Source organism: Acomys minous (genome assembly GCF_964271855.1).
Source record: "Acomys minous genome assembly, chromosome: 9".
NCBI lineage: Eukaryota > Metazoa > Chordata > Mammalia > Rodentia > Muridae > Acomys > Acomys minous.
In genome coordinates this window covers 64,765,725-64,826,672 of record NC_140490.1, presented here as the reverse complement: position 1 = coordinate 64,826,672, position 60,948 = coordinate 64,765,725, and the positions used below count along the sequence as shown (strand labels likewise).

The window sequence follows — 60,948 nt, the reverse complement described above, 5'->3', positions numbered from 1 at the left end:
CATTGAATGGTGGCCCCCACATTCAGGGTTGGCCTTTGCCCAGCTGAACCTCTGCAGAGAACTTCTCATAGTCTGTGTGGAGAGTGGGGTCTGACTTCCATTCGAACTCTGGTGCCCCATATTTGACCACGTCCCCTGGATGGGGAGGCATGGTGGCACTCAGAGGAAGGATAGCAGACTACCAAGAAGAGACTTGATACCCTATGAACATATACAGGGGGAGGAAATTCCTCTCAGGAACAGTCATAGGGGAGGGGAGTAGGAGAAAATGAGAGGGAGGGAGGAATGGGAGGATACAAGGATGGGATAACAATTGAGATGTAATATGAATAAATTAATAAAATATATTTTAAAAAATAACCTCATAGAACCACCCAGAGGTATACCTCACCAACGACTTTTGTGTTTCTAACCTACTCAAGCAGACAGTGAAGATTGATCCTCTCAACAATCATTCCACTGTTTCTAAATTGAATTGTTCCAAAATGGAACTGGGAATATGCAATGTCTTGAAAAAGAAAAATTAATAGGGATCTTTAATGTGAACCTTAACAGAGAGAAGGCAATTAGTTGAGCAGATGACCCGTGTGTGCATTCTGCTACACTCTGATATAGTGAGAATTTTGTTTTCTTAAAAACAAGAACAAAAACAAGCATTATTAAAAGAATGTTTTCATTTTAATCTCAGGTGTGGAGACATGGGGCTGCTTCGCAGCAGCTGACTATGATTTGCCTCATGCTGCAGAAGAGGCATGGTTTTGCCAGCTGCAGATAGTTTCTGTGATTATGTGACTTTTGGGATTCTGAAGGGACTCTTCATAATGTGTGTAAATGCCCTGAGAGAAGTGGCAGGTTTTTTGGTGGGTTGCTGGACGGTGGTTGGATGCTGTTGGTTGCTGTTGCTCAGTTTGTTGAGTAGTCATGCACAAAAAAAGAAAGGAGAAGACGAAATTAGATATCCTGTTGGCAAAGATCAAAGTTGCCCCAAAGAGCTAGACTCCCCTAATCAGCAAGTGGTAGTCTAACAATAAAGGTGCTCCCTTTCCTCTCTGTCCGTTTTTCTCTCCTATCTAGTATTAGAGGGTAGAAAGGGAAGAAGAAAAAAGGTGGAGAAGCATGGAAGAAAGAAGACCCCATGAAGTAACAAAAGTCCAGTTACAGTGAAATAACAAGTGAACACCTTGCAGAACCCTCACTTATATAAAGCCAATCCAACCATTCTGTTTCCAGAGACTGACAAGATGTCAATTCGTTAGACTCCTCTTTCAGCTTGGTAAAATAAAAATCAGCCCACAGCAAGAAGAAGAGGGAAGGCTGCTTAGGAGCTCTTTCTCTGAATATCCATAACCTTCTGGGTTCTTCTTTTTTATTTAAAGATTTATTTATTATTTATACAATATTCTGGCCCCATGTGTGCCTGCATGCCAGAAGAAGGCACTAGATCTCATTATCAATGGTTGTAAGCCACCATGTGGTTGCTGGAAATTGAACTCAGGACCTTTGGAAGAACAGACAGTGCTCTTTACCTCTGAGCCATCTCTCTAGGCCCTGCATTGTTTTTATTAATGTAAAATGCAGCATGTCATATAATCCCATAACCACCAATCTTTGTGTGCCTGTGCACAGGTTTCTAACATCCAGGCTCATTTGACGGGCCATATTGCAGTGCCTGGTGAGCTATGATATCCATAGAAGTGGCACACGGTTCTAACCATTCCTCACTTTTTCTGTTGTTATCTAGAAACAAGTATGAACTGAACATCAATACTATGTTATAATAGAAGAAAAAATGAAGGAGTGTGAGCATAGCTTCCATTCCCCACAGTCGAAGAAAGAGAAACTGAGCCAGTACCTTTCCTGAGGACCATAGGGCAAAAATGAAGTAGGCAGGAAGTATAAGGAAACCTGACCAGTGGGATGCCTGCTGTGGGGATGGGGGTGGGGGAGGAGGAAGGGAGAAAGAGTGTGTGTAATGGGCCAGTTCATAAACTAAATGATTGACAGACTAAGGACTGGTGCTGTAGTGTCAAAGTAAGCTAGCTCACAACGTACCTGAAAACACAGGCTCCTCATTTCCTTCTGTGTGTCAAGAAATGACTCTAAACTGACACTGGGACAGGCAACTCTCTGGCCTTCACATTTTCCTTCAGAAGCCCAGGCTTTAGGTGGAGAGGCTCACTCCAGCCTGTCTTCTCTTACACAGAGTAGGGCTGCTCTTATGAACACAGACTGCAACTAGTTCAGACACAAACCACCAAGGCCACATGAGAGTGTCTTCCCTTGGCCCTTCCATTGTTGAGATCTTTAAGGGCACTGAAAATCCTACACACAAAATTAAGAGTTCAGACAAAAGCCACTTCTCCAGTAGCAAGGACTCAGGACTTAGCTTCAGACAACAGGCTCAGCACCTGAGCTGACAAGCTTTCATCTCTTGACCTGTTTTCTAGACTGAACAACATCAATGACAAAAATAATAAGTAATATGTGGCCAAACTTTGAAAAATACATTTCTAATACTTTGACTGATTCTTTTTTAAAAAAATATGTTATTTTAAACTATATTATTTAAACCTATTTTCATCTTTAATTTATTTCATGTAAAATATTTTTATCTAATTTTTCCTTTCTCTAATTTCTTCTAGATCCTTTTCCTTCTCTACCACCTAACATTTCATCTCCTATCCTTCTATAAACAAACAAACAACTAATTTTTCCTATTTCAGCTTCTTGTTAGGGAAATTGACTTTGTGTCTGCTTCCCCTTCTCCCTGCTGGGGTTTTGTCTGGCTTGAACCTGTGCAGGTTTGAACCCATGCACTGCCACAGACTCTGTGAGTTCATGTGCATTTCAGTCTTGTCATATCTGAAAGATGCTGCTTCCTTGGCATCATCCACCACCTCTGTCTCTCATCTGGACCCATTGGTTCTTTAACCACTTTCTTTATCCTTTTGTTTCAGAGAATGAAGCCTGATGCTGAAACTGGAAACTATCTGTTTGCTGTATGAAGTGAAGAAACTAAGATGAGCAGAAGCCAGTAAGGGAGAAACCCAGAATACAAATTTTCCTAGAGATTTTTGGCATCTCTGTACTTGATATATCATACAGTTATTTTATTTCCCCTAGGTGTGATTCAATATATGCTATGAGTATATAAGCCCCTTTGAGGGAGATTCATGTGGTCATGTAAGGAGTGCAAAAATTAAACCAACTAAACAAAACATCATTGGTGGGTTTTTAAATATATTTTATTGGGATTCTTATATCTCTACCTACTTTCTCCACCATAATCCCTTCCAACACCCCAACACCAGGTAGAAGAGAAAAAAAGGTTAGTGGTGAGAAGTGACATCATTCTTTTTAGACTACTTCCTGCTGGTTAGAGTTGTTGCGTTCCTTGGAGACAGTCCAATCTTCTTTTCAGCACATCTCCAACCAACTTCCTGTCAAACTGCAACAAAAACAACCAGAAGCAGCAGAGGAAACAGCAGTAGACGTCTTCTTCCTTGAATTTCTCCTCATTCACCCAACCTTGACACTCTGACTTTTATACCCTCTCAGAGTCCCCAGAATTAAACTATCTGCAGCTGTCAAAAATAATCTGCTTCTGTGGACAATCTGAAGCAGCCCCATATCCCATACCTGGGATTAAAACAAAAACATGTTCATATAACATAACTGTTTTTTTTTTAAAGAAACCAAAGCTCTCACTACAACACATTATGCTATGTTAATTCAATATAACGAACTACAATAGCTTGTTGGTTTGTACCATAGAAATTCACTTTTTCTGTAGTTCTGGGAGCTGTGAATTGTAGGTCACACTGGTTTCTTCTGAGCTCATCTTCTTTCAGGCTTGCAGACACGATCTCTTCTCATGATCTTTTCTCTCTGTGTTCCTGTATGCCGATTTTCTCATCTTGAGAAGACAGCAGCCAGTTCAGTTCAGTCTCACTCAAGTGACCTTTTTAAACTTAGTTACCTCTTTGAAGACCATGTGTCTCAATAGAGTTGTATTCTGAAGAATTTTGGCTGAGAACTTCTACATGTGAATTTTATGACCTGTAATCAGACCCAGCCTTGTTTGCCATAGAATCCCACTGTAGAGGGCCACCTTGACCTCCAAGAGAGCGGATGAGTCGAGTTGACAGCAGAAGCACAGACAGGTGCCTTTGCTATTGGCATAAATCAGCTTCCTCAATGGGAACTTGTGTCCTGTGTTTTTCTGATCAAGAGCCCATGGGCAGAACCACTCTCTGTGGGATAAAATAGTATCCCACTAAGGAATTTGATTTAATAACCCAGATATTTCACTGGAATGCCCATGAGGAAGAATAACAAAAGGGAATCTTGGTGGTAAAAGTCTGCAGCAGACAGGACGCACCTGCTCTGGGGTCTTTCATTTCTAAGTTTCCCCAGCTCTACACCTTCCGGCCATGCTGGCATGATGCACAGAACCAGACAGCAGCTACACCTCCAAATGTTTGGACTGAATTTAAGCTTAGTGAGGCTTCACCACTCAAGACTATGTACATGGTTGATGTCTCTTAAAATATTCTCAAAACTCTCTGTTTTCAGTCGGAGAGGTCTAAATGTCACACAAATTCTTGAAGCAGTAGGAATGTGAAAAAGGGCTAGGAAATAAAGGGCAGGCATTTTAAGGACTACTTGTTACCAAGTACAGATCTCTCTCTCTCTGTCTCTCTCTGTCTCTCTGTCTCTCTGTCTCTGTCTCTGTCTCTGTCTGTCTCTCTCTGTCTCTGTTTCTGTCTCTCTCTCTCTCTCTCTCTCTCTCTCTCTCTCTCTCTCTCTCTCTCTCTCTCTCCTTCCTTTCTCTTCCTCCTGTTCCTCTTCCCCCCCTCCAATTCCTTCTTTCTCTTCCTTCCCTCACTCCTCTTCCTTTGTCAAGACTTTAAGCCTAAACCGTTACACAGTTACACAGTTTTATGGAGAGTGGTAAAGTGTTCTGACCCTCTCTATTCTCACATTTGAAAGTTTAAGCAATTCTTGTTAAACCAGTCTGATAAAAATTCCCATATAATAGCCACACACCACCATTGGAAGTAGACACTCCATTATAGATTTTCTATAAATCAGTGTGGGCACTTTCCAATACTGGCCCATCACAGCAAAACCACAGCTCTTGGGGGGCACAGTAGTGTATCAGGAATGTAAACCAAATCTGACCATTCTGGCTGATGTTCTTGAGGGTCCAGATGAAACCAGAGTTGTAGAGGAGTTCCATCAATGCCATTTAAATTGATTCCTAAGGTTTAATGGTGCACGTTTTTAGGATAGCTCCCAGTTGCACAGGGCTTTGGATGGCAGGCACCACTTAGATACATAATGAGTGAACAGATCATTTGGCTGAGGCTTGGGGATGGAGAATACGTGATCAGAATCAGCTTTAAGAAAAACGCTAGCTGAGAGTATTAGTTACATTCTCTTTATTGTAGCCACAAATACCTGACAAAGGGCAACTTAAGGCAGGAAGGGCTGGGTGCTACATGCCTATAAGCCTACATGCCTACAATCCTACATGCCTATAATCCTACATGCCTATAATTCTACATGTCTATAATCTTACATGCCTATAATCCTACATGCCTATAATCCCACATGCCTATCATCCTACATGCCTATAATCGCACATGCCTATAATCGTACATGCCTATAATCCCACATGCCTATAATCCTACATGCCTATAATCGTGCATGCCTATAATCGTACATGCCTATAATCCTACATGCCTATAATACTATATGCCTATAATCCTACATGCCTATAATCCGACATGCCTATAATCCTACATGCCTATAATCCTACATGGCTATAATCCTACATGCCTATAATCATACATGCCTATAATTTTACATGCCTATAATACTATATGCCTATAATCCTACATGCCTATAATCCGACATGCCTATAATCCTACATGCCTATAATCCTACATGCCTATAACACCAATTATTTGGGAGGCTGAAACAGAAGAATCACAAGTTCAAGGGGGGGTCTCAATAACTTAGGGAGATGCTGTATCAAAAGTAAAAAGTAAAAAGGGTAATCATTAGCCCCTAGATTGACTAGTCAATGAAAATGCTAAGAAAAGAATGTGTTTCTTTACCAAAACACATCGTATCTGACATCCCATTCTTTGAACTGGGTTCCACCAGCCACTGCAATATGAACTCCCTGCATTCTCAAGATCCAACTCTTACATCGTTTTCTTATATTCCCAAATTGCCCAAATCGCATACATTTTATTCAAAATATATGCCTTCAAATATTAACCCACCCTATTACTTCAAATATTATTTTGATTTTGCTTTAAGACAGAGTTTCACTATGTAGCTCTTGCTCTCCTGGAACATATTATTTACACCAGGTTAGCCTCAAACTCAGAGAGAGACCAGAAGCCTGTGCTTCCCGAGTGCTGCAACTAAAGGCATGTGTCACCATGCCCAGCTACTATTTTAATTTTCAAGTGAGACATGAAGAAGACAATTACTAAATAGAGACTTAATGAGTGATATGGAATTAAACATGGGACTTCAAGGGCCCAGGGCTCAGCACTCAGTACTCAGTACTGCATCATTCCATCTGGGCTGACAATAAACTAAGACAGTACCGGCTACATTTAATAGTGATCTTTAAAGGTAATCAATTCACTAGTAGAGACTTGTTCCTAATTTAAGACATCAAGATTGCAACAGTTGGTTCAGACCCCACACAGGGTGTTTGGGCCCTCCTGTGGTAATTGCGGCTCACTGTTGCGTCTCTATGTTCCTTATGCTCTAACATCTAGAAAGTAAAAGAGTTGGCAGGAGTGGATAAGATGGGATTTCAATTCATGTAACTTGCCCACTGACACACAAGCCACACTTTAGTTATGGCAGAATAATATTTTGAAATATTAGCCTGTATTCCTCGGTCTTGGCTGCACTTATTCATCTTAAACATTTTTATTCATTGCTCTAGGAGAGATATAACCTGGCACCAGGCTAAATGAAAAAGATAAATGGAATCAATTCTTGCTGAAAATGCCTGGTTTTCCAGGAGGAAGGAGCAAAAAATAATAAACAATAGTCCCAAGGGTACAGTTAATAAAGAAAGCTTGGACATCTAGTTTGTTCCAAACTAAACTAAGTCCCTTTGCACACAGGAGGGAACACTTGGAGGAGAAGCAGGAGTGCTTACTTAGATTTTGTGAGTTGGCTAGATTTGGCTCTTTGGCTAACATAAAAGAGTAATTCACATTTTTTTCCCATTAAAATCTAATTTCTTCTTTTAAGCTTCTGATCTTTGGATCTTAATTTTGCAATAAGATTCAAACTTTCCATCTGAAATTTCTGATGAGCCTACTGAAACAGAGAACAGACAAAAAAACAGAGGAATAGAAAGGCTATATATTGCATGTGTAGTACAAGAGCCATGGAAAAGAGGAAATGCACAGGAGGACAAGATCATTGAAGCTTAAATACCCAGCTTAAATAGTCTTCTTAGGTGACCAATGTCCAATGCTTTTAATAATTACAGAGCTACTACTCAGAATGCAGTGTTTGGATTTGTGTAATGATCTTGGTTTAAAGATGATTGTCCTCATACAGTTGGAAACACATGAGCTCAAGCCTGGGAAGGGTTAGCCCACTAGCACTTTTAGTTTGGAGGGCACTGGCTTGAAATCCAAGCTTTGGATTTTAGAAGACGTACGTAGTTAAAGAGCATAAATACATTTAACATAGGAGGGGGACCACAGACATTTGCATTGTGCCCACATGGAAGGGCTTTATACACTAACTCAGCTTCTCTTTTTGATGAAAAACTTAATCTTTGGCTTGGTATTATGATAGGGTTATCAAAACACCAAAAATCAAAACTTCAGACCTCTCACAGCTTTGGGAAACAATGCCTAGTGACCAAGGGCATCTCACATGCTCCTAGCATGATGCTTGTTGAGTCAAAGCAAGCAAATGTAGACCACATTTTAAACAGCAGAAATTCTCAAAGTGTGTGTGGCAGGGGGTGTTGGGGTGTCTTTCATCTGAACAGCACTGATACCAAATAGCATAAATAGAAGTTTTAGTACGTTTAGTACATTTAGTATGGATGGAAAACCTGAGGTGTGCACAAGAGCACTCACGTAGCTCTTTTGCACAGTGTTTGATGAAGCTCAGATACACAGCATTAAACACTTCTAGTCAAAGACACTTGAGTGTTAAATGCATGAGATTCACCTTAAAATAGTTGTTTATAAACTGATTATCTAAGTGATTTCATACAAGCATATTCTTGAATGAAACTTAAGCTTCTCAAGACTCAGTCAAAGCCTCTTTAAAAACCAGCAAAAAGCAAGCAAATATATTTATAAAACATAAAATCTTGCCTTGTGAGCTAATTTTTGCAAAGCTTGCTAACAGCAAAACAACATTTTTAAAAGAAAACCTGTATTAAAGTTTGAACTTATAGTTTACATTTGGAAACACCTTTCACAAAAAAATTGAATCTAATAAAAATCATTTTCAATAAAGCAAATTGCATCTTTCTCATAGCTATTCTTGCTATGGCAGCTTAAATACCTTCATACGTTCTGCACATACAATTGTACATGGTAATTAGATTTTAGTTGCAATTATCTTACAGTTCCCAAAGACACAAGAAATGCATCTGAAACTATTTCTTTCTACATTGGTAAAGTATGAAAGCGACCTTTTCCCACTAATCTCAGATAATACACTTAGATTCTTGACTTTTAGGTATCTCCCTCTCCTTAAAAAAAAAAATGTACTCTGGTTTTCTCATTTGGCCCCTCTCTAAATCTATCACAGCTGCCACGTCATTCCTGAAGTTAAAACCTTTCAGAAATTGAAATTATAAAAACAAAGCTAATATATGTTAAATGGAAATAAGTAAAAACCAATTTGTGCTTTTTTCCCCCTTCACTAAGGAACACTGGTCTTGCAATAACATGAAGCTCGGAGGTCGTTTTGTTCCGGCTGCTTTTTACATTGAGAGCATTCCTTCAGCTCAAATATATCTAAGGCTCCGTTTTCGCTTGGTCTGTAGAGACTTTATTAAATCACAGGTTTTCGTGGAACACTTTTTGCTTGTTAAAATGTTTCTTTTTGTTCTCGGGTTACTAAGGATAGTCAGATAGCTATGCTCTAAAAGGCAAGGACTACTTGAATCGACCTAACCTAACGTGCTGACTTTCAAGCTCTAAGTTTTAACAATTTTGTCTGCATGATGCAAAATGAAAACAATTATGTCTACATTTGGCCAGCGCGTCACTGGAACAGAACTATTGCCTTTATTTTTGTTCTTCTTTCCCTTATGCTTTCCATATGTGTGTGTGTGTAGTGTGCGGGCATGTGTAAATGCTTGTTGAGGCCCAAGACAAACGGTGTCTTCCTCAATCACATCCACTTGAAGTATTGAAGTGGGGTCTCTTTTTAAATTTCCTTCCTTCCTTCCTTTACATCAAGATACCAGATCCCTCACCTCCCAGTTTGTCCCTCTTCCCTCCCCTTACCCACCAGTCCTCACTTTCTCATTAGAAAAAGGAAGTCCTGCTAATGGCTATCAACTCACCTTGGCATATCAAGGTGCAGTAACACTAGGTGCACCTTCTCCTATTGTGGCTAAACAAGGCAGCCTAGTCAGAGGAAAGGGATTCAAACACAGTCAGTGTAGTCAGAGATAGCCCGTGCTCCCACATAAGGAGTCCCACATGAAGACACAGCTGTTATACTTGCACAGATGGCCCGTGTCTGCCCATGCATGCTCCCTGGTTGGCAGTTTAGTTTCCATGAGCCCCTATGGGCCCAGGTTAATCGATTTTGTAGGGTTGTTTTTTTTTTGTAGCATCCTTGTCCTGTCTAGCTCCTCAAATCCTTCCTTCCTCTCTTCCACAGGATTCCCCAAACTCCTCCTAATGTTTGGCTGTGAGTCTCTGTATCTGTTGCCATCAGTTGCTTGGTGAACTGTCTTAGATAACAGTTATGTAGGCACCCATCTGCAAGTATAGCAGAATATCATTAACTGTGTCAGGGTAGGCTCTCTCTCATGGCATGGGTCTCAAGCTGGCCTAGTCATTGGTGAGCCTTTTCCTCCATTTCTGCTCCATCTTTACCCTTGTACCTCTTGTAGGCAGGACATGTTGTGGGTCAAAGGTTTTGTGGCTGACTTGGTGGGTCAAAGGTTTTGTGGCTGACTTGGTGGGTCAAATGTTTTGTGGCTGGGTTGGTGTCCCAAGCCCTCCATTGGAACTCTTTTCTGGTTATTGGAAATGGCCATTTCAGCTTCCATATCTCCATAGCTAGGAGTCTTAGCTAGGGTCACTCTTATTGATTCCTGGGAGTTTCCATTGTCCTAGGTTTCTAGGTCACCCCAGAGATTGCCCCCCTAACTGATTCAATTTCTCTCTGTCCATCCTAACCCCAAGCCCCGCTAGATCCCTCCTGCTCACTTCCTCATCCCCTCCCCAACTCAGTTACCTCCCTCCATCCAGCCCTGATGTTTAGTCTATTTCCTTTACTCAGTGAGACTCCAGTGTACCCCTCTTGGACGCTCCTTATTACTTAGCTTCTATAGGTATGTGGATTGTAGTATGGTTATTCTGTACTTTATAGCTAATATCTACTTTTAAGTGAGTACATACCATGTTTGTCTTTCTGGGTCTGGTTTACCACACTTGGGATGATCTTTTCTAGCTCCATCAATTTGTCTACAAATGTCATGATGTCACTGTTTTTAATAGTTGAGGAATATTCTGTTGTGTAAAATCACCACATTTTCTTTATCCATTCCTCAGTTGAAGGACATCTATATTGTTTCCAGTTTCTTGCTATTACAAATAAAGCTCCTATGAACAGTTGATCAGGTATCCTTGTGGTATGGTGGAGCAACTTTTGGGTATATGCCCAGGAACGATATAGCTGAGTCTTGAGGAATGGTTCTCTATTTTCTAAGAAACCGCCATATTGATTTCCAAAGTGATTGTACAAGTTTGCACTCCCATGAGCAATGGAGGAGTGTTCCCCTTCCTCCATATCCTTGCCAGCATGTGCTGTCTCTTAAGTTTTGGATCTTAGACACTTTGACTGGTGTAAGATGGAATCTTACTGCTGTTTTGATTTGCATTTCCCTGATGACTAAGGGTGTTGTTGAACATTTCTTTAAGTGCTTCTCAGCCATTAAGGATTTCTTTGTTGAAAATTCTCTGTTTAGATCTGTATTACACTTTTTGATTGGATTATTTGGTTTGTTGACACTTATTTTCTTCAATTCTTTATATATTTTGCATATCATCCCTCTGTTGGGTATGGGATTGGTGAAGATCTTTTCCCATTCTGCCATTTTGTCCTTTTGATGGTATCCTTTCCTTATAGAAACTGTTCAGTTTCATGAGGTCCCATTTATTAATTGTTGTTTTTAGTGCCTGAGCTATTAGTGTTCTGTTTAGGAAGTTGTCTCCTAAACCAAAGCCTTCAAAGCTACTCCCCACTTTCTCTTCTATCAGATTTGGTGTATCCAGTTTTATCTTGAGGTCTTTGATACATTTAGACTTGAGTTTTGTGCAGGGTGATAGCTATAGATATATTTGTATTCTTGTACATGTAGACATCCAGTTAGACCAGCAATAATTGCTGAGGATGCTTATTTTTTCCATTGTATAGTTTTGGCTTCTTCATCAAAAATCAAGTGTCTAGAGGTATGTGGGCTTCCTTCTGGATCTTTTATTTGATTCCATTGATCAACCTGTCCATTTCTATGCCAATACCATTCAGTTTTTCTTACTATTGCTCTGTAGTACCACTTGAAATCAGGGGTGGTGATACCTCCAGAAGTTCTTTTATGTACAGGATTGTTTTAGCTATACTGGAATTTTTATTTTTCCATATGAAGTTGAGTATTGCTCTTTCAAGATCTGTAAAGAATTGTGTTGGAATCTTGATGGGAATTACATTGAATCTAGAGATTGCTTTTGGTAAGATGGTCATTTTTTTTCAAAGTTAATGTTACCTATCCACAAACATGGAAGACTTTTCCATCTTCTGATATCTTCTTCAATTTCTTTCTTCAATGACTTGAAGTTCTTGTCATACAGGTCTTTCACTTGCTTAGTTAGCTTTATATGAAGAGGTGTTATATAAGTTGTGGCTATTGTGAAGGGTGTTGTTTTCCTAACGTCTTTCTCTGCCCATTTATGATTTGTATACAGGAGGGCTGCTGATTTTTTTTAGTTACTTTTTTATCCAGCCACTTTGCCAAAGGTGTTTATCAGCTGTAGAAGTTCTCTGGCAGAATTTTTGGGATCGTCACATATGTATACCATCTTATCATCTGCAAATAGCAATTCTTTGCCTTTTCTCTTTCCAATATGTATCCCCTTGATCTCCCTTAGTTGTCTTAAGGCTCTATCTAAAAGTTCAAGTACTATATTGCAGAAATACAGATAGAATGGGCGTCTTTTTCTTGTCCTGATTTTAGTGGAATTGCTTTAAGTTTCTCTCCATTCAACTTGATACCGGCTATAGGCTTGCTGTATACTGCCTTTATATTGTTTATGTATGCATCTGTTATCTCTGATCTGTCCAAGACATTTATCATGAAGAGGTATTGGAATTTATCAAAGGCTTTTTCAGCATCTAATGAGATGCTTGTGTGGTTTATTTTCTTTCAGTTTGTTTAAATGGTGGATAACATTGATAGATACTTATATGTTCTCTGTGATAAAGCCTACTTGATATGGTGGATAATGTTTTTGGTGTGTTCTTGGATTCAATTTGCAAGTGTTTTATTGCATTTTTCGTGTAAGTGTTCATAAGGGAGATTGGTTTGAAATTTCCTTTCTTGGTTGAATCTTTGTGTGGTTTAGGTATCAAGGTGTCTATGGCTTTATAAAATGAAATTGGTAATATTCCTTCTGTTTCTGTTTTGTGGAATAATTTGAGGAGTATTGGTATTAGCTCTTCTTCAAAAGTCTCAGAATTCTACAATAAACCATCTGGCCTAGGGCTTGTTTTGCTTTGTTTTTGTTTTTGTTTGTTTGTTTTTGTTTGGTTTGGTTTGGTTTTTGTTTTGTTTTGATTCAGTTTGATTTGATTTTGGGTTTGGTTTTGGTTGTTTTTGTTTTGTTTTGGTTTTGTTAGCTTTGGTTTGGTTTTCTTTTGTTAGGAAACCTTTAGTGACATCTTCTATTTCCTTATGGGTTATAGGTCTATTCAGATTGTTTACCTGACCTTGATTTAACTTTGGTAACTGTTATCTATCAAGAAAATAGTTTCATTTAGATTTTCCAATTTTGTGAAGTATACGTTTTTCTTTTTATTATTTCAATTTATTTATTTATTCATTCACTTTACTTCCCTGTTGTAGTCCCCTCCCTCCTCTCCTCTCTGTCTCCCTCCTTTTCCCCTCATTCCTCAGAAAAAGGAAAGCTCCCTACCTACCCACTCCAGCTCAATCAAGTTACATCAGGATTGAGTTCATCCTCTTTCCCTGCAGCCTGGCAAGGTAGTCCCATCAGGGAGGAAGTGATCCAAAAGCAGGAAACAAAGTCCATGTCAGAGACAGCACCTGATACCCTTACTAGTGAACCCACATGAATCCTGAGCTTCCCAACAGCTATATTTATGTAGAGGATCAAGGTCCAGTCCATGGTTGATGCTTGAGGCTCCACAGGCCCCTCTGGGCCCTGATTATTTGGCTCTGTTGGTCTTCTTGTAGAGCTCTTGTTACGCCTAGGTCTTTTTATTATTCTCCCGTTTTTCCACTAAATTCCTTATCCTTCTCCCAGTGTTTGGCCATGAGTTTCAGAATCTGTGGAGGACATAATAACAGACATTGAGGAACTCCAAAGAATCATTAGGTTTTACTTCAAAAGCCTATATTCCACAAAATTGGAAATCTAAAGGAAATAGATGGTTTTCTTGATAGATTTCACCTACCAAAGTGAAAGAAAGATCAAAAACAGTTTAAACAGTCCTATAATCCCTAAGGAAATTGAAGCAGTCATCAAAAGTATACCAACCACAAAAGGCCAAGGGCCAAATAGTTTTAGCACAGAATTCTAATGTATTTTCAAAGAAGAAGTAATACCAATACTCCTCAAACTATTCCACAAAATAGAAACAGAAGTGATATTGGCAAACTCATTCTATGATGCCACACTCACTCTGATACCTAAACCACACAAAGACTCATCAAAGAAAGATAATTTCAGACTAACTTCACTTTTGAACATTTACACAAAAATACTCAATAAAATAATTGGAAACCGAATTCAAGAACACATCAAATACATCATCCAGCATGATCAAGTAGGCTTCAGCCCAGAGATGCAGTGATGGATGGTTCAATGTATGAAAATTCACCAATATAATCCACCGTATAAACAAAGAAAAAAATCACAAGATCAGTCATCGCCTTAGATGCAGAAAAAGCCTTTGAAGAACAGATTTTTCAAGTAAGATCTAATGATTCCTTGGATTTCCTCAGTGTGTATTGGTACGTCGCCTTTTTATTTCTGACATTATTAATTTGGACATTCTCTCTTTGCTTTTAGTTAATTTGGCTAAGGGTTTGTCTATATTGTTGATTTTCTCAATAACTAACTTGGTTTCCTTGATTTTTTTTCTATTGTTCTCTTTGTTTCTAATTTTTTTATTTCAGACATGAGTTTATTTCCTGCTATCTACTCCTCTTGGGCATGTTTGATTCTTATTGTTTTAGAGCTTTCATGTATGCTGTTAAATTGTTAGTATGAGATCTCACCAATTATTTTATGAAGTAACTTTTAGTGCTATGAACTTTCCTCTTAGCACTGCCTTCATGGTATCCCATAAGTTTGGATGTTTTGTGCATTCATATTCATTTAATTCAGGAAAGTCTTTAATTTCTTACTTTATTTCTTCCTTGACCCAGTAATCATTCAGTAGAGAGTTGTTCAGTTTCCATCAGTTTGTAGGCTCTATGTTGTTTCTGTTGTTGATATCCAGCTTTAATCCATGCTGGTTTGATAATGTAGAGGGGTTTATTTTAATTGTCTTGTATATGTTGAGACTTGCTTTGTGATCAAGTATTGGTCTATTTTGGAGAAGATTCCATGAGGTTCTGAAAAGAAGGAATATTCTTTTGTGTTTGGGTGAGATGGTCTGTAGATAGCTGTTAGGGCCATTTAATTCATAACATCTTATTATGTCTCTGTTTAGTTTCTGTCTGGATGACCTGTCCATTAGTCACAGTGGAGTGCTGAAGTCTCTCACTATTAATGTGTGGGGATTGATGTGTGATTTACACTTTAGTAATGTTTCTTTTACAAATGTGGGTGCCATTGCATGTGTGGCATCGATATTCAGAACTGAGATATCTTGGTGGATTTTTCATTTGATAAATATGAAGTATCCCTTCCCATCTCTTTGGATTAATTTTTTGTTGAAAGTCTATTTTATTAGATATTAGAATGTCTACTTCAGCTTGCTTCTTGGGTCTGTTTGCTTGGAAAATCTTTTTGTAGCCCTTTACTATGAGGTAATGTTTATCTTTGATGCTGATGTGTGTTTCTTGTACACAGCAGAATCATGGATCTTGTTTACACATTCATTCTGTTAGCCTGTGTCTTTCTATTGGGAAGTTGAGTCCATTGATGTTAAGAGATATTAATGACCAATGATTGTTAGTTCCTTTTATTATGATGTTGTTGGTGGTAGTGTGTTTGTGTGCTTGTCTTCTTTTGGTTTTTATGTAGTGAAGTTATTTATATCCTGCATTTTCTTGGGTGTAGTTTACCTCTTTGTATTGGTGTTTTCCTTCTAGTATCTTCTGTAGGGCTGAATTTGTACCTAGGTATAGTTTAAATTTGGATTTGTTATGGAAAATCTTGTTTAGTCCCTCTATAGTGATTGAAAGTTTTTCTGGGTATAGCAGTCTGGGCTGGCATCTGTGGTTTCTTAGAGACTGCAAGATATTTGTCCATGCCCTTCTGGCTTTTAAAGTCTCTGTTGAGAAGTCAGGTGTAATTTTAATAGATCTGCCTTTATATGTTACTTGACCTTCTTTTCCTTGCAGCTTTTAAAATTTTTTTCTTGGTTCTATACTTTCAGTGTTTTATTATGTGGCAGGAGGATTTTCTTTTCTGGTCCAATCTATTTGGTATTCTGTAAGTGTCTATGTTTATAGGCATCTCTTTCTTTAGGTTAGGGAAACTTTTTCTATGCTTTTGTTAAAAATACTTTCTATACCTTTGTGCTAGGAATCATACCCTTCTTCAATTCCTATTATTCCTAAGTGTGGTCTTTTCATAGTACCCCAAATTCCCTGGATTGTTTATGTCAGGAATTTTTTAGATTTAACATCTTCTTTGCCAAATATACTGATTTCTTCTATTGTATCTTCTACACCTGAAAGTCTGTCTTCCATCTCTCATATTTTGTTAGTAATATTTGTGTTTATATAGTCTGTTCTCTTTACCTGGGTTTTCCATCTCCAGGATTCCCCTAATTTGTGTTTTCTTTATTGCTTTTATGCAAACTTTCAGGTCTTAAACTATTTTATTAATTTCCTTCATTTGTTTGATTGTATTTTCCTGTATTTTTGTTAAGGGATTTATTCATTTCCTTCTTAAAGGCATCTATTATCTTCATGAGGTTAGATTTAAGGTCATTTTCTTGTGCTTCAGCTATGTTAGGTTATCCGAGGCTTGCTGTAATAGGTTAGCTGGGCTCTGGTAGTGCCATATTGCCTTGGCTGTTGGTTGTGTTCTTAAGTTGGCCTTTAGCTACCTGGGTTTGTAGTTATTACAGGTTTAGATGCTGACTTCTGGGTTTATCTGTGTTGAATGGGTGTTTCGGGATGTTTTCCCCTGGGTTTCTATTTCCTCTCTGTCTTCAGGCCTGAGTGGCCTGGGGCTCTAAGGACTAGTGAGTCTTCAGGTCTATTAAGGTATCTCCCCTGAGGTTTTTGTGGCCTGAGTGGCCTCTGGAGTTTTGGGTGCTAAGAGTGCCTCTGGGTCCTTAGTACCAACATGGTCTGTGGTCCATAGTGATGTCAGACTTCCAGGAAAACAGGCAAAGTTGTGGGATGGAAACTGGAGTCCAAGGGTTAGGTTGCAGTTTAAGGCTGTTTAATGTGCTTTCAGGCAAGGGCTTTAGGCAGGGTCTTGCCTGGTTACCCTTCATGCCCATAGGCCTCCAAAAAACAGGTAGAGTTGTGAGGTAGGAAATGGACTTCAGGGTATGGGGTACAGTTTTAAGCTGTTGGATGTGCTTTCAGGGAGATGACAGGGTTACTTGGGTTCCTGGTACCAGCATGCTTCCTGGAAAGCAGGCAACATTTTGGGGCAGGAAATTGAGCACAGGATTTGAGGTGCAGTTTATACTTGTTGGGTGAGCTTTCAGGGGAGCTGGCAGGCAGAGATTTGGCATAGGGCCTCTTAAGGATTCAGAAGCTAACCCATTTGGTTATTCTAGCTAAAAAAAAAACTTGCTCCAGGGGTGCCCTGTGTCTGATTGTGGTGATCTGGGGTGACAGGTGAGACAACAGGCCTGCCCAGCTTTTTGCTTAGGTTCTAAGGATTGTAACACTGGTTCTCCTGCTTGTGTGGCAAATGCCTGACTCGGTGAGCCATCTCTCCAAGCCTTATTTTGTATTTACTTACTTGGATTGAGTTTTGTTATATAGTTCCAGACTAGTCTGAAATGTATGGTCTTACCTCAGTTTCCCAAGTGTTGGATATACAGTTGTATTCCCAGCAAGAAATGTTGACATCTTAACATAAATACATAGTCTTATCCAAAAAGTGGCAATTAAGACAATATGTTTATCTAAAGCCACCTAAAGCTATATGCCAATTCTATAAAGTAAAGCATACACAGTCTGAATTATATACTTAGAAGACACCACTATACTCCTACAACACAAGTAAATATTCAATATAACTATTAACATATAAATGGCTCCCTTAATATGTCTATGCATGCTGAAACTATCAGGATGCGAGTAATAGAGCAGAGGACAATTTGACTGGAGCAAGACAGCAGAAACCAATAAGAAACTGGCAATGGAACTTCGTTTTGATTTAACTCATTTTAAGACATTAGAAAAATAAACTTCATGACCTAAAAATTCAAAAAGCTTGCTGTTTGAGACTTTGAATTTCAAACATTAAAGGATTTCTAGAATGTTGCAAAAAGGTAGAAGCTACTATGGTACACTGTTTTTTGAGCCAAAGACACAACGGCATCTCAGAGTCTTATTCTAATATTCATATCCCATGATGCTGCACCATGTATTTTGACACCAGTTAATCCTACATCTTCATTTCCTGGTCGCCCATGGTAAAGAGGGCTCTGATTCACACATGCATAACACAGTCAGGTTTAGCATCTGATGACTGAACCAACCACAGATTTCTATTGAGGAAAAACGTGTCAATACTGAACATATGCAGACTTTTTTCATGTGATTCCCTAAACAATTCAGTGTAACAAATATTTACATAGCATTTTTTTTATTGAACTAGATATTTGAAGTCATCGAGAGAACAGTTAACACGTCCAAGAAGATGCACACGGGCCATATGAAAATATTGGGTTATTCATGTGATATTTATAACATAGATGATTTTACCACTGAAATTATTCACCATTTTATCTAGGTTGTACAGTGACTATAATATAAACCTTTTGCAAAGTTATTATAAGTATCTCTGTTGGCTGCAGCAGAGATGAATGTTTTAAAAATAACTCTTAAAATTATCACCATTATGAACATTCAGGAGAATGATACCTCACAGCGTCAAATACAAAATTTTCTTATTTTAAATTATTCGTTAGTACAATCCTGTGGGTAGCCAGGAAATTAATATTATTCTGGTTTTCTAAATGTTAAGAGAGATAAGAATTGTGTGACTCTGTGGGCCTCCCATAGCTTGTAAAACTCTTCAATTTAGTGTTGTTGTGACCACAACTCTCCCTCTCCCTCTCTCTCTCTCTCTCTCTCTCTCTCTCTCTCTCTCTCTCTCTGTCTGTCTCTCACTCTCTCTCTTCTAAGTGTGGTGATATTGGAGCAGTAGTAGTAGTAGTAGTAGTGGTGCTATTTTATTATTTTCTTCATATTTGTTAGACTCTCAGCTCTGAGTTGCTTCTCTGATATTATTTTCCAAATCCATGACTAACCTTCTCAACTTGATTGGTTTTAGAGGCACCTAAGAGATCAGTAAATTATACTTTTATTTGAATCTATGAGGACATTTTCTGGGAAGACTAAACATAGGTTTCCTGAATATGAGTGGACTGAGGAGCTGAACAAAATCAAAGCACAAGAAGAAAGACTCCTGCAGGTTCAGGCCTTGTCTCTGCTCATGGCCATGGCCATCATTATGTTAATTACTCTGTTCCACTATGCCCTCCCCACTATAATGGACCAAAACATCTTTCTAAGTTTCTACCCTCAGGTTATTTGTCACAGTGACGATTGATTAACCCACCCCTCCACACCCAAATTTTTCATCCCCAGTGGTTACACTACTATGTAACCATTTATTTCTTACATGCAAGCTCAAGTTAAATAAGAGAATGAAGCATTGTTGATATGTTCAAAGGGCCAATCCTACTGTCAATAAAACAACATGGGATGGTTTCAGAACAGTGTCTTTGTGGAAGATTTGGAACTGCTTTTCCAGACACTTCTCGGCTGTGGCTGTGTCGCATGCCACATTTAGATGCTGTGGCTGAAATGATGACCTATAAATGAATGGGCACAATTCCTGAATGTGTGAGGAGACCCACACGATTTCCTGAACTCAAACAAATGGGAACTGAAAAACATGAAAATGTCTACAGAGAAGTACAGATATTAAGCTGGAGTTATTACTCCCTTGAAGAGTAGTGTGAGGGATCAGCCTTCCAAACTGGCATTATTAAAAAAAAGTCCTGAGAAAAATAGCTTCTGGTTCCAAGATGGCAGCGCAGAGCTCATACCATGCCTTAATCACCAGGACAGCAGTGACTGCACATTCATCTAAGGAACAAACTAAGAACTACAAAACACCAGTACTGGTGTTTGCCAGGTGAGAGGGGTCCACACTATGTGGATCAAGGGTGAGTCCAACCACTGGACCATCTGGGTAAATCACAGAACAGTCCCTGGGCCCCTGTAAGTGGATGCGCAGTTTGTTAAGTCTAGCCACTGCCCTGTAATCGCTCTGTACCTGCACTTCCAGGGTATCAGACTGAACTGGAGACTACAAAAAACTAGCGTCCACTGTTCTCTGCCTGAGTAAGCCAAGCTCCAACACCTTTCTGCCTTCTAGCCAGCAGCCAAGTCCCATTAGGTCAGAAACAGTTAGCAAGCAGAAACTGAGCCCAGAAGAGGTGACTTGGACATGGGTCCAAAGTCCCATTGTCCATCTGTCATCTGCCCCGCCCTCTTGGAGGAGGCTGGCCACGCCCCTGGAATAGCTCCCTGCTCAGGTATCTTTCTGCCTGCTTGCCAGTAGCCAGACCCTCCTAGGGCAGAAACAGCAAACAAGCAGAGAATGAACCTAGAGGAGGTGATGTGGGTGCAGACCAAAGCCACATTATCTGTACCTACCCCTAACCTCGCAGACCATCAGAGACCACCAAACTTGCTAACACCAGAGACATCACAATAGAAAGAGGTCAGTGTAAGAACACAAGCAACAACTCCCAGGACCATTTGACACCACCAGAAACTAGCAGCCCTACCTCAGCAACCACAAGAGATACTATCATACCTGATGCACAGAGAAAGATTTCAAATCTGAGGTTATGAAAATGATGGAGGACTTACAGGAGGAAAATAAATCCTGGAAACCGGAACTGGAATACACAAAGAAAGAGATGAAGGAATTGAATAAAACGTTTTTTAAAATTAGTGAAAGTCAGGAAACTACAATCGAACAGAAGGAAATGAATAAAAAGTTTCAAGACCTGAAAAATGGAGATAGAAGCAATGAAGAAAACACAATCTGAGATAATCCTGAAAATGAAAAACCTAGAGAAGAGGACAGGATCTCCAGACACAAGCATCACCAACAGAACTCAAGAAATATAAGAAAATATCAGGGATAGAAAATATGACTGAAGAAATTGACACAACTGTCAAAGAAAATGTTAAATCTAAAAAGCTCCTGACACAGAACATCCAAGAAATCTGGGACACTATGAAAAGACCAAACCTAAGAATCATAGGGATAGATGAAAAAGAAGACTCCCAGCCGCAAGGCCCAGAAAATATTTTCAACAAAATCTTAGAAAAAGCTCTTGGCATGCTTACCACGGTCTCCTTTAGCTCTGCGGCTCAGTGAATAGCTTCCAACTCTCTAACCCGGTCTTCTCATACTTTTCCATCTTGTTTGGTCATTGGAAGGAGCCGAGATTATCCACTTTCGTGAAAGTATTCTAATTTCGTAATTTCTGGGTCTCTAGTCTTGGGCTTCCTGACAAAATACATCTTCCCTAATGGCTAAAAGGAACATAACTTAAATTTTAAATAACTTGATTAGACAGGTGGTTTCTGCATATGAAATTAGACAAGTTCTATTCCAGAAGTCTAAAATACTTAGTAAACAGAAGCTGTTGCAGGCATTTCAAGGTTTCTTCAGTCATCCTTCTATTTTCATCCTTGTCATAGATGTTGTCTCCTCCTCCCCCTTTTTCTTCCTCTTCACTCTCCTTTTTCTTCTCCTGTACCACTACCACAACTAAAAGCAACAAGCATCTCTGCTGCAGGTATTCCCTAAGCAAGTAACTCCTATTTTCAGACCACATTTAATTTTCAACATTCTGGATCCAGTTCAGAATCACACACTGAAGCTAATTTCCCTGCCTTGGTAGATGCCTTTTCATTCTTCCCTTCCTATTTGTTAGACTCTTAATTCAGAGTTGCTTCTCTGAAATTATTTTCCCCATCCATGACTAACCTTGTCAACTTGATTGGCTGTGGAGTCACCTAAGGAATTAGTAAAGTACACTTCTATTTGTACCTAGGAGAGCTGTTTCCAAGGGGTGGATTAATTTGGGCATGTGGTTTTTCCTGAATGTGAGTAGAGCCATCCCATTGACTGGGGGGTCTGAACAAAAGCAACGTCTCCTCTATACTTTGAATGCCACCATCCTGCCGTTTTGCCAAGAAGCTGAATTGCAAAGATAAGGAAGCTGAGTGCACTCTGTGTTGTCACAGGGGCCTTGTGCCCAGGCTGCTACAGATCAGGGCTAGGTAATTCATTCTCACATTTACATTTTGTTATTTTACAATACAGTCACCTCTCAGGATCTCTAGGGTGTATTTGGGGAATCTCCACCCTTTTCCACCCAGGTACCAAATACTAACTTCTGACCCTGGCAACAAGGGCTTTGCTTCCTTGAGACACTGAAGTAGGTGTGCACTCTACCCTACATGACTAATCCTTCACCAGCCCTTCTCACCCCAGCTGAAGGCTGACACCCTGAGTGACGTCACGTCTTATATGCATTCTCTCTTCACCATGCATGCACTTGGACACCCTTTCCCAACACACAGAGAGAAACACTCCTCTGGCAAGAATTCCGCTCTCAGGAACATGTTTCTAATTCTGTAGCATCAGTTACTTCCTGTCATGTTACTGTGGAATAAATACTAGGCCAGTGAAACATGCATCCACTCAACACCTCAGGATGTGATATTGTTTGAAATAGGGTCTTTGTTGAGATATGTACTGGTGATGCCGGATTATTGAAGTCCTGAAGTGCAATGTCACTTTTCTTTGTAAGAATCAGGAAAGGCGACAACACAAGGCAGACACCATTAAAAGACAGAGAGACTACAGTGCCAAGTCCCTAAGCCAAAGAACATCATGACGGCGTACACACACAAAGTACCAGAGAAAAGGTATGCTTATTTCTCCTTCACTGGCCCCCAAAGAAATCAACCTTGTCCGTACCCTGATTCTGACTTCCAAAACTGTCAAAACTATATTTCTGTTGATTTGGTGGAAGTTAGTAGAGGAGCCTGAGTAAAAGAGTTTGGGGCAGGTGTTGGTTGGATCTTAGGCGTATCTTTTAGGAGTCCATAATTAACTTACCTCTTCACCCAGCTTGAAGAGCAGAGCCCATGTTGGGTTGTCTCTCCCTGTGAGCATGCCTTGCAGCATGCAGGCTCAGCCTTTGCTAGGCTAGCTTCCTCATAGTGCCTTTCTAGCTTTCAGTTCTGAGCACCATGGCTCTACTGCTTCACCCTGCTGCAGACACTTGCTCTGCATTTCTTTGATTAAGGACTATATTTGAGAATTAAAAGATGAAGAGAATTCCACAACATGATATCAATGTAAATTAATCCTGACTTAGAAGAGTTAATGTGGCATTATCCTTTTCACCTTTCTGACAAGGAAACACATACACACACACACACACACACACACACACACACACACACACACACACCAGGAATGCTTTCCTAGATAAAATGGAAGGTGTCAAATTCATCCCTAGTTCCTGATGTGAGAAAAGTATATTATAGTATTCTTGGCAGGAAAAGGTAGAGATTCTTTTAAAAATTTTTTTTTAATTTAAAGAATTTAGTCTGATTACATCTCAATTGTTAACCCCTCATTTGTGTCTTCCCCTCTACCACCACTCTCCTTTCACACTGTTCCTATTCCCAAGGCCTGTGACAGAATGGGACCTCTCCCCCACTATATGATCACAGGCTATCAGGTTGGTAGAGAACCTTTTTAAACATTGTTATCTGTCTCATTTTCCATATAGTGGCTTTTCATTTGTTCTAAGTAAATATGACATCTTAAAACAATAAGTTTACTGGGTCCTGTGTACTGACCAGAAAAGAATTCTTGAGGGAAACAGAACTTTATCAGGAAACGGAGATAGATTGTAGCAAGGAGTGAGTGGTGGGTGCCCGGGGGGGGGGGAGGTGCCTGGGGGTGGTGGGTGGGGGTGGTGGTGATGGTGGGTGCCTCGGGGTGGTGGGTGGGTGGGTGGTGGTGGTAGGTGCCTGGGGGTGGGTGGGTACCTAGGGGGCAGGTGCCTGAGGGTCTTGGGTCGGTGGGTGGTGGTGGTGGGTGCCTGGGGTTGGTGAGTGGGAGTGGGTGGGTGGGGGTGGTGGGTACCTGGGGGTGGGTGGGTACAGTGGTTACCCAGAATGCCTGAGGCTCTAGGAACCACTCCCAGAAGCCCAAAAATGGGTCCTCAATAGTACAGACATCTTGAGCTCCTGGGAATTTTCTGACATATACAGAAGAAACTAAGAAACAATGAATATCCCAACAGGATGTAGCATAGGGCTGTTAGAGTCATAAACAAAGCATGCTTATCACAGGGAGATCTTATGTTTACATTATGACCTCACACAAAGAAGTCCTTAATTAAAGTGCTCTCCAAGTTGGAGGTTATTAAAAGGCCACACTGAGAGCCCTGAGAGGACGGGAGGAGAAGGAACACAAAGATCATACTTGTCTCCTTTATTTTTTTTTTTTACAACAGAGTATTTTAGGAAAGCATTGAGCTTTAGCTGAAATACAAGGGGAAAAAAATATGCTCTTGAAGTTTATTTGTAAAATTCTTTACATCTCTGTGGACAAGATTTTTTTTTTTTTCAGGTAAACCACCCTGGAATGGCAGAGTAGAGCCGAGCTGAGTGGCCTCCTTTGTTATGTAGCCTTGAACTACACAGGATATTTTATTGCACACTTGCTGCTTTCAATTTCCCCAGATTGTTTAACAATTCGTGCTTCTGAGACATAAAAGACAGGCCAGAAACCTGAGGCCACACTCTCCAGCTCCAGATCGAACACTGCGTTACAGTCTGACAGCCTTTGACAATTTGGCATGCGCTTTGAAGGCTATCAGACTCTGCCATACCAGGGCAGAGAAAACACAAAGTCCATGACATTACAAAAATAGGTAAGACACATACACACACACACACACACACACACACACCTATGACTTGCTGGCAAATGTTATCTGGAGTTAATAGTTATTAATAAACATGGGATAGCTGCTTCACTAGGGAGGGAGATCACTAGCATGCACCACCTTCTATTCCTATGCTGTATAAAAAAATATTTGTGCATATGTGTGCATAACACACATCAGGTCTCTCTGTCTGGATTCACTGGTGACCACTTTATTCCAGCTTATAGTGCTAAAGAAAGTGGAAACCACAACAGTCACTGTAATTATTTCTCAAGAAAACCTTTTCCTTTCTCATCCAAAAGAAGAGACAAAATGAGTGAGGAGCATTTTTTCTGTGTTTGCACTCCATGTAATACCTTGGAATAGATAAAGACATGGAAGCATAAGAACCTGTATGTAATGTTACCTGCAGTGGTTACACAGTGTTGACTTCGACCTGTGGAACAAATTACAATAAAAGCCTGTGTAGTGTTCCATCAACCAGAAGTTTGTTTATTTTTACTAGCAATTCTGAGTTTTCCTAATGTGGTCAAAAATGATATTTATGATTATAGCTGGTTGTGAGATTACATTCTATATTCTCTAACAAAGGCTTTCATTTTGACAGCAAATTGTATTAACTATTACTACACCTTCATGCTTTAAAAACCAAGGAGCCCACACTTATTATATAGTATATTATAAACACAGCATTTTAATATGATATGACACATTATAGTATTGTAAATATATTAAAATGTTTTGATAGCATGTATACAACTGTTTTATAAAATGTATATTTTTTTATAGTTTAAACATATGTCATGGATGGGTTGCCAGTGCATGAGTCACAGCAGTTGCATCTGTGTGGAGGTGGTGTGAAATGCTTGGGAGGGACCAGAAGGCTTTCATCTTTGGAATATGTTGTCAGACTGCACTGCTTGCAGCTCTCTCATGAAGTATCTCAGGAATAAGAATCAAGCCTACGTACAACTCATATTTCATATACACATGACCTGAAAGTCAGTTTATAAAATTTCTATTATTGACACCAGTGGATTCAAAGTTTCTGATTTCTCTTTAATTTTGATGTCTGGTCTTTTGTTGAACTTTTTATTTGAACTGGTCAACAATTGTATTGGCATACAATTTCCATATTCTATTGCCCTTGGTCATTGGTAGGTTATGTAGTAGCATTTCTCACTGATATGTAGACTTTGGGGACATGCTGAGTAACTCAGGAAACATTGGATATCTACTGCAACAGAGAATTTTCTGACCCAAGTGTCAGCTGCACCAAGAATGAGTGGAGTGGGTCCTTAGAGATTGATTTCAATTCTTTTCTTCACTGTAAATTGGTAGCCTACTCCATCACCTCTGGATTACTTTGAAGCATTCTGAGTCAGCTCCTTGAGATGAAAATGTGGGTGGCTGTGTGTGTGCGTGCCCAACAGCTTCCAGAAGCCACCGCGCCCCGAGTCATGTGGGATCAACCTTACAGTGGTTCGGAGTATCCTTCACCTGCTCACCACAATCCCCTCAGGGCCCTCATCCATAATGTCATCTATGAGGTTTCTGCAACACAATGTCAGCTGCCATAGGAGTGGGGGTCGGGGAGGAAATAAAGGCTTAGAGTAGAGGAGCCTTGTCCAATAGAAATCGAGTATAAGCCACATGTATCATGTTAAATTATCTAGAGCCACATCTATTTGTTTGTTTGTATTTGTTTGTTCCTCTCTCGTATATTATTTCTTATCTAAAGTTCCCCGCCCCTTTTTTCCTCCCATCCCTCTTCCCCACGTCCCCCTCTGTCCCAGATCCACTCCTATTTATTTTCCCTTTAGAAAAGAGCAGTTCTCGCAGGGATATCAACCAAACATGGCATAACAAGTTACAATAAGACTAGGCACATAGACTCATACCAAGACTGGATAAGGCAACCTAGTAGGAGGAAAAGGATCCCAATATCAGACAAAAGAGTCATAGACAGCTTCCACTCCCACTGTTCATAGTCTCAAAAGGTAACCACGCTACACAACCATAACATATATGCAGAGGATCTCTGTCAGATCCATGCAGGCTCCCTGATTATTACTTCAATCTCTGTGAGGCCCTATGAGCCCCCAACTATTTGACTCTGTGCGCCATGTTCTTGTGAGATCCTTGACCCCCACACACTTCTACAATCTTTTCTCTCTATCTTCCTTAGGATTCTCAAAGACCATCCTAATGTTTGGCTGTGGGCCTCTACATCAGCTCCTATCAGTTGCTGGAAGAAAGCCTCTCTGATGATGACTTATGCTAGGCTCTGGTCTACAGATATAGCAGCATATCATTAGGAACCATTTCATTGACTTTTAATATCTAAAATCCTACACAAAATGCAGGTCCAAGTGGATGAAAGACCCCAATATAAAACCAGATACACTGAACCAAATAGAAGAGAAAATGGGGAATAGCCTTGAATGCCTTGACACAAGAGACAGTTTCCTGAACAGAACACCAATAGTGTAGGCACTAAGATTAACAAGTAATACACGCAACCTCATTAACATTAAAAGCTTCTGTAAGGCAAAGGACACCATCAATAGGACAAAACTACAGCCTACAGAATAGGAAAAGATTTTTCACTGACTCTACATGGAGGGCTAATATCCAAAATATACTTTAGAAAAACAAGAAAATAGACATAAGTAAATCAAATAATCTAATTTTTAAAATGAGGGTACAGATCTAAACAGAGAATTCTCAACAGAGGAATCTCAAATGTTTAACATCCTTAGCCATCAGGAAAATACAAGTCAAGCAACTTTAAAATTCCATCTTACACCTGGAAGAATGGCTACGATCAAAAATACAAGTGACAGCTCATGCTGGTGAGGATGTGGAGCAAGGAGACCACTCCTCCATTGCTGCTGGGAGTGTAAACTTGTCAGCCACTTTGGAAATCATTATGGTGGGTCCTCAGAAAATTTGGAATCAATCTACCTCATGGCCCAGCTATCCTACTCCTATGCACATACCCAAAAGACATTCCATCCTACCAGAAGGGCACTTGCTCAGCCACACTCATTGCTATTTTATTCATAATAGCCCCAAACTGGAAACAACCTAGATATCCCTCAAAAGAAGAATGGACAAAGAAAATGTGGTGCACAGCCAAAGATTAGGCAAAGCTCAGGGAATCCTGCAGAGGAGGGGAAGGGAGGACCTGAGGAACCTGAGGGATCAGGGACACACCACAAGAATAGGGCCCACAAAATCAACTGACTGAGACTCATGGTGACTCGCAGAGATCAGGGAGCATGTAGGAGTCTGACCTAGGTCATTTGTATATGTATTATGGCTGAGTAGCTTGGTGTTCTTATGGGAATCCTAACAGAGGGAGTAGGGGCTATCCCTGACTCTTTTGTCAACATGTGGGACCCTTTTCCTCCTACTGGGTTGCCTTGTCCAGCGCTGACGTGACAGTATGTGCCTGGTCTTACTGTAGCTAGTTATGCCATGTTTGGTTGATTTTCCTCAAGAGGCTTGCTCTTTTCTGGGGGAAGGGTGGATCTGAGGGAAAGGGAAGATGGGGAAAGAGACTGGGGGAGAGGGGAGGGAGGAGAAGCTGTGATTGGGGTGTAATATATGAGAGAATAATAAAAATGTGGTACATTTACACAATAGGGTATTATTCAGCTGTTTAAAAAAATGACATGGAATTCACAGGCAAGTGGATGGAACTGGAAAAAAAAGTCATCGTGTGTGAGATAACTCAGACCCAGAAAGACAGATATGGTATATACTCACTCATAAGTGGATATTAGAAGCTACATATTAAAGCAAATGCTAAGAGGACTTGGGAATATAGCTCAGTGCTTGTCCAGTACTCATGAAGCCCTGGGTTCAAGCCTCAACATGAAACTAGGTGTGTGTGCATCTGCATACACACATAATCCCAGAAGGTAGGAAGAGGACCTGAAGTGCAACATTATTGTTGCCTATACAGTAAGTTCAAGGCCAATCTGGGCTACTTAAGACTCTGTCTCAAAAAGAAATAAAAATAAAACAAATCAGAATAAAACAAATATTAATTCTAAAACTTTCAACTTTAATGTACCAAAAATACTAATGTTGTACCATTCACCATTTTAAAACTATCATTAATGTTTAACTTGATAAATTATATTATTTCACATTTCCATCATGGTGAGTTGTTAGACTCTAGCAAACATTTTATTCTTAGATCATCTCCATGTGTACAGCCATGTTTCCAGTATACAATATACAATATACATTACTCTAATATACAGTAGCCAGTAGCCAATTTCCAGTCCACAGCAGCCAGTAACCTTGCTAAGGCCAATGGCTACAACATTAGATATGTCATCCAGTACTCCTGTTCTCCTTTGTAAATTTGCTATATGTCTAAATTTTTGTTTTCATCTGTATCCCCCAGTATAAGCACAGGTTCAAGACTAGCACACACAGTATGATATTCTAGAAATGAAAGTGTGGAGTAATCTGGTAGATTCCATGACCTGGGACTCTTCTTCCTCCTTCCTTCAGCATGGGAAATACCTGCATGGTAACAGTTCTTTGGGACATACCGCCAACTGTGATGTCATTAGTCCACTTGGACTAAGTTCCTAAGTTCCTCACATTTCTTAGGTCGTGACAATAAAGGGAGACTGTGGTCACAGCTTCAAAAATATAGGGTCCCATATTTGTTGCCACTCTACTCAAAATAGCAAGGAAAAGGAAATAACTTAAATATTCTTTACCTGATGGATGAATAACCAAAAGATGCTACATATATAAAATATAATACTATTCAGCCGTAAAAAATATATATCAGAAATGAAATCACAAAATTTGCAGGTTAAGTGAATGGACCTGGAAAATAGTGTATTATGTAAGTTAACCCAAGAGCCATAGACTATATAAAAAAAAAAAAAACCCCAACTACCATGTATGAAAAACCTGCTTTCAAGTTGTTTGTGAGGCAAGTCCAAGAAACTCCAAAGAACTATAGCCAACTGAGGAAAGCTGGGAATGGGTGAGGTGGTCTTCTGCAGGGAAGAGCACATCAATTGTTTGTTCATGTTACCTACATATGTATGGAATGGCCTGAAAGCAGATGCAATCTGGACATGATAAGCCTTACTACAAGCCACTAGTGCCCAGTATCAAATACAAATACAAAGGAGAGAGAGAGAGAGAGAGAGAGAGAGAGAGAGAGAGAGAGAGAGAGAGAGAGAGAGAAAGAGAGACAGAGACAGAGACAGAGACAGAGACAGAGACAGACAGACAGACAGACAGACAGACAGAGACAGAGACAGAGACAGAGACGGACAGACAAAGAAGAAAAGAGGCAAATTTAGATGCATGCATATAACATCTATTCAGGACCTTTCATTGTACAGTTGACCTACACTTAGAATATATCATTTTTAAAGTTTTTTTTATAGTTTTTGAGATTATAATTACATCTATCCCTTCCCTTTCCTTTCTCCAAACCCTCAAAAACACCCTTCCTCTTTCTCCTTCAATTTTGTGACTTCTTTATATATTAATTTTTATTCTATAATTATATATTATATACATATATATGTATATATGTATGTATTATATACATACATAAATATATACATATGTATTCCTAAATATAACTTGGTCAGTCTGCATTATTTTACTAGAATGTCTGTTTTTAGAGCACTGGAACATCAAGTTGATGTGCTGTCCCTGAGGAAGACTATTTCTGTTCTCAGCTTTCTGAATTGGCTATAGTTCTTTCTGTAGGGTTGAGGCCTTGTGGGATTTTCTCTGTCCAGTTCAGCATGTCCATAAATATACATATATAGCCTTAATGATCATTCTTTGTCTTTTCCTAAAGTCCTTTCTCCAGTAGCCAAAGACCCTCTAACAAAACAGAACTGACAGACGTGAGAAACTTTGATTTGGGTTGTTGGGCAAGGCTGTCAAAGAAGCTTCCAAAATGTACAGACTACTGATATTGCCCTTGGTTACCTTCAAGAGATGGAAGGTAAGACACATACACTTCAGAAATAGGGCCCAGAAATATCTCACCTGAAATTGATCTAAATGCCCCTCAGAGAGGACTAGCTTTTATGGTGTCAGAAGATACCAAACAAGCTTCAAATGGAGAAAGGCAAGCAACAGTCTTGCAATGCTGTAGACAGGTTTTAAGTAAAGGGAGTTGGTTCTTCTTAATGGATTGGGTATATAACATAGCAAGCCAAGATTCCAGTGTCAAACATTGATTTTAAAATAAACAGGGCTATGAAGACTCTACCACACCTACCGTTCTGTCCATTCTGGACAGGTGCTTGAGAGTAACAGCAAAGGGATGTCTGTAAACACAGTGGGCCCTGTGTGCCTCAGAGAGTGCTCAAAACCACCCAGACCACCAACCGCCAGCCCCGAATCCTAACCTGGTGGAGAATAGGTCAAGAGACGGCGTGGTCACTTCAAACTGTTTGCACTCCCTCATTTGAATGAGCTGTAAATAATCAATATATTTCTATTAGGTTCCTCTGGCTTAAGATGTGTGCCTGTTATGAAAAAGAAGGACAAAACATAACACCAGCCACAAAAATACATAGCCTCATACTTCCTTAGTTGAGACTGCACTGAGTTTAATGATCATACCTCCATAATTTAGAGTCTTAACGATCAGCAAACACTCCTGCTACTTCTGTGTTTTCTGCTGAAAGGATGGGACCTGGACAGCTCTGTGGGACATTCCTTCAATAAGCAAAGGCAAAGACAGTCCTTAGAATTAGAACATTACAAATCCTGCATATCTTTTATTCTGAGAACGCAGTAGCATTCAAGGTGCCAGCAGTCATTTTTGAAAAAAACAATACTGGCATTCTTCATGCTTGTAACTGGACCCCGAAACCAAGGGGCCTCTGTGCTGTGAACTCTAAGGCCTATGGCCTGGAAAGCAAGATGAAGAAGGGACTCCTGGTAACAGAACAAGGACAAAACACAGGAATCTATAGTAGCTAGAGGAGGAAAAACATGCTAAGCCCTATGTCATCCACCGGGTGCTTACCATGTGTCTATTATAGGATGAATAGCTTAAATAATAAGAGAGGTAGGCAGAGTCCAAAGCGATGGCATCAAATATATTTGAAAAGAAAAACGAAGGAAAGGGCTCTTTTCTAAAAGGCACTAGATAAAGTGCCCATTTTTACTTATCGGCTTCTTTCAAAATATTCAATCACACCTAGCAATTGGCAGTGAGTACAAAAAGGCTTTGGCTCACATGCTGTTCCATTCACTTCCCTGGGGTTGGTGGCCATTTGTAGCCACTGGCAATGGCAAGGAAAATGCCCCAGGGAGACCAGAGACATTCAGCAGCACCCGACCCCTCCTGCTGCCACACCTCTGCCATGAATGCGCCTAGCCTTGCTGGAAAGAAAGGGTCTCAAAAAGCATCAAAGCAGCATTTTTCTAACATTTCTCTTAGACAACCAGAGGATTTCTTTTCATTAAGATGAACTATAAAGGCAAGCTAAAATACCAAATATCAAACTCAACTGTTTCCAGGATGTTTTTCATTTAATAAGCTTCTCAACTGAGAACATATCACTCAGGATAGGACACACATTTTCTGAAACCCCCACAAAACAATAATACTTATTTTTGCTTTTAGAGCAATATCTATTCTTGTTATTTTTTGTTGTTGTTCTGTTTTCTTCCTTTCACCTCCATGTAGCACTCTTGTGTACATAAAAATGTAGATTGAGTAGTTTCTGATCTCTGGAAAAGGCACTGAAATGTGTTTATTTTCTCATCTGACTGATTCTGTGACTAAGGACAGGGTCCTGTCTCTTTAAGTCACTTACTATGACTGCTAGAATAGATTCGATCTCATCATTAATTTATATTCACTATTAATGGCTTATCAAAAGTCCAAGTGACATGTGTAACATGAATGATTAGGATATACATGTAGAATAGGCAAATTTATGGCAGCCATTAATTCCACAACTATTTGAGCACAAAAAAACATACAGAAGGCTCTATTGGGTATTAGAGAAAGGCACAGTTTTCTAGCCTGGGGTATGTACAGTCTCATGGAAAGGAACACACTTTTTAGCAGTGGTTCTGTTGTAGAGGGCAGCCTAAGCCACATTTGAGAACTATAAACAATTCAAAGAAAGCAGGCCTGAGAGCAGCAGAGAAGTCAGGTGATTGGCAGGCAGCAACCACACTTTTTTAAAAACTCACTAAGCACAAAGTCAGTTCAAGACTGAAGAACGCTAGCAGGCTGTGTTCTTCCAAAGCCACTAGAACAGGGTAAGTTTTCTGGAGGAGATAAGCCTGAAGCAGCATTTAAAAAGAATGAAAATATAGCGTTATGGCAATAATGGGTGCCTCCCCCCAACCAAACCTCCACCTTTGTGTGTTTCCATCTGTCTTTGGTGTTACAAACAGTCCAAAAAAATTAAAAATAAAATAAAAGTTAGTGTGTTTAGAGCACTCTTGGAAGAGAATTAGAAAAAAAAAAAAACCATGTCAATGTGTAAAAACTCAGAGGGAAAGCAGTGAGGGTGAGCACACAGTTCCTTCTGGGATGTTGGGTACCCCGATATTTACCCTGCTCTTCTGTGCACTTTCTTCTTGGTGTTATTTTGGACTTCACAAAATAAATACTCTAGATGACCCTTCCATGAAAGAGTGGGGCTCTCAAGTATCCAACAAGATCTCAAAGCCTAGTATCAGATCACACACTCTGAAGCAGAATCATTCTTAGTTATCAAAGCAAGAGCTGTAACAAAAGCAGCAGCCACCATATTTGACTGAGCACTCATGAGGGGCCATACAGCTTCCTATTCATGCCCATGGGACTCCTGGACTTACTATCATTGTTCTTAGGTTATGAAAAGGATGCTCCAGCTTAGAGGAAAAATGCTTTAAAGTAACTCAATTCCCACAGCTTATGGGTATAGAATATATGTATATAAATATACATATATACATTTAAACACAGGTTCTCCTTATGCACAGACCCATGTCTTGATCTCCATCCCACTTACGGCCTCTACTGCCATCTACAAACACAGCAGACCAATATAAACATCACAAAAGGGAATACCAAGAGAAAAGCTTAAATGGAGCAAGAAGGATGAAGGCATAGGACCCTACTGCAAGGTAATTGCTACCTAATATAAAAAGGACAAAGATGTGAGAGAAAGGATAAACCAGACAGTGGTGACTAAGATACCGTCACCCCTTATACAAAGTTACATACGTGATAAGTTTGCAGTCTTGATATGCTAAACAGAAAATCCCAGGAATGAAAAAGTCTTGAGTTTTGAGGCTAGTTAAAGCCAGACACATGCTTGCTGCACAGGCATCAGGACCTGAGCTTGAATCCATAATCCACAGAAGAAGCTGGACATGGTGGCACATAGATGACAGCACTGTATTCCCAGCAGTATGGAGGCAGAGAGAGGAGGAGCCCAGGAACTTGCCAGCCAACTAATCTTGCTCAGCTGGTGGGCTCCAGGCTCAATGAGAGATCTTGCCTCCGCAAAATAAAGTAGAGAACGATTTAAAAAAGAAAACACTTCACATCAACCTCTGGCCTTCAGACGTGTGTGCCTACGTCATCAACATACACCACACACACAGAGAAATCATATTTTTAAGTAATTTCCACTGTAGCTTATTATATAAGTTATCAGGAATCTTTGCCGCAGAGTTCTTACATTGCCAGATTTATAAATTAAGCTGTGGTGCATGTATATACAGATATGGAGCTACGGAGGAAAGTGCAGCATAGACCAACCTCTGCACATCCTGTGGTTTCACTCATCACTTGGGTCTTTAGATCGCATGTCTCTAGGGATGAGGACCAGTTAGTCCAATACAATATTTATACAGACTCCACAGTAGTACACAGACGACAGCATGATGCTATGGCTGTGCTGCAGTCATTTTATTTTTAATTATGTGTCTATGTGTGTCTGTGTTGTGGATATGTGCATATATGAAGCAGCTGCCCATGGCGTCCTGAAGACGGTTGTCAGATCTGCTGAGCTGGAATCCCATGTTATGTGTCCTCCTACATGAGAGCTAGGAACTGAGAGAAAGTCCGCTTAAGGAACAATGCACCCTCTAAGTTACTGAGCCATCTCTTCAGAGCCCTGCAGGGTCATTATTTGCTGTGTTTTGGATATCTTGCCAGCTCTTCAAATACAGAGTACGAGGTCTCTTTGCTGCTGGCAAGCAACACCAGAGGGTATTTTGCAAGGTTAAAAAAAAAAAGTCAGTTTCTTCTTTCCTCTTGAAAAATATCATCTTAAAAAATAGTAATCAGCTTTATGTTAATCCTAGAGTTTCAATCCTTGACTTTCAAGATAAATTGTGCCATCTCATTCCTGTTATCACTGAGAAACTAGTCACCTAGTTGACTAGCAATGAGTTCAGAATATACATCATACTGACCCGTCTTTTCTTATTTTTGGTGACCTTCCCAAATCTTGTTCCTTTTAAACATATTATGAGGAGTATGTATGTCATGTCTGTCATATCTTCAGATATAGATAAATAATATACCTGTGTCAATAGTGCAGAGAACAAATCCTGCCCGTTATCTGTGTCTGTAAATAAAGTTTTATTGAAAGGTGGGCAAGTTCCTTCATTTACATATTGTCTATTGCTACTTTTTAGCTCTATCAGGCAAGTTGAGTAATTGCATAGAGATCAGGAAGCCCATAAAACCTAATAATATGGACCTTCATTACTAAGTATGTCCAGAAGTAGCCAACTACATTATACATCTATGAAAATTTCCCTCTGAACTGCCACCAATTTACTCATTTTTAACCAACTGGATAACCATTAATCTGCTCATTCCTTCATCAATCAACCAACTTCTCTACACCTAGCACAAGGACAAAATAGGGATGAGAAATTTGGGAGAAACAGACAAACAGAACAGTGCATGATGGTACATTAAGAAGACAAAGAGGTAACAAAGAAGACAGGATGGTGTAAGGCTGAGGGGCAAATAGGATCTCAGTGAGAACACAGTTTCAGCAGTTAAGATTGCTGAAATACTATTAGCTATTTAAATAATGGCGTTGAAAACCCCTGGGCTGCAGTATGCTAACATGACTTCACAAAGACATAGCCTGACTGTTGAACAGGATCAAGTGTTGAGATCGTTTGAAAAACTGTACCTGCTTGGTAAGATCAGAAGGGCTGATGACCTCCAAGCAGTAGGTGGTAAAGCCACCAGGCTTTTTCTGGAAGTAGAGGAATTAGGTGATGTCAGAGTTTGGACAGAGTATTTGAAGAACGTGTTTTATTTGGCATCTAATTGGACTCAGTGACCCCAAGAACCAACTGTCTTATTCCCCCCCCAAAAGTTCACTGCTCTATGTTGAGCTTTAGAAGGAGAAAAGTGGGTTTCATGTGTGAGCAGAAAAAAAATGCTCACTTAATAAATAATCAATGTAATGAGTGAGTGAGCTTGTTCCTTTGGCGGGCTGATCAATGGCAAAGGATGAAGCGAATACTATTGACACACACTAAGCGAATGTCTAGGAGTTGAGTTTAACCCAAGTTAAGTAAGCATAAATTACATTTAAAAATATGTTCTTTTTGTCTTTGTTGACACACCAAATTCTTACCTCTTTAGTAATGGTTGAAAACCAAAGGGGAAAAAAGTTTAACAACCTAAATATCCAAGTAAGATTATAGTGAACAATTCAGTATGGCCAATTTATTTTTTCATTAACCATCATTCACTGTGAGTATTACATACCTGGACACAGGCTATAGGCTCCATAAATTAGGCATCTGTGCATTAAAGAATGTTAATTTAAAATATGATCTTACTCTTGAGGTTTTAAAATTGACATTTTACTTCTATACCTTCGCATTTAAATATTTAAATACTTTATATCAACTTAAGCAAAATGAATATGGTAGAAGAAAGGCCAAAATGTTCATTTATTAAAACAATATTATAAAAATGCATCATTTTGAAAGAAAGAACACACAAGGATATTTTATATTCAGCAAAAATAAATTGATGTTTTATTAAATTATTAAAGATTGTTGTATCATTGGAGCCCCTCATGATTAATGCTATTGTGAGGACTCTCCAAACTAGTGAGACACAATCCATCCCATATCAGCTAAGCTGTATTTACATGCTAAAATGGAAACAACCCTTAATGGATTTTTTAAGAGGATGATCAATGGCTTTCTGGGTTAGATACCACTAAATTATTTTTTGCTTGTTTTCACTACATTGTCTGTATCTACATCATTCTGAATATTTTTTAAAACCTAAGTGAAAAGAAAATCCACAACTAAATATCCACTTGACTCTTTACACATGGCCAAGAAATCCAGGGGGACACGTTGACCATACTCGTTTTTTCCTCTCCAGTACTTAAGTTCCTCGGTACCTTGTTTACTTGTAAACTCACAGTACTTTCTTACAAAAATTAATCTCAAATAAAAAAGTCAGGATAATAACTACTTTTAGCATAAACACCAAAGATAGCATATAATTAAGATGAGGAAAAATTTCAAAGTATTCTTGAATACACATTGCCCTAATTTTTCTCTAGATGGACTTTCAGATGATCTTAAAATAACCTATTAAAAATCCTCTTCTTGTAAAGATCTATTGAAACTGCAGACACTTGGGGATGCTAAAGAAGGGGAAATGGGTCATGCTGTACAATGTGAGTTCACTGTACACTTAGTGTCTATGTCAGTACCATGGAAAAACAGTCTCCAGACTGATTCTGCAGCTACACTTTCTTTTGCAGACAAAAAAAAAAAAAAACAGTGCTTTTTGTACACTGGGAAACAAAAGGGTGAGGTGGGGGCAGTTAAATTCTATCCCTGAGCATAAACATCAGACTGAGCTTTTCAGAAGATAAAAGTAGCCCAGAAAAATGAAAAAGGTACATATATATGTGTACATATACATCTACATATTCTAACTCTGGACTCTTGTCTATCTTATTTTAAACAAGCCAGCAACTGCAATCTTCAATCTGTTTGGATAGAAAAGAACTTATGTAAATGTTTTGCTCAAGCCCAAAAGGGAAAGGGAGTATAAAATACACAGTGTATAAAAGATGCATGCCCAACACCAAAACAGCTTGCTACACAGGGGACCAAAAAATAAAAAAAAGTAAAATAACCCATCTGCCTTTCTGCTAGGCACACCCTGCAGTCCTGAAGCTTGAATGTCTTCCCTTCTGCAGCATGGTTTCAATGACCCCCACCCCCAGCAGTAAGAGATTAGCCAAAATTCATAACTGTTCTGCTCTCCTCCGCCCCTCACTCGTAGAGGTGAAGGGCAGAAGGAAGAAAGAGAAGTGGAAGGTCAGAGAACAAATGGAAGCAAACAAACAAAAATCTCTATTTTTGTACTCTTTCTCTGCACTTGAGAAAGAAAGAGAAAAAAAAAAAAAAAACCTAGGCAGATCAATCTGTACAACGCTAAACCAAATCTCTTTAATTCCAGTCAGCTTTTACCATTCAGCCGCTGAGTTCTCTGTGTGTGGAAAAATTCATGTTAATTCCCCCAGCAACAGCCTCCGCCTATCAGGAGACTTTGTGTGCCGTGCAGCTGCCTGCCAGAATAACTCTATGTAGGTCAGGCCTGTATTTCTAAAAATGCTACGGTCTAGTAACCCCACTGTCCCCGTCTGTCTGCCCTGCCCCATAATAACCTCAATTGCTTGGTGACACAATGACATACTATCCTGTTAGAGCGCAATCACATCATGCTACCTTATTCTGCACGAGCACGGCTGGGTGAAGGACCCTCCGAGGGGCAGCATTAATCAGCCAGCCATTCATGTCCACCAGCATTTCACTCTAGAAATGGGGACTGCATTAATGACCAGCTGTTTGAACTAACACAAACAAAATAATGTCTTCCACCCTGTTGGGTGCAGAGAATACAGCATTCTGATCTGGCAGGTTCCACTCCTTGACTAAATCAAAGATGTAAATTAACTGGGCTCAGACAACATAGGCGTTTGGCAACCTTTAAAGTGAGGATATTTAAATTATATTACATGCGATTCAAAAGGCTATTGATTTAATATATCTGACTCTCCTTGCCTACAATTTTCCCTAATCCACTTTTTAAAAATGTGGAAAGTGCATACGTGGGTAACATAATACACATGTGCACGTTGCCCGGGGACCCAACTGCAGAGGCTGAACAAAAACTGACTTCACTTTGGGCAGAGAAACAAAGCCGGTCAGGAGTAATTGTGCAGCAGGAACACAAATACAAATACTAAATGCACGCTGCGAAGGAGCACTGAAAACAAATACTAGTAAACAGCCGGGGCCTGCCGGCCAATCAGCTCCTCCCACCAGCTCTTCCTGGAGGCTGCAGAGAGCTCCAGCACCCCCAGACACCAGAGACGAGGGAGAGAAGTGAAGGTGCCCTTCAACTCTCAATAACAGTGGTAGGATACCCTCCCCCCAGGATCACTAGCAGGATGCTGCTTGACTTCAAGACAACAAAAGCTTCTTCAAGGTCTAAATTAAGAACACCAAAACAACCCAGAAGCCACAGTCAATATTTAATTCTATGGTAGAGATTTTAGAATCTAATGAGGGCACATGTACTCGAGTGTACTTTTAGCTTTCCTCCACTGACATGCACTAACGTAAACAAAAGTAATGGGCGTATAAAGGGACCGGAGCCCAACAGTGCAATATGGAGCTGTTTGGGATGGTATCTGACAGTGACAGAGCTGGGTCCGCATGCTTATGGGGGGGGGTCATTGCTTCATGTACTAAACGCATTCCCTCTGACACGCTGACCGTTCTGCCGGAAGTTAGGCAGAATCCAGCCAGTGAGATGTACGCCCCATCCGTACTTGATTTTCCAACAGAAAATGCCTTCATGCATCTGCCCTTGTTTGAACTACGCTTGATAACTTAGTTATGATTGCCTTCTGCAACTCTGTGGCACACATCACAGTTATTCTTGGAGAGATACAGTCTCTGACGCAACCACGAACCGCTAATTACAAGCTGCTGACAATTCTGCTGGTCCCTGCAGCTTTGAAGTTCTGCTTTGTCTTATGGCTCTTTCACCGGGCCCCCATCCCCTACCCTCGCTCTTCTCTGTTTCCCTTCACAGCCTTTCTGAATTCCCTCTAGCACAACTTGGAGAAAGAAGGACGAATTATCAGACTTGCCTGGTTTCTTTCCTCGCCCCCACCACACCCGGGCTCTCTCCCCTCGGTAGATCTACAGTTTGGAAGTACAGTAATAAGATCCCGTCTCGGCCCCACCCTCAGGAATGCACCAACAGCTGGCCAAACAAAATCCAGCACACAGAGCCGCTTTGTAGAATTCCTAACAAACAGTGGGTGGACAGGCCAGACAGGCGTCCCAGAGGAGCCCCCATGACAACTGGGAGAGCTGCTTGTTCCCAGCTCAGAGCTCAGTCCACCCAAGCGTCACCCTTATCAATCTACAAGCTTCTAGTACCCCGCCCAGCCCTGGCAGAGGCTGTGGAGAGTCCTTCCGTCCGTCCGTCCGTTCCCCCTCCCCCTCCCCCCCTCCCCCGGCGCCCCCAGCCACCTCCTACAGCAGCAAGCCGGCTGCAAGCTTTCTTCACACTGCCATCAGCCAGGCTCTGCCTCATGTCACACACCCCTGGAAGCTCGCAGCTACCACACACACACCCCCCCCCCCAGTCCCATGATCAGCAGCACCTGTACTTCGCCATTTAGCCGGAAGCAGGGAGTACCTTCCCTCTTCCTTAAAGAATTTCCTTTATTAAGCATCCTAGCATTCGAAAGCATGTAACTCTAAAACTGTTATTCATCTCCACTGAACGCCTTAGATTCTGAAGCCTGTGGTATCCAGCTGGCCTCAGAGTCATCTGGGATACATTTACTTTGATTAAATCGATCACATTTCTATTTAAGGGACAGAATTTTTTTTTTCCGCCATAGTGAATACAGCTGTATTTACAGGGTTCTGTAGGAGAAGAAGAAAACAAAACTGCAACGCTGAGCACTCAGAACTTCAAGGAGTTAAAACTGAAGGGGCTTGCTCTGCCATTAAAAAGAAAAGTCTACAAGCAGCTGCTCTGGCCAAGCTTTCTGGCTAGCCAGGAAATGGGTGTTGAGGGGGAGTTGAAAATACTGGCTGTAATCAAGCCGAACCCAGCAAAGTGACTCTCTCTCTCTCTCTCTCTCTCTCTCTCTCTCTCTCTCTCTCTCTCTCTCTCTCTCTCTCTCTCTTCTCTCATATGTGTGTGTTACACACTCTCTTCCATGTCTCTACAGGCATGCACATGCAGTTAAACCCATGCCGCAAGGCTACTGTTTTCTCTGGGGACACTGTATAGTCACCCAACCCATCGGTTTCTTCCTTGACGGTACCAGGGACATCACACTGCAATTTCCAGTTCTTCCATGCATGTGCTGGCGTATAGACTATGCCATCCTCCCTTAGACTAAGACTCCAGAGCCAGCAGCAGCCAATCTCACACAGTCGGCATCTCCTCTTCTTTTCCCTTCGCTTTTCTCCAGCTTTGCCCTGCCAAGGCGGACGCAGCAGGTACCTGGTTCATCCGTGTTCAGTTCCACTCTCTGGGAAAATGCCACTACATCCAGGCCTGGCTTGTCCCCTCAGACTAATCCAAGAGAACAGCCGGAGCTAGAGCTGGAGCTGGGTTGCATGAGGCAGGGGCTACGGCTGCGGCTGCCCTCGCCCTATATGCATTGCCTTGGTAGGCATTGATGTATAGTATTCCTAGATTTCCCCTTTCCAGTCCTTTGCATGCCCCTAGCATCCCGCCCCCCAGTCTTCTGCAACTTCACCCTGTCTTCCAAGACCCCCATCCAGCTGTGAAGAGACCCTGGCCAGAACTTGTGGTAGGTCCTTCTTCCGCAGGGCGCAGACAAACGATTCCGGGCTTCTGGGTGTACGGTGGGCCATCTCAGGCGAGAGTCTGCAGGAACCACGCAGGTGAGGCAGGCGAAGCTAGGTGTACCCACAGTGATGCAGCCCTGGAGCTGTGAAGAAGACAGTCTGGCTTCAGAATTTCAAAAAAAGAAAAAAGAAAAAAAGAAAAAGAAAACAGCGCAGCCTGGACGCCTGCGGGGGTGGAAAAAAAAATACAGACACAACCAGAAAACAGCAACTGCTAAAATCAAATTTCAAAACAAAAATAGGAATACAGAGATCAGCATACTTCATGCGACTTTTATTTCTAACGTTTTCTTGGTTTATTGGCCTCCCCACCCCCTCCAAAAAACTCCCCAGTCCCTGAACACCCGTCTGTCCACGAGTGCCGAGTCTCAAATGCGGTTGCTCCACAGTGCCGCAGACCTACATCACATGAGGAAGCACATGACGAGCCAGAGTCGGCTGCTGCTGTGGTCAACTGTTCCGCCGAGGCAGAAGGGGGGTAGGAGGCAGTGCCCCTCTCACGCTGCCAGGAAGAAATTTCCTTAAAAGAACAATGGGAGGGCGGCATCTCAGAAGAAATGCTCTAGCAACGTGGACTTTCCCATATGCACACTGATGGAGAGGGACCGTGGGTACTTGAAGACAAGCGAAGGATGCTGTACCGCAGACACAAGCTGGATGGCAGCAATATTATTTCTTGTGTGTACTCGTCAAAGCTGATTCCGTTGAAGTGGATTCCTGAAAAGCACATACCATGTCTTCCGAGCATGATCAGGCTTGGAAAACCAATTCTATTATCTCTCCTTGCAATCTGTATCTGAACCTGCGTTGTGAATAATTTATTTTTAGACTAATAAGAGGCTTGCCAAGACTGCACCCTTTCTATGGCAAGTGGTGCACGCAGTATTCACACACGAGGGAAAACCTTGTCCCTTTGTAGGATGAAGAGAGGAGACAGTTTTTGTTGTTGAAATAAATAAATAAATAAATTGCGCTTTCTTATTTAAAGGCATACAGACAGCGGTTATGTTCCCTCAAAAGTCGTTATTCAAAACAAGGGAGGCGTTTCTGTTTCTTTGAATTGACAGGTCTCTGGTTTACACACTGGCATCTCACACTGGCATCTCATGCTGGCACATGAGAGTGTTGTTTTTCTAACACTGGCCAAAGCCCTTGAGCCACTTAGATATTTTTACTTTGTAGCAAAATGACAAACAGCAACTGCTTCCCAGAATACTCCTCTGCAGAGGTGCGGAGTGGCCAGCACTATTTCACTATAGATAGAGAGGACATGTTGGCAAGAGGCGACCTCAGGGTCTGCAGGTTCTGTCACTTCTCCCAAACTAAGCAAGTTGTCTATTTGGACACTCTCAAAATGTAAGAAGTATACTATTTTAGAAAAAAACATATGATTATTCTGACTAATCAACACGCACGCACGCACGCACGCACGCACGCACACACACACCAGCCTTCGTGTGTAAAGGGCTATTCTAGACCTAGGAACTTTGTGGAACAAGACAGGCATGCTCTCAAGGTAGTGACTGCACTTGTCTTTTTTTTTTTTTTCAAAGACAATTAATTTTCTACCAGTCTGCTTACTGCAGAGTCAACCCAGGAAGACGTAGCAGCCCGTGCTTTCCTCTCCACCACCCTCCACAGAATCTTTACTAGTGGCCCCTGAATTTCAGATTCCTTTCCATTCCACCAGAATCACACTGCACTCCTTTTTATCTCAGTCTGGCTGCAAAACATTGCCACTTAACTGCTGTTTGCATCCTCCAACACCACTGTCCACTCGTCACCCGGCCCCAAGACTGCCCCCGATTTCTTCATATTCATTTGCTACCAGCCAATGGTGTTATCTGCTCATACGAATATTTAAACAAGCTGGTCTACTTTGTGTACATTTTCTTCTTTGAATAACAACAACAACTGATTGTTCTGCTGTGTGAATTACTGTAGAACAGTGGCATATAAGCACTCTCCCCGCCCTCAGGAAATATATCTACTGGGCCAGCCCCTCATTTTCTGTTGGCACTAGGCTTGTATTGCCTTCGATGGCGATTGTCTTTGGGTTTTATTCCTCATAAGAATAATAAATGGGTCTAAATTTGCCTGATAGAAGGGTTATGGAGAAGCTGAAAGAGGAAAGTGGCTTCTATATAAACACCTTAAAGAAGCCTTGGGCTCCAGTTTGCAGTGAAATCTGAAAGGCCAGGCCAGAGGCTGGTGTGGCTGGTTAAGTCTCAGCACCAGCAACATGTATCACTGAAAATGACCACTTGTTATGCCCCAGAGTCTACAGGAGGCACTGTAGATCTATTACCTCATTTAATTCCTACAAGCGGAGCACTTTTTAAACAGATGTGTTTAATGAAATAGAAAGAGAAGCAGGTGCAAAGCATAGCTACACCCAAAAGTGACCAGAAGGATAAGCTCAGCTTTAGCAAGCTAGTTTACATAAGTGGAACTAGACCAAGAAAAGCCCAGTTCTAAAGGGTTTGGCCCCCTTTAATCCTAAAGAAAAAAGCCCACCTGTAAGATAACGAGTCTGGGGGGCCAAGACTAAGGGTGAAAGGAAAGCTGGGTCTCAGATACATAAAGAGTAGGATGGCTCCTTTTCTGTGATGCTCCTACGCTGGATGTGGGTGGGTGGCACTGCTCCAAGCAAGCACTGAGAACGCACAAGAAGGATGGTTTACAAGGTTGACGGAGCTCACGTCTACCTTGCCGTTCAATTTTTTGGGATCACCCTTTTTCTGTGAGGCAAGGAAATAAGCCCCGAACTCTGCTGGTGCTGGTGAAGGCGATGAGATGGATTCTAGAGCCTTTATGTTGGCTGTTGGCTACAAGAATACTTGCAACTGTGTTCCTTTCCTTTTGCTTTATTTATTATTTTAGATCTTGAGAGGAAGTTTTGCTCTGGAGCCCTGGATGGCTTAGTACTCACTGTGTAATCCAGGCTGGATTCAAGCATACAGTCCTCTTGCCTCAGGATCCCAAACTGAAGTTATAGATGTGTACCAGAAGCCTAGCTCTAGATACACCTTTCAAGACAATGAATGTGTTGGGTGATTTTGACAGAAGCTACTGTACTGTGAGAAGAAGGAACCTCAATTGAGAAAATGCCCCCATCAGATTGGCCTGTAGGTAAGCCTGCAGTATTGAGTTATTTTTATAAAACTGTTTTGTTTCTCAGTTTCTCTCATAACCCAGCTATCACACAAATAATTGAGACTTGTTTATATTTGTTTAATAATAAGGTTTACAACACAATAACTGAACAGTTATTACTCTAGTCTTAACCCTCTACATTAATCTGGCTTTCTCCCAGTGTACAGCCCAGAGATACTTGCACTTTGCTGCTTTCCAGCTCCAGCTCCTTTCCTGACATCACCTGGACCTCTCCAGTGGCTGAATCCTCTACTTCCTTCTCTAACTCCTCCCCTAGCTGGCAGGAAGTCCAGCCCTATCCTCTCTCTCTTGCTCAGCAATTGGCTGTAAGCTGCTTTATTGGCATACCAGGGGACAATTGGGGAGCAGGACAGCAACCTGATAAGGAGGGGTGGGGGTAACAGAAGTCAGCATTTGAATTACACAATAACTTTGTGCTTACACTGTGGGACATTTACTTAACTACTGATTGATATGGAAGGGCCCGACTTATTGTGGAGGGTGCCATCTGGGCAGATGGTCCCAAGTTGTGTGTATATATATATATATATATATTAGGCAGAAAGCACAAGCTGATAAGCAGTGTCCCTTCATGGCTTCTGCTCCAGTTCTGGCCTCCAGATTCCTCCCTTGAGTTCCTGACCTGACTTTGCTCTTAATAGACTATGGTGTGACACAATAAGCTGAAATAAACCTTTTTATCATAAGCTCACAAATTGCTTATGGTCACGCTGTTTTATCACAGCAACAGAAACCCAAATTAACATGAAAGTGACCAAAATAAGTAATGCCACTGCATGGAATAACACGGGTTTCATATTTATTGATATCTGAGTTGCTTTGGTGGGTTGGTTTTCATCATGACATTAGAGCCATAGAAACAGACTCTATACCCTCTCTTTCACTCTACCTCCGTCCCAGTTTCTCAGAGCTACCTGCTTAACTGACAACTATACACCTCAGTTGCTTCTTTCTACGTAGGCTGATCTTGCTGTGTCCTGCTTTGGCCACAGGACTACCTTTCTTGTCTCCCTCCCAATCAGAAGGCTACAGTTATAAAGGGGATAGGTGTGGTAAAGGCTTCAATACTCCCAAACACACGTATAGAGCAAAGGGGAAACCCACAGAAGTTTATCAGCCTTCTTGCATAATTGTAGCTCACTAGAATACTAAATTAATGATGGTATCTCGTTCCTTGGACAGCTAATGAAGGTTAATATGACATACTGCCTCTGGCCTTGGAAGTGAAAAGAGATGTTATTGCCTCATATTGTAGCTGGGGGGAGGGGAGTGTTAATAATCTTTCTCATCAACAGTAAAGCATTGAGCTTTTAATATGCAAATATATTTTAGCAAAAGCACAGTAGATCACCTCTAAACAGGCTTCAAGAGCAATTTGGGATAACTGGGACACTGGAGAATCAGATTACATTGCAGGGAGAAATATTGTTTAAAAATATACCAATAGCGAAATGTATGCCCATCTATTTTTGTTTCCATCAGTTCGGGTGTGTTCTAATAACCTAAATATAGTAACAAGAACACCCAATCTTGCAAAAGAAAATGACTTTGACTTTGAGTAACCAAATCAAAGTTTAGTCAAGACAACTGTTTAATTCATACACACACACACACACACACAGAGAGAGAGAGAGAGAGAGAGAGAGAGAGAGAGAGAGAGATTACTACCTAGGATAGTGTTTTATACTTAGAAGAGAGGGAGAAAAGAAGGGGGGGGCTGTCTAGGCTCTAAAAGCTCCTCTGAGCTAGGAAAACGGTTCCTTCTCTTTGGCAAAGAGGAGTACTTACATTTAATGGTAATGAGATTAGCAGTGGTTGATAATGATGAGGATGACGATATATGCTTCTGAAAGGAGGCTAACTCACCTCGGCTACAGTGACATCCTTCCATAAAAGACAGATCCTGGATGACATGAGTATTCAACGGAACGCTGTGCTGTGTCATTGCAACTCTGAGAAATACGAATATGGAGCAAGGAATAGGTTTATTTGCTGTATAGGTAGGAGGGTTGACATTGTATGCTTTGCTTTCCAGCCTCCCCAGCACGGTCGCTGAAGTAAGATTAGTGCTTCACAAAGCTGACTGACAAAGTGACTAATGGCTGGCTGCTAGCAGAGGACAGACTTCCCCTCTTTTAGGTGCCCTAGTACTGCTACCTAGTTCCATTTTACAGAGGCCAAATGCCAAGTTTAAGGTAGATGGGCTGTGTTTGTTCACCTGTGAGTGGTTTGACCTTAGACTTCACAGAGCACCGTCAGGAAGTCGGTTTTTCCATGCTCGGCACAGTAAACAAAGACAGTGTGGCCGGGCTCCAAATGTTACAGAAGGTCACCGACCAAACTGCCTCCCAGACAAAGACTGCTTCCAGAAATTGAAACACGAAATAGATGTAAGCACCATCCACATTCCAAACGGTGCTCCTGTTGGTTCCCAGTGTTTGCCTCGAACAATGTCACACATATCCAGCACGGATCCATAATAGAAAGAGAATCATAAAACCCCAGGCGCTGGAGAACACCTCAAAGGTCATCTGGCGCACCCGCAAATCTAAATTGTGAATACTGCCCTTTAAATATCTCCTCCCTATAATCACCCAGGCTCGGAAAGAACCTCTCCAGTGACTGAAAACCATTGTGCCCCCCACCTTAGGCCCCGGCAGAGAGATGAGCACTTCTGTCTTTTGCGCACAGTAATAGGGTATTTAAAAGCCCTGAGCCAGACAGCCCAGTTCCATGGTAAAGGGGACTATTCACCTTCTGACTGTGGACTCTAAATTAAGAACCTGAAAGGCGCACGTACATTGCAGCCAGTAGGTACTACAGGACATCTGCCAGTATCCACGCAGGGATCCCTTCTCCGCCTGCAATGACTTCATGTCTACTCAATCTTCTGTGTTTAGCAAAGAATACAATCTGAACACTATTAGTAATTACATCGAAAAGCTCCTAGAAGATGATTAAAGGTCAATTCTGGGTGTGTTGGTGAGGACTTTTCAAGACAGAAAAGGAGAGGGAAAGAAAGATCAGCCCTTAGTGTAGATAGCAGCCGCCCACAGGTTGGGAACCAGAGGGAATGGGGAGAGGTTGCGCTCTCTCTCAATCTCTCTCTCTCTCTCTCTCTCTCTCTCTCTCTCTCTCTCTCTCTCTCTCTCTCTCTCTCTCTCTCTCTCTCCCTCCCTCCCTCCCCTGTGGGGGCTATGAATGGGAGCCTCTCTTGTCCCCACATCCTGTCTATCGTGATAGACAAAAGCTTCTGAAACCAGAAACTGAATTATCTCTTCCTCAAGTTGCTTTCCTGGGTACTTTCCCCAAGCCACACAAAGTCTAATTAGCATCATCGTACTTTAAGTGAGACATCACACAAAACAGATTATGTGGTCTGTTGCCACAGTCACTCACAGTGCAATGCTCCCATCACTCCTCTCATTCCAACAGAACAGATTTCAACGATTGAAGCCTCATCTTTTTTCTTCTTAGTAGACATATCGTCCGGGTGGCCTTATTGTACTTGCCCTTCCATCTAAGTCACCCAGCTACCATCTTTAGAAAATGTCTTTGGGTGTTTACCTTTTCTAAAATTACCACCTGTAGTTAGACTCCACAGTATTTTAAAATGCTCAAAGAGGGAAAAATAGTGAGCTGCCTCAACGAATGCAAATGCACTTGTAAATGCAGATATCCTTCATGGGAAGATACAATGCCCTTGAGGGCATGGGGTTTCCCAAGGCAGTGACCACACCTTCTGTTTCACATAAAATAGCCCCACCTGGTGGGGAAAGTGTTAGACTGGAAGCTGAAGCTCTGGGTTCCGGCATCTGCTTGCCACAAACTGTTTTTCTGCTCCAAAACCATAGGCAGGTTAATTCTCTCTCCTGGAGCCCGTCCATTCTCAGCTTCAAAGTGAGAGCCTTAACAATAGACACCCCATGCCTCACATTTAAGCAGTTTGTTTCTGGAGATTTTTAGTGAAAATTGAAATACTCCTTAATCTAACATAATAACCCAATAGTAACCCATTGGCTCATTTTCCCCCCCGCAGACTTTCACCAACATTGGATGAATTCAACATTAACTTGTGTCCCCAAACAAGTATGCAAACGTTACACTTAGGAATCAAAGGCACAGTGTTTCACTAATTGATACATATATATCAATTAGGTAAATTAAATCAATCTGACTCGGGCTCCTAGAATCTTTATTCTCTGATAAAATAACAGTTTTAAATAGGTGAACCAATTATGAAGCTTCTTGGTTAGGAATAAATGTCATAATGTGATATCATCTCCACATTCCTGTAATCCAAATGTCTTCTTAAAATGTCTTTAATTAATTCTACAGAGAGAACCTTTAGGTTGAAAAGATCTAGCCCCCCCACCCCAGCCATGACAACAGAGCTGCCTCATGTCCATCAGTAGCTCAGAACAGCAAAAGTCTTCATTTTCTGAGCTGGGAGGGGGTTGTGATGGCATATGGTCACATCAGCGGAATGCCAGCTCATTGGAAGACTACACATTACAGGAAAATTAATTGCACAATGAGCTTCCAAGACACATGCAGCCCTCCTAACATTAACCTGACAGTATAATGGTTGATCTTTTCACTAAGTATGTTATTAGATGATGTAATTTTTCTTAGATCAAAAGAACTAAAAATAAAAAATTGGAAAGGTGGGTTTAATGCTCAAAATCTGGGCCCAGCTTTGGTCCAGGCTTCCTTTGTGCACATCTTACCAGGGTGCTGGCCTCGGCACTAATTCTCCTCTGAAAAGTAAGGTCTCAGAGTATCCAGGGTTTAGTAGGCTCAGTTTATGTATCAAGAACAGGAGTAATATACTGGCTTTTCAATATAATTCAACAATTAAACTACTTGGATTAAGCCATGTTCTATTGTAATAAGCTACTTTATGCTGGTTACTTTACAACGAGGTTCATCTGGGCCACAGATTGTTATAGCTGGAGGTTCAGAACAACCTTGTGTCAGTCTTTCAGTGAGGGCCCACTGCCTGTATGGCATACTGGAAGGAAAGCAGAGATGGAATGTTCCATACAGATGAAAGGTCCTCATTTGTAACAGTGTGCTCACATGAGAACTAACTCACTCTCCCAATGCCAATGTGCCCCAAGCTCCACCCCCGTGTCTTAATTACCTCCCATCTGCTATAACTTTTAATGGTTCTACTATCTCTTAACACTGCCCCAGAGGACCAAGCTTCCAAAAATGATGCCATATCCAAGTCATGTATGAGCCAAGATATTTTTGACCCTGAAGATTCACAGTAATATTGTCTCTAAGTTCTTCTCATTTTTAGAAGCTTCCCTGCAGTGCAGGTAGGACAACAAATCACAGTCTCAGTCTCAAGTCCCTCTCCGGGATTCAGGCAAAGGATTACAGCTTTTAGACCCCTATAAAAGGGCAACAGTAGCCATATAGAAAGGACTCCAGTGAGTGAACTTAAATAAGCAGCCACAGCTACACAATGCAAATATAGTCCAGAGATACATAGGTGAACTGATGCTTTTTGATATTTTCAATTATACTTAGGTAACAAGTTATTACTGACATAATTGCCTACTGGTATTTGATATGAAAAATTATAAGCAACTGTTTACTGAAATCAATGTAATAAAGTTTTTACAATCCAATGATCACCACTGATGACAGTGATGCATTCCTTTAGAGGGAACCATAAAATCACTACAGTGACTGTTATAAGCACATGACGATCCAATTGACTGCTAAAGCAGCAAAGCATCCTAAAGTCACGGGTATGTCCGTCTAGGAGTGGCAGGTCCCCCTGGAGCTGGAGTTTGTGTGCTGTGAAGCTGGGTTCTAGAAATCCTCTACAAGCTTAGTATGTATGTATGCACTCTTAAGCATTAAGACATCTCTCCAGACCTAAACACTGGCTCTTGATTCACACTCTTCCATACGCACACTCAAACACAATTTTTATGTAGATTACTATATGAAAAGTACATTGTAATTAACTTAAGTTTATATATAAACTTATATATAGTTATATCAATATACATAAGAGATTATCAGCATAACTTTCTGTAATATGAGTTTATTTTATTTTATTTTATTTGCAGCTCTAGGAATTAAAACTAGGGTCTCCTACAGTCTAGAAAACCATTCCACCCTATAGATAAAACAATAACTCCTTTCTCCTTTTTATTTTGAGATAGGAGCTCATTGAGTTACTCGGGCTGGCCTTGAGCTCACTTTTTAGCCCAAACAGACACTGATCTTGAAGTCCTCTTGCCTAAGCCTACCAGATAACCATGGGGAGGGGCCTATGCTACCAAGTTCAGCTTGCTCTAATTTCAGATACTTAATATCCAAAAGCAAAGACTTGTTGTTGCTGAAGATACTCAAAAGAATATCTCGTTTCAGGATCCAAGGAACTCTTAAGTATTCAAAAATCTTGGTTTATATCCACAACTGCTTTGTTTTATTTTGTTTATTTGTTTGTTGTTACTTGAGACAGGCTTTCTCTGTATAGATTTGGCTGTCCTGAACTCACTATGTAGACCAGGCTGGCCTCAAACTCATAGTGATCTGCCTGCCTTTGCCTCTCTGAGTGCTGGGATTAAAGGAGTGCGCCACCACGCCCGGCTTCACAGCTCCTCTTTCTTAGCATGACCACTTTGACATGAGAAATGCTTATTTCTATGAATAAACTAAATATCCCAAATGATCTGACTACTGTGAAGTGACTGGGGCTGTGACAAGACATGACAGCCAATGAGCAGATGACTTGGAAGGGTGAATGCTGAGAAACTCAGTGGGAGAGAATCGTCCCAGAAATACAGAATGGTGCTATAGCCTTCATTATTGCTCTGAGCCATTTCCTGAGTTAGGCACTGTTTTTCTCCCTACCTTACAGATGAGGAAAAGGCAACAGAGAAATGAAGTAACTGACCAAGGCTGTTCATCACTTCAGTGGGTCTCTGGAATTCCTGCCCTCTAGTCCACCAATCTGTTTGGTATCTTTTCCATCTTTCTTTCTGTTACTCACCATCCTAACACTCCTTAACCAAAGCCAAAGCACAGCCCTCTCATGGATCTGTCCAATCTCTCTCCAAGGTATTGTAGAAACAATAAGCAGGGCTGGGGAGACAGCTCGGTGGGTAAAATGCTTATAGTGCAAGTGTTAGCCCCAGAACCACATCAAAAATCAAGGGGTCGAAGAGATGGCTCAGTGGTTAAGGACCTCACTGGCTAGCTTGCAGGTGATCCAAGCTTCCTTCAGAGCACGCACATCAGCTAGCTCACTACAGTCTATAACTCCAGTTCGGGAACATCTAACATTCTCTCTTGGCTTCCGTGAGCACCGGCACGCAAGCGGTGAGCATACATACACTTGGGCACAGATATATAAGATGAAATAAAATAATATTTTGTTTGTTTGTTTGTTTTCAAGCCAGGCTTTGTCTCTGTAGCACTGCCTGTCCTAGAACTTGTTTTGTAGACCAGGCTGGCTTTGAACTCAGAGATCCTCCTGCCTCTGTCTCCTGAGGACTGTGATAAGAGGCATGTTCCACCATACATGGCCTGAAATAGAGTTCTTAAAAGAAAAGAAAGCCAGATGTAGTGATGCATTCCTGTAATCTCAGCACTAGGGAGGAAGAGGCAAGAAGATTCCTGAGGTTTGCTAGCCAGCCAGCCTTGCCTAATTGGCAAGCTTCACACCAATGGAGACCTTGCCTCATAAAATAAGGTAGATAGCATTTGAGAAACGTCAGAGGTTGATCTCTCTTCCACATGCAAGCATTTGCCCTGAACACAGAGAGAGAGAGAGAGAGAGAGAGAGAGAGAGAGAGAGAGAGGGATAGAGGCACGCCACAAAAATGCAAGGAAGAAAATATAACATTTCTAATGACAAGTTTACACTAGAAATGATTGTTTAAATGGTGTCTTTGGAGCTTTAAAGAAAAGCAATAGTGGAACACAGAAGTTAAAAACTTCACTCATATCACTAAGACAGTGACTAGAAAAGCGAGTCAAGATGTGAGCCTGAGCTGGGACTGTGGGAGCAGCGGGGAGCCTGGCAGCAGGCCTACGTGTCTTGAGAAGATGACAGTTAATGTAAATAAGCCACTGCATTGGCAAGATGTCAGGGGCTATACACTGAGTGCCCATGACAAAGAGTTGTGCTTTCTAGGGGAGCTTTCCAAACTCTTTTATTTTTTTCACAGATAAGGAAGGTGAGAGCAGCAAAATCCAAAGGTTAACAGCTGGTGAGACAGATTGTGGTCCTCCTCATTGGAGTCTACAGCCCGTGCTCTTCAGAGTCTAAGCATAGCACGAAAGATCAAGTTCAAAGCATCGTCTCAGCCAAGAATCAGGTCTGAGCAGACAAATAGGTCAAACTCAAGGCATCGCGGTCACGAGAAACATCAGCCCTGAGCACCACTGGGAGCAGAGGTCACAGGTCAGAGATGATCTGCTTGCTTGCTGTGTTGGTCTGAGCATCAGATCTGCGCAGCCTGGAAGGACCACAAGCTCTGAGTTGAGGTACATGGATGGTCTCACAGAAGCAAACAAGCTCAACTGCTGCAAAGCCTTTGGGGTGTGACTACATGCCTAATAGCAGAATGAGAGCTTTGGTACAACAGAAAACAAGAGAATGTAGAGTGTTTATGACAGGCAGGACCAGAAAGTAAATGGGCAACCAAATAAGTTGGGTCAAAGCACAGGAACAATCCCCATCAGTAATGGACACAGTGAGAGGAGCTGCAGGAAAGAAGATGGTGAACCCTGGGTGATAAGGTTGTCAATGAGATGGAAGGACCACCTGCTTTGTGTAAAGCTCCAAATAACCAGATCACAGTGGACAGCCACTCGAATAATGCCTTCATAATGTAGGGCATTATTGGGAATAACTCAATTCACAGGGAGCTTAGGGCAGCCAATGGTTGATAGCCTGTCAGGGAAAACAGAATGGTAATTACAGAAAAGAATCATACAAAACTTAATCAAACTAAGTTTGTAAAGTGTATCTTACAGACACACAGTCTGGACTCCTGTTCTCAAAAATTCCTGTTTCTATTCTATGACAATTTGTCTGGCTAATTTAATGATTTTTTTTCCTGTTACTTCAAAACTGGATATAGGATGACTCACAGCAGCTGACTTTCTAAAGAATCTTAAGAAACTCATGACCATAGAGGATAGAATTATACAAGACTCCACACAGTTCTGATTATTATTATTTTTTAAATTAGAGTATGATGTAATGCCTTCTGTGGTCATGGAAAGACCAACCTATGACAGACACTCTAGGCAACCTGAGTGTTCCAATCAGCTCAGACCATACTTAATCCAACATAAATGAGCAAAAGTGATGATCAGATTTCACTAATCAGTCAGCGACTAAACTGGAACACCTTACTATGCAATAACAACCTTTGGTTGAAAGTTTCAAATAGTCTCTGCCATGGTAGTGCCCACCACACTCATGGCCAGGTTGCTTTGCACTTCAACCCCTTTCTGCCCTGTGTTCTTTGGAAGGAAGTCACCATGAGCAGCCACATTTGGCATGAGGGGTCAAAGAGCCATACTCTTATTTCCTTTGGGCACAAAACCACATCTAAACTGAAAAACTCTCTCTTCCCTCGCACTCATGTGATCACTGTGGACTTATGCTTACCTTATACACTCCGGGTTGTATTTCAGTATTACCACAACAAGGTGAATTTTATTTATAACACATTCAGTTTCTTGGCTAAGGTGAGAGATTGAGGGCAGGGCAAAATTTGTGGCTATCAGGAGGACCTCGAAGGTAAGCGGGGGATCTGCCAGAGGGTATTTAGGGATATGCTCAGAAAACTTTCTACATTTCTAATGCACCACAGATTCAAAGTTGAGCATAATTTGACAATTAAAATCCTTGTGAGGTGCTGGCTGGGTCAGCATTTCACTGTTTTAGAAACAAATTGTTACTTCCACTTTGAGACAAGATCTCACTGTATAGCCCAAGCTGCCCTAGAAACTGAGACAATTCTCACCTCACCCTCCCAGGGCTGCAATTGTACACGTGTGCCATAAACTCCAGAAGTAACTTTTGAGGATGCAACTAGGTTATCACAGAACATGGTACATGGAGTACATACAGTTCAAGTAATTGTAAGAAAGCATTCTCTGTTGCTACATTATTTTAAAACCGAAGCCCGGTGTGCTGGCACACACCTGAAATACTGGCATGTGGAAGTGGAAGCAAGGAATATCAAGTGTTCGGGCTAGTCTCTGACTCATAGTCTGACAAACAGCCTGGTAGACTATATGAGATTCTGTGTGCAAGCACCCAAAATAAATAAATGTAATAATAAACAGAAATAGAGAGTCACACTTGGATGTATGTGAGTGTAATTAGTAGAGGGACATAGCAAGTGCTTTAGGAGCCTACTGCGTGTTATTCAGAAGCACAAAGTTAACTCTAGGTATAAACCTGAGACTGACCAGGCCATGGGCCTAAAGGAAAGTCAAATACTGCTGTTTTCCTAAGAGAACATAGGAATAAAATGACTCCTAACTACATATTGCGACACCCCTAGATCAGCATCTCTCTCAGCCATCATCAGAGGCATTTCTTCTTGCAGCAGATGAGAAACTAACACAAAGACCTAAAAATGGACAATGTGCAGAGACTGAGAAATTCTAGGACACTCGGTACTAAGTAGCATGTCTTCATTAACCTCCTCCCGTCAGGGATCCGGGAGCTGTGCAGAAGATGAGGATGAAAGATTGTAAGAGTCAGACGGGATGGATGACTCCAAGGAAACAGTGTCTTCCATACACAGTAGGACTGAAGCCCTTGTGTACTCACAGAGACTGTAGCAGCATGCACAGGACCTACATTGATCCAAGCCAGACAGTACCAGTGCTGAGAAGGGGAAGTGGACATGAGCTCCCTTCCCTAATTTAGACGCTATCTGCAATTGGCATCGGCTTGCAAAGAAATACATAGGTTTCTCCCATGGCATCTCACTGGGAAATTAGCAAGGGAGGCCCCATGCCAATAGATGGTCAAAACAAAATGAATTCTATGATGTTTTTGTAAACTTTTTGATCATATATTCTTTTGTTTGGGCATTTTGTTTGTTTTGTTTTATTGTGTTTTTTTTCTTGTATATTATGGCTACCAGTTTGTGTGTGTGTGTGTGTGTGTGTGTGTGTGTGTGTGTGTGTGTGTGTGTCTCTGTGTGTGTGTGTCTGTGTGTCTTGGGGTTGTTTTTTTTTTTTTTTTCATTTTAAAAATCTTGTTGTGTTTTGTTTGCCTGTTTGTTTTCTAAATAAAAAGAAAGAAAAAGGTGTGGAGTTAGGTTAGTGGTTGGGGAGAGCTGAGAGGGGGAAAGAAAAGACTAAATAATATAAATGTGGGCAGAGCTCTCCCCTCACTCATTCATACACACACAAACACACACACACACACACACACACACACACACACACACACACACACACACACACACACACAAACACACGCACACAAAATGATTAGAAGCTAGGGTCCACATATGAGAAAAATATATAGTAGTTGTCTTTCTGAAGCTGTAATATTTCAGTTAGCAAGATATTTCCAGTTCTGTCAATTTTCTGGCAAAATTGTATAATTTCATTTTTATGGACCCTGTAAGACAGGAAGAAAGAGGCTTTATAGGAATGGGTGGGGAGGCTAATGGATATGGATGTGGTATGTGATATAAAAATGAAAAAAATACTAGAGAAGGAAATGTATAGTGGGGACTGGGGGCCAAGGAGATGGGAGAAAGGAGTCGGATTAATTAAAACAGAGTATTATGAAAAAAGAACAAGAAAACCTATCACTTATACACTAATTTAAAAATGAAATGAAGTTAAAATGAATAAATAAAAAATCAAGTGGCCAATTTCATGTTAGGTTTCTCTTAGTACAATACAAAACCAGTAACAGGATAAATAAATACATGTTGAAATTCTGAAATAAAGTGCATAAAAGCATTCTTGGCAGAAATACATAAGAGAGACATAAAGATGGGATTGGAAATATGTTGAGGGACTCTGAAAAGGCTTGGAGGAGGAGATGGGGGGTGAATAGTTTCAAGGTATGTTCTATACATGTAGGAAGTTTTCAAAGAATAAATTAAAATGCTATTTTTCACAGAATTTAGTATAGACATGAAGGAACCAAGACAGAAAAACAGAAGGTTTTATTCATTTATTTATCAACTTGACAAGTATTTATAGAGTACCTCGAGTTCTGTGCCAACTTGACACCCCCTAGAGTCATCTGAAAAGAGGGACCCTCAATGGGGAAAATCCCTCCTTAAGATATATCTATTGTGTATTTTCTTCCTTTTTTTTTAAATGTTCTTCCATTTATTTATTTGTATACAATTTACAGCACATATTTTACAATGTTAACTGTGGAAATCAAGAGAAAAATAAGCAAAAATAGAAATGGGTGTTTCCTATTTCCCAGTTACTTTGTGAGGTGTCTGTTCTGGAGATCAGTGGGCTCAAAGGCATAGAGGGGCATAGTGGGGGGGACAGAGGTAGTAGAAAGTTAGACAAAGACCACCAAAGTTATATGAAATGAATCTGAATTAAAATAGACAGGAGAGATGTAAAGAAAAACATTGCATCAAAAGATACAGCGAGGAAAGAAAGAAGTTAAATACACAATAGATAATATAGGATATATAGAGTAAGTCAGAGTCTGAAGGAAGAAAAACCTGTGGTATAACTTAAGGAAATTGTTTGAATTTTTTATTTTATTACACATGCATAAAACAAACTACATACAGCATGAAGAACCATGTGACAATCATGAGTTATATAAATGTTACATTCATAGTGATTTGGTTATTTGTGTTTGTTATACTTAAAGTGAACATCTTTCCTGTCTTGTTGGATCTAAATTTCTGAATGAAATTCTATATCTATCATATCTCATCTCTATTAATTTAAATCCTTTATCTTGATCTAAAGTGATCTTATCCCCTAACCAACTAAACTTGATTGTAAAACTAAACTATCTGGTCTTCAACGCCCCTCAGAGACTTGAGAAGGAATAAGACCTAAATGCCTGATTGAACTGGGTATTGCAGGTTAGCAGCTTCCAAAGAGCACAAAATGACTGAAACAGTTTACTGCCTGAACAGTCATCCAACACTCTCTATAATGTTGGAGCCTCATCTTCGGACTTCTAATCCAGTATCTCTGCCAGACTTATTTGCAAGACAGGAACTATTGAAGACTTGCTTACCCTGTCTTGGCAGAGTTTGGCCGTTGACTCTGCCTGCATCTAAGCTGCCCATTTTTTGGCAGAATTCTGTTTGTGGCAAGAATGAGAACATTTTGATGCTCATCATATGGAGGTTCTTTGATGCTCATCATCTTCTTTAAGGTGGGCTGGGTGTTGCCAGGAGTTAACTTGTCTTTTTGTCAAAGAAACTTTAGAATAATAAAAGTATCTTTAAATGCCATATTCTGTGGGTCTCTGAGGCTCTTGAGGACCTTTTAAAATCTATTTTACCTCATATATCTATAGAATCATATCTATCTGTTAGACTTAGGATACCTATTCTTGTGTTAAAATCTGGCTAGTATTTGACATGCTCATGTTTTGCATCAATATACAAAATTCTATACCAATAACTTAGAAATAACCTTCATTATGAGCAACATTTAAGGCCTAGAGTTCGGTATTTTCTTAATTAGTGATTGATGGAGGCAAGCCAAGCCCATTGCTGGGCTGACATTCCTGCCCTGGTGGTCCTAAGTTCTATAAGAAGTTGGTTAAGCAAGCAATTAGGAGCAAGCCAGTGAGCAGCACTTTTCCATGGATTCTTCACTAGCTTCTGCTTCCAGGTTCTTGCTTTGTTTGAGTTCTTACCCTGATTTAGTTCAGTGGTGGACTATGATGTGAAAGTGTAAGCCAAATAAACCTTTTCATCCCCAATTTGGTTTTGGTCATGGTGTTTCATCACAGCAATAGTAACACTAACTAAGACAGTCAGCAACCATTTTAGTTAAGACAGCTAAACACATCATAATGATGAAAGCAGCTTACCAACACTGCTTTTCTGCACTTTAGAAAGAAAGGCATTAATAAAGCAAATGGCAACATTGAAATTTGGGCAAGAAAGCCTTAACTTTACATGCCTTTACATCCCACATTCCCAAGGTCACAGGATCATGTTGGCTGACTTATGAGCAATAGGCTGAGATAAATGTGTTATTGTGTGCCTGAGGTCACTTTTGAGAGTTTACACCTAAAGAGTGATTTATGAGGAAATACCTGTTTTCTTATGCCTGAGACTTTGGGCCAGTTTCATCTCTGGGGACTGCTGACTGAGGAGCTAGTGTGGTGTGTCTGTGCATCTGGCCTCCAATAAAGTTGCTGGACACCAAGCTCACTTGAGATTCCTTGCTTGGTGACACCTCAAAGACACATGCTTTGCTAAGGAGGAAGCAAAGTGTGTCCGTGAGACTGCACTGGGGACACGTAACTGTAAGCTGCCTCTCTACTCAGCTCCACACTCTCTATGCTTTCCTTTGGTCGATTTGTATTTGTGTCCTTTCTATGCAATAAACTGCAGCCTTGAATGTAATAGTTTTCTTGAGCTCTGATCCTTCCAGAGAATGACCAAGAATTAAAGACTTCCACACAGCATTAATTAAAACTTGCCTAATATACTCTGAAGGAGAATAGAGCAATGGGAGGGAAACACACACGTCTTAGTCTGATTTCTGTCACTGTGATAAACATGACCAAATGCAAAATAGAAAGGGGAGGGTTGCTCAGCTCATGTTTCCAGGTCATAACCCATCACTGAGAGAAGCTAGGACAGTTACTCAAGGAAGGAGCTTGAAGCATGGATAAAAGGTGCTTGCTGGCTTGATCTCAGGCTCACTCACTAGCTCGTGTTCAGCTAACTTTCGTATACATCACGGGCCCATCTGTCTAGGGATGATGCTACCCATAATGGACGAGTACCTCCCACGTCAATCATGAATCAAGACAGTCTCTCACAGGCATGGCCACAGGTGAGTTGGGCTATTGCCATATAAATTAGACAATATTGCAATTGAGAACGTCATAGATCACTCAAGACTGCATCAAGGTGACATTTGAAGCTAACTAGAGCAAAAAAGCATTTGTGAAGAAGAGAGGTTTGAGCTAATACCTAATAAATGGATAAAAAATATCCACAAATAAATAGGACAGCAGGGAGGCAGTCAGAAAATTCTAGCATGTAAAGTAAATCTTCTAATTTGAGAAAGGAGGGTACCCATACACAGACGAAAGATGACCGTCATACCTAAGCAAAGAGAGTTCTACTAAGCACCCACTGGCCAGGTCTGGTGGATCTAAACATGGGTATAATATCAAAATATGAGGAAATTATGTAAAGGAATGATACAAAGAGAGACTATGCCACTTTGAAGTGAGTATCATGGTGACATCAGGGGACTTGCTAGGGTGGTGAGTAGATATAACAAAAATAGTGCCATCTCTTATAGAACTGTAGATATAAGCTAACAGAATCTCTGGCTTACATGACGGGCAATGACAATGGTAATGGTGAAGAATGGAAAATTACTTAACTGTAAATAAGAGGGGGGAAAAAAAGAATTATGTCTGTGGTTTTGGAGTATGTGAGTGGCACCTGTCTTTTTCTGGCTTGTGAGGATGAAAGAATAGTGCTGTGGTGGTTTGACTAGGAATGGCCTCCAATAGACTGATGTGTTTGAATGCTCGGCCCAGAGGGAATGGGACCTAATAAGGAGGCATGGGCTTATTGGAATAGGTGTGCCCTTGTTGGGGGAAGTGTGTCACTGTGGGGGCAGGCTTGGAGGTCTTAAAAGCTCAAGCCTGGCCAGTGTGACACAGTC

The 60,948-nt window shown here is 40.9% G+C and overlaps 1 long non-coding RNA gene across 3 annotated transcripts; it reads right to left on the bottom strand.

Moving 5' to 3' along the window:
- Positions 1 to 13,033: 13,033 nt before the first annotated feature.
- On the bottom strand, positions 13,034 to 42,269 carry LOC311604897. 3 transcript variants are annotated; one of them, XR_014781730.1, is made up of 5 exons: positions 41,516 to 42,269; positions 31,570 to 31,665; positions 31,353 to 31,472; positions 21,299 to 21,487; positions 13,034 to 13,822 (listed from the first exon to the last, which is right to left on the bottom strand). It is a non-coding gene; the product is annotated as an uncharacterized lncRNA (long non-coding RNA). The 3 variants fall into 3 exon arrangements; XR_014781731.1 differs by having other exon boundaries at positions 31,353 to 31,420; XR_014781732.1 differs by lacking the exons at positions 31,353 to 31,472; positions 31,570 to 31,665.
- Between the last annotated feature and the right edge of the window lie 18,679 nt (positions 42,270 to 60,948).